This window comes from Lygodium microphyllum, chromosome 23 (genome assembly GCF_053477565.2).
Source record: "Lygodium microphyllum isolate KBCC chromosome 23, Lygodium_microphyllum_v1.1.10, whole genome shotgun sequence".
NCBI classification, from domain to species: Eukaryota; Viridiplantae; Streptophyta; class Polypodiopsida; order Schizaeales; family Lygodiaceae; genus Lygodium; species Lygodium microphyllum.
In genome coordinates, this window is record NC_141157.1 from 41,016,142 (window position 1) to 41,088,230 (window position 72,089).

The 72,089-nt window shown below is 40.8% G+C and overlaps 1 protein-coding gene across 1 annotated transcript; it reads left to right on the forward strand.

The window, feature by feature from the left end:
• The first annotated feature begins 16,523 nt into the window (after nucleotides 1-16,523).
• On the forward strand, nucleotides 16,524-20,535 carry LOC148016098 (L-ascorbate oxidase homolog). The gene is made up of 8 exons (XM_087664863.1): nucleotides 16,524-16,889; nucleotides 16,975-17,084; nucleotides 17,169-17,439; nucleotides 17,531-17,633; nucleotides 17,742-18,087; nucleotides 18,985-19,347; nucleotides 19,494-19,572; nucleotides 20,112-20,535. Exons 1-8 carry the CDS (start codon nucleotides 16,686-16,688, stop codon nucleotides 20,313-20,315), a joined length of 1,680 nt encoding a protein of 559 aa, XP_087520989.1. The 5' UTR covers nucleotides 16,524-16,685; the 3' UTR covers nucleotides 20,316-20,535.
• Nucleotides 20,536-72,089: the final 51,554 nt, after the last annotated feature.

Here is a 72,089-nt window from a genome sequence, read left to right on the forward strand (position 1 = left end):
GCTCGATTATGTCCGGTTGGTGCCTATACATACGGGAATGTATGCCTATGGATTTGAGCTTGGATTGAGCACTGATTTGCTCAGTTTACAGAGGTTATATGCTGCTAGAAACTTCAGGGCTGAAGCTATTTATGCTACAGTTGGGTTATGCCTATTAGTCATGGGGTGCTCTCGGCTACTCGGTATGATGTCATGATGTATTTGGACTATGCCACATGTCTTGTTTATGCTCCGGAATGCTTTTGAGCTGAGATTAGAGCTCGATTTGGGTTTGATTGTCACTTCTTTGCACCTGGCATTTCATCTATGACATGGTTTATGCCTAGGCTACCCAGTATGGGTTATGATGTCTTGGTGAATGCTTTATGCTTTGGTTGTGGATGGCAATTGTTTGAGCTCGTCTCGACATTCATTTGAGTATTCCCTTGAGCAGTTGGACATTGACTTGGATTTTTCCGTTACGACTTGGCTTTTTCCATTACGACCTTGGATGCTATAGGGGATTTGATGCTCCGATTATGGATCTTGGCTATTACTTGGATGCACTTACAGGTATTGAGCAGTTAACTGCTCCCTTGTTTTAGTAGTTGCCTATTGAGCTGTGATTGCTCGTTTGCATTTGATATGCGGGATACTTACTGATCAGTGGACTTGGATAGTGCTTGGGATTTACAGTTATGGCTTTCTTGCTCCTCTGTTGTCTAGCTTCTATGCTAGTTGGGCTCCTGTTGCCCGTCCATGTTAGAGAGCATATGCTATGTATGCTTACCCATCTATGCACATGGTCTACTGTTGTATACCTTACAGAGCCACTTATTTAGATGTTGTTGTATAGATGTTTGGGCTTCACTTGGAGCTTGACCCTTGTAGGATGCTTTGCTGCTTGTCGGTCTTTACTTGACTTGGATGTTCCTTGGTGGCATGATGTACTGCAGAGCTATGCATATGCATACAGTTATGGGCTGATTTCATGGCTGAATATCATATGCTCTTATGACAGATGTCTTATGCTTTACTGTACTGTGGTTGGTTATGTCATGCCTAAGACTCTTCTCCATGTGGGAGCTTTTGCATCCTTGATTGATGCCTTTATGTCCTCCCATCCATTGAGGTTTCATGAGCATTTGTAGCATGCTTCTACCACTGATGTACTAGTAGATGATTGTCTTTATGAGTAGGCTCCCTATGTTGGGATAGACCTCAATTGCTTGAGCTCAGTGGATGCTATGGATAGCCCTATTCATGATGACTTGGATTCCTTGTCATCTTCTACAGGTTCTTCTACTTTAGCTATTGTTTGCTTCCATTGTGGGGCATGTTCAAAGAAAATGCTTTAGACGGATTAGAGGGCAGCAGAGACAGAGACAGACTCGACATGAGCAGAGAGTCAATGATGTAGCAGGTATTACCACTCTTTCTAGTGATGAGGTACATGCAGTTACCCATGATAATGTAGTTGAGCATGTCCTCCTGTCATCTAGTTTCCCTATAGCTTACTTGCTCAATGATCAGGCCCATGCCTTTGATTGGCATTTCGACTCTATGGCATCTTGTCATGTTGCCCCTCATAGAGCATGGTTCTCTTCTTATAGGGAGGTTGATGGATGTATTGATCTGGGCCTTGAGCAGACTTATACTTTTGTTGGTACAGGGAACATACACCTAGCTTTGCCTAATGGAACTTCTCTTATGCTCAGGGATGTTCTACATGTTCCCATGCTCAGTAAGAGCCTGATTTCTGTCAATCAATTGCATGATGCAGGTTACTATGTTTCTCTTCGGGATAGGTCATGGAAGATCTGTCATGGTTGCTTGGTTTTGGCCAGAGATTCTCGATTTGGTTCTCATTACCCAGTGCATGTCTCTCATGTGGGAGATTCTATGGTTGCAGTTATCTGGATACCACATGCATTGTTATGGCATTATCGCCTAGGCCATATGCACCACATAGAGATGGAGATCTTGTCTCGTTCAGACTCATTGTTGCCTCCTATGTCACTTACAGATCTTGATGCTTGCCTTGATTGTACTCTTGGTCCTTGCAGAGCCCCCTTGGCTTATGGTGATCGTATGAGGCATGCTCCTCTAGATCTTGTCGATTATGCAGTATATGGACCTATGCCTTCCCAGTCACTTGGTGGAGCGTCATACTTTGTAACCTTTGTTGATCATGCTACCCATCGTGTTTAGGCTTTTCCCTTGGTGTAGATTGAGGATGCTACAATTATGCTTGATAGGTTTATGGATTCTATTGGTAGCAGGCCTAGGTGCTTGCAAATGGATTATTGAGAGTCATGCTCTCTCTCCCAGCTTTTGGACCTCTTATCAGTAGTATGGCATTGATTTCATGTGCCCACGATATTATGGGATTGCTCATGGCATGTGTCTGACCTTACAGGCAAAGGTTGCTTCCATGCTTACTACAACTGGGTTATCTTATGGCTTTTGGGCCGAGGCCCTTATGACAGCAGTCTATTTGGTTAACAAGACACCGTGCTTGACCTTGGATGGTATTACACCCCATGAGGCATGGAGTGGCATGCAACCCTCCTATGATTACTTGAGGATGTTTGGCTGCCAAGCATATGTACGTATGCCACATGAGCCTATGTCACGTAGATGTATCCTCCTTAGTTATGGAGATGGTGACTTTAAGGCCTACAGATTATGGGATTTGGATGCCCAACAGGTCATAGTAGCCGTCATGTTGTCTTCTATGAGACGGAGACACCTCTTAGCCCTCTTGATGAGCATTCAGTACGCTTTATGGTTGATTTTACAGCAGCTATAGTGCCATTACAGCAAGTTGTTTATGCTGAAAATGAGGCACTTATTGGCCCAGATGACGTAGCTATGCATAGTAGTCAGGGTCAGGATGTTGGTGGTCAGTTGCTAGATCCCTTGCAAGCTCATGAGAGCCATTTTCTTGTAGATTTGCATGCTAGACAGCCAGCCATATGTCAGTCTTCCGCTTCATTGAGGCCACATGTAGTCTCGAGACCCCGTTGGACGAGTGTCCGGGATGTTGGCCCTCCTTTAGTGATTGACTCTGGAGAGTTTGATCGCTCTCCGCTGTCTGATATGTGCCACGCTGATGCTATGCGTGACTCTGATGCCTTACAGCCGTGCACTAATGAGTTGTGCTTGCTTCATGAGAAGCATTCTTGGATTGCTCCGTTGTATGGAGCTGCGGGATCACTTATCTCCTGGATGTCATGGACTCGGGGATGCTTGACTCTTCTTCTGCAAAGGTTCCCGACACTTCTTGCACAGCTCGCTTTCCGATTGGGCGTTGGGTGAGACGTTATGATTCCTCACCTTGTCTTTTTTTTTCTTTTCTTTGTTTTCACTCCCTAGTCACATTGGCCTTTTAGTGGGAGGTTGTTGGGGTAAAAGGCCTCTGGGCCTACCCATGTATACTATGACCGCCCATTCTTTATTCATATATAATATGATAGTGCAATAAGGCTGTCAGTTTAGTTGGACAGCACCTACATTGTGTGTGCTCTTCTCTCCCGCATCTTCCTCTTCTCCTTCTCCACTACCATTGCATCCCCTTCGGACTTAGTTGGTTAGGTCACTTCTTGGTCTACCTTGTAGGCAAAGTGCCCAATTCGACCCATAATGATTGACTTGGGATTCCTAGTGTCTCAAATAAGGTCACCTATAAGTAGTTTAACATCAAGCTAAGAGAGTTTCTCATGTAATTAGTCAAAGCTAGAAGTAGTAGCATCGAACTTAGTTCAATGAGAGTGAGAGATAAGGGACGGTAGCACATTAGCCCCTCTACCCATAAGCCATAATCTCACCTTGATCCCCTAAAATGCTACTCATTGTTTCAACTCTAATAAATTTATCCTATTCGAGAACCACATAATTTATGAAGACATCCTTCTGTAAAACATTCCCAGTGGGAAAGTAATCCACATGCTTCCCACATACATAGTCAAATCAACTTTAAGTTCTAATTAGGATATTAGGACATTAGTGTGAAAAAAGAAAAGTAACTTTCTTAATTAATCCTTTGTTATAGGTTTGTATATATAACTTAAGTCACGAACATGAAAACAATATCAACCAATCCTTTAGAAAATAGTTGCAAACACATGTAAATCCATATTTTCTCCAAGGTACTATGCAATCCATATCTAGAATTGGGTCTTCCAATGTCTACAAATGTTAGGCCACCAAGGTTTCTATCTCTATACTAGGACCAACAAGAGAGTGGACATAGCCTCCATGACTCTCAATGCTGCTATAAGAGGGAACCTTGCCTTTGTGGTGGCCTTTTCACCACTTGACCTGTATCAATCAATTCCCTTTTGGGTACCTTACTTTTATTAGAAATTCCACAATGAAACCATAGAGGTGGCCCATCCATGCCATAATCCTTGCCTAATTGACAAGCATAACCTCCCTTTAGGGAACTTTCAAGAGTCAATAAAAAATAAGGCAACCAAGCTTACCTTAAGAAATCATCCCTTTCAAGAAAATGCAATATCTCATCAAGATAATATATGATAATCATGACAAACAATCAATTCAAGCACCCACGAGGAATATTCTACACTGTATAATTCATTTCTAAAGAGTACATTGACTCAAGGAATCAATACTTACTTCCTTATCAGTTCCAAACCATCGCATAACAGTTTATCAGTCATTGTAGTTCCTTGCTTGTGTGTATGCTTGAATCTAGATTTGTATCCCTTATATCCATTCAAGGGATTCATGGGTCTCGTTTTTTGTCCCTTATAATCCACTTCTAATGTTTCAAAGTTTAGTTGATATTTCACATTGGCAATCGTAGTTTATGCCTTAGTTTGACTCAATCGCACTTTAGGAACTTTTAATATGACATCACATTATCTCAAGGAAAGCTTGTTCATTCGACTTTAGTCCTTAACTCTAAAGCCTTTATGAAAAGTCTAAGAGCCTTTCTCTTCCCTAAAAATTCTCAATATCTCAATATGGGATCTGAGATAAGACACATTCTTCCAAAAAAAGTAGCATTATCAAGGACTTTTCCTAGGACTAGCAATATGTCTATTTTGCAAGATTATGATCTAGTCATTCTCATGAGGTAGTATTCGCAATGGAGCACAAATGCCTAAATCTTCTTTATGTTATTAAGGAGTCTCATATCCTTCTTTTACTAGGCCATCAAGAGTATGACAAGCCATCTTGGTCTTGTTTTAAGAGGTCCCGAGAGTTCTTTTTATTCCAATTGTGTCGTAAACAAAGTATCCCCTTATAATCAAAACAATATTGAATCTATTGGAGATCTACTTCCTTTATTGTGATTTATCAACATGCATGTGATATGACAATTTCCCAAGAGATACTGATGTCCTCACCAATGATTTTCTTTAATAAGAAATTTCTCTTTTTACACTAAAAATATGGGTCCTCAAACAAATCAAGCAAAACTTAGGGTCATTTTTAAATCATAATGATTGCCTAAAATTGAAAATTGTGGCACAAATTTTGAGTTTTGATCATGTAGAATGGCTATTTCTATAGAGAAAAAGTATGATATCCGCAAACATCCATACAAAAGTATATAGCAATATGTGATAAGGTACATCTCAATTTAAGGGCTTTGTCACCAAATAATGTTCAATTTTCAAAGAGAGGTCTTCAAAATAAAAATAAAAATCACCAAGACTCCTTAATCACTTGAATGAGTCTCATAAGTAAATCCTTGACCATGCCATCAATTGCATGATGCAACCCTTTAATAATTCATGCTCTATAACTCACATTTAACGATGCCATAATTTTAGCATATTCCCTTCATCAGAAAATGTTCCTATCTTCAAAGCATATGCATGTCTATACACAATTCCAATTATAAGAGGGCTCATTTCACTAGAAGAAACCTAGAAGGCTCTCAATGTGGATGGGGATGTCATTATAGTCATGATCGTAGATTCCAAACTTGAAGCACTCCCCTTGGTAGCCACCATGCATTGCTTGCTTCTCAACCTTCGTTCCCTTGACAAATCCGTGCATTAGGACTTGTATAAGACTTGAAGGCTCCAAGGATTCACATGGATAGGATGTTAAGTCAAAAGAAGGAGGGTTATCATACCCAAGCTTCTCTTCCCCTTATGAGGAGGTTGAGGAGAGCCAACCTTGTTGAAAGAAAATTGCCTTTGACAGACTATAATGGCTTGTAGCAAACTATAGGACATTTCTTTTATTCTAAAGGAAAATGCTACAAGTTAATAAGCTTCATCGAAGGTGAGCTACGTAAGCTACATTACGAGGACACAATTAGAAATAAGATTGCTTAGTCCAAATAAGGGTAAGGATAACGGTGAAGGAAAAATGATGAAAGCTAGCTATAGGGTGATCCCATTGGATAGAGTCTTCAAGAGTAGGGTTGGCATGTAATGATGGATAAAGATATGACAATACAATGTGAGAAAAGATAATAAGGAGAGAGGTGAAATGTAGTAATGTATGGGGGGGAGGGGGGGCATGATTATTAGCCTCTCAATTGAGGTAAGGATCCCCTTTTTATAGCCTTCTTCTCCTAATGGCCATCTCCCCCTCTTTTAGCTTGTAGCACCAAGATGATGAACTCATAGTAGAAGTGTCAAGTGGAGATGATTTCTCTCTAGGTGATCAAGGAGTTCATGGCCATTTATAATGAGATTATGTGTCACATGGGAAAGGATAATGCAATTGCAGATTCCTTAAGCTAAAAAATATTCCTTAATAGTATTGCCAAACTCCTAGCCCTAAGAACCTTATTAACACTAAATAACCATATCCTAGATCTTATATACCAATCCATTCCTCATGGCAAGGAGTATTTGTTGTTCATGGGCCGAGGTACTCCAAGGTGAAAGTTTTGATAAAGAACAAGTCAAGATAAAGGGTTATCATGCAAGCAACGGATGTCTTTACTACCAAGATTACCTTTTTGTTCCAAAAGGATAAGAATTTAAGGCTAAAATCTTATGGGAGTCACACAATAGAGTTGTGGACATCTAGGATATGCCAAGACTCTTAATATAGTTTGCAAAAGCTATCACTAGCTAGGAGTGAAAAGAGATATACTATGGTATGTAAATCAATGCCTAACTTGCCAACAAGTCAAGGTAGAAAGAATCAAAATGCTTGGAGAACTTCAACCCTTGGACATTCCATAGATATGGGAATTAATAAGTAGTTAGATTACCTACCGCTACTAGTGAATTTAATTCTATCATGGTAGTAGTGAGGATAGATTGACCAAAGTTGCTCACTTGAGTCTAGTTATTAGATGTGGAAACTTATCAAGAGTCATGCGAATTTCAAGGAAGTAGGGGGGAGATACTTGAAATTGAAGCTTAGGGAGTATGTTCATGACTATTAGAATGGTGTTACCCATTCTAGAAGGCAATAAGATAGCTTGGGAAGCCTTTATTTACTCTTGAAAGGAAGAGCGGATAGATCCACTCTTATGCCCCTACCCAAGAAGTCATGGCCAAGTGTATTGGGAAAATGAGCATGGCAGGTACAATTTTCCAAAGATCCCTAATTATTAGAGCAACTCATGCCGACAAAACCTACATGTTCTAGTCTATTGACATGGTCCCTTCCTTTGCCCATTTTGCAAGAGGCTTCGCTAATTGCCCAAACCCCTTCTTTATCATCACCACATGCAACTATCTCTGCCTCCTCATCAAGCTCCTTGAAGAACCAATAACCCCTTAGGAGGATAGACTACCCCCACTTTTTTTTTACATCAATGATGGAATTGATCTCGTAGTAATGTTTTACCTTCATATCTGCACCCTATTATTACCAACCTTTCATACCCAATTATTACTAGAGAACATGGTGGACAATAGCTTCACCATGTGTACTCACTCCTTTTACCCAAAGACACTACTATAGCTACAAGAGCACATCAAGGCATGTCTTCTCAGCAAAGGGTTGTCTATCTAGTGTATGCTCATGCCACTACCTGAGTGATCTATTCCTCTCTTATACCTTGTCATTTTTTGTGTATTTATTTATACAAAAAAGGAGATAAAACTGAAAAAAATGGAAAATAAGAAAACAAAAGAAAATTACATGGACATTCACTATACCTAGGGCAACACCCTAGCCCCTCCCCCATGTCACAAGCTCAGGGCACATCAAGGGTGAGACATTCTAGTCTTGCTTGGATGACCTATCACCTTGAGGATAGCACCACATTGCACTCTTCCACCAACTGGATCCTTAAGTGTGAGATAACATTATAAGTTTTATTGGAATTCGACCTAGCTCTTAATCGCATATACATGAGCACACAATCATTGCACAAGTAGGTAGACACACCCCTTAAGAAGAGCATAAGTGACCAACAACTACAATGGAGCTTCTCAAGTCCCATCAACATTGGTGGTCTACACCTATCACAATCCCTTTAGCATCAGCCATCGCCTCTTTCTCCTCTTCAAGCTTACTCAAAGTCTCTCAATTCTTTTTACCTTGCCACCCACATCTCTTCTGTCACACCACACCATCTACCTTTGCCATTTCCCTCATCAAATTTCCTAGAGCTTTTCACTAGTAGCAACACCACCCATTTAGCAAATGTGCCATGGGACTAACATTCATCTAGGAAGGGGGGGGGGGGTGGGGGGGGCATAAATGTTAACATCAATATAACAATAAGAAAGATAAAGAAAACAAGCCTACAAATTTAGGAGAAAATAGTTATTTTTGTGACACATACTACTGTTATTTTATGAGAGCCGAGATCCCTCCCATGAAAATTATACTTAATAGCTAGCATTCCACATCTACTTTGTTCTTTAATCAAGAATAAAGCTAAATTGCATGAGAACAAGGTCATGATTGGTTGAAAAGGACCACAAAAGGGGCAAGATGCCAAGAGGGATGGAAAAACCCTAACCCTATTTTTCTTATATTTAAACAATGAGAAATAATAGAATAACTTATTTACATGTGTGCAAAGTTTAAGTTCTTACTTTCTTGCTTTCAATTGAGAGAGAGAGAGAGAGAGAGAGAGAGAGAGAGAGAGAGAGAGAGAGAGAGAGAGAGAGAGAGAGAGAGAGAGAGAGAGAGAGAGAGAGAGAGAGAGTGTGTGTGTGTGTGTGTGTGTGTGTGTGTGTGTGTGAGTGAGTGAGAGTGAGTGTGTGTGCGTGTATAGGTGACACCTTCTTCTTTCTCTTGAGCACTCTCTCATGCCTAGGCTTATGCTTCCTCCTCACATGTAAAGGCCATAGAGGGTTTAGAAGGAAAGGAGCACACTTGTGGGTCATGGAGCTTTCCAAGGGTGTTCTTCATGCTTGAAGGAAGGCCATACAAACTCACTACAAGTGAATCTCGACATTTGTGATGCATACAAGAGGTTAGGTGAGAAATAGCCATCATGCTTCATGGATCAAGCCTCTCGAATGAATACAAGGGTGTCCAAGGTCCCATTATTGAGCTCGTGTAACGCAAAAAGTTACGACTGAGTAGTAAGAGTAGATCAAAGGGAAATGCTTGAATCATGAGGCCACCAAGGAACCTTCAACAACATTTAGACTACAAGGCATGAAGGTGAAAAGATGAGTATACTACAAGCTCTTGATCATTGGCTTTTCTTGCTTGCTTGGGATAGCGAGGGGGGAACAAATGGCCTTAAGATTCAAATATGATCTAACTATGTGAGAGATAGTCATGTCATTAAGTGTTTGAAACGTCTAATGTCCCATCATTGAGCATTAGTACAAACACCAACCTAAATCTTCCACATAACCTGGGATTTGATTGAGTCCTAGTTGCAAATGGTGTATGGTCTAGTGGCACCTACATGTTTTCATGGGGCCATTGACATACGACTTCCTTCCTTTTGACATATTGAAGGGTGACATATAAAGGACACACGAACAAGTTGAGCAAACCTCCTTTAACTGTAGGTAATGTTGATGATGATGTAGATGGAAGGGAGCCTCCTCTTCTCTTGTGATCATAGCTATCACTCTTCTGTTCAAACATCATGCTCCTCTCCTTCAATTATCTCGTCATTCTCTTTTACTCTTACTCCTCTGCCTCTCACACTAATTTTTCTCCCCCTTCACAATAATTTTCTCTACTTTTATTTCGTTATCCCCTACTAATATACTTTATTATCTTCAATGCCACTCTTTCTATTTATATGCTTTTACTCATATGCTAGCATGCAATCAACATAATGTGTTTGACTCAAATTATAGGAGGGGTTTAGATACTATATCGGGGAAGGTGATTGTCATGCACACCAATGTCACGGTGGCGGTAGTTGATGTTGCTAATGAGGAAGGGGATAGATGGCATCCATGTAAGCCAAAGAGCTTCAAGAGAGGGGTGCTAATGCTTAGGGAGGGGATAAGTGGCATCCATGTATGCCAAAGAACTTCAAGAGAGGGGGAGTAATGTTGAGGGATGGGGGGGATGAGATGGCTTTATGATCATGTCAACAGAGAGGAAGGGGGAGTTTAATTATTAATATCTAATTTGCTATTAACATTGAGGTAGGGGGAATAAGATGGCTCAAAGACCCTTTCAATAGAGAGGAAGGATGTTTTAATTATTGACATTAAAATAAACTAAACTTTTTTATCTACTTACCTTACTAACTTCAAGCTAATCTTATGAACTAAAGCTATCACTAACCTATTAACTAATTGCCAATTTTATCTACTAGTAGTAACCTAAGCATTGACCCTTGGCTTGTTTACCAACCTATCCAATTAACTTGCTAACCTAGGTATCATTACCAATTCTTACTAACTTTTATACCAAGTGTCGTGGATCAACTATCATACTAACATGCTAACTCCATACTAACATATAATTCTAGAATATGCATCAGTGTATTTAGTGTTGTCATAAGGATCTAGATAAGGACATAAGTGCTCATCAATAATGACATAGTAGAACAATGAATTGATCTATAAGATATCCTCATCACATCTCCTTCGCATAAATACTTTGTAGCCAAGCTTCATCTTATCATCTCACTACCTTCCATTCATAGCTTCTCATCTTCCATAAGCCATGTCCCTTAGCAAAGTAATGTGGCATTTCTATATCCAATTACATCCTTGGGGTGTCACCATCCAAGGTCATTGCATCTTTGTGTTGGTAGAGCTCTAGATTGATTGTTGCACTCCTAGACTACTCCAAAGTTCTTTAGTCCACAAATCTTTGAGTCGACAATTCATTGCATTTGTATCCAAGCTTATAGTCATCATCCACTTTGTATCAAGAAGTTGATGCTACCAATGAGCTTCAACTCAGGCACCTCAAGGCTCAAGAAAAGGACAAATGAATCTCAACATTGAGTATGTGCAATGAGGACTATTGGAGTACATACAACATCAAAGGTTCATCAAGCTCATCATCGAGTGCATATTATGATATAAACTCATTTGATAAATTATAATTTGAATCTTTATTAGTATTTCTTTAATTGGCAAGATAAGTAATTATTATCGAATTTAATTATTTGGTTATGTCATGACATAAATAATATTACATTAATATGTTCATGATACACTTGGCTAATTTTCTTTGCATGGCCTATTTTGGGGGAAAGATAAAAAACAAGAGGATTGCACATATAACTAGTTGTTGAGAACACAAAATAAAGATTGATACTAGATAGTTTTTTCATCATTTAATATTGGAGTTCAATTCTTTAAGGTTAGTTTGGGATTTTAACATCTTCTAGATGCGATGGTGACATCAATATGTCATGCCTTTTATCATGGGGGAGGTTGGGCCCTATTATCGTATGTTTGTGTCTATTATTTCTACTTCAATGATTTGTAGAACTACTTTTTCAATGAGACCGGAAGTGGGATTCTATTCCACCTTCTGTAAATGAATGCATATACATAAGTGCACTTATGGTACCAGCTAAAGCTCCCATTAAAGCAGACCCTATTTAAGTTGTACTTTATGATTAAGCTTGAAGAACATGCTCATTAGTGCTTAAGTTTTACTATATGATTAAATATGAAGAACATGCTCATCAATGCAATGTGGTAATACCTAAAACTCCCATTATACCAAACCTTATTTAAGTTTTACTTTACCATTATCTTTAAAGAACATGCGCATTTAGTGCTTGAGTTTTACTTTACTATTAAGTTTGAAGAACATGCTCATTAGTGCTTGAGTGGAAATGTGACACATAATTCCAAGCATATACTCCAAATATCGAATGCCACTTTTGACCTTGAAATGGTGTGGACAAGCAAACGGGCCATATAGTATTACTACAAATTTTGTTTCAACTTAGAAACATGTCCAATTAATGCCTTCAAATTTACATCATATTAAAAAACTAATTCTTTCAAATTGCATATTTGTTTCACAAGCTATAAACATCTCCCTCTACTTTTTATATTGATGAATCTAGTATGCATCTTACAACTTATACACATGGGTGATGTTCCTTTACATGTATGAAACTAGACTACCTTTTTCAAGCTCCCTTTTTCCTTTAGACTAAGCTACTCACCTTTTTGCTTTTCTTCCCCCGAACCTAGTAGATTGGTCTATTAGATTAAGACCTTGTAGCTTAAGAACCTTTAATAATAGTTTTTTTGCCTTCAAGCGCATGATATGAAGCTCATCACTTCTTACTCATGACTAACGTCCTTGCATGCCTTCTAAATCTAAAAAATGTGAAAAGAGAGAAAAGGAAATAATGCATGGATAGTTGGGTGATGGAAATAAATTATATATTCCAAAACTAGTAATCTTTTAGGTCCTTAACTTTTTATTTCTTATTTCGAGTAGCCATATATGTTAATAGCTTTGGAGATTCAAGAGGAACCATCTAGCATACTAGCTCATATGATGGGATAATTTTTTATAAATATGTTTCATGTGAAGTCTAGATGTGGCAAACATTAAACTAGTTTACATTCTTGCAAATGTTACCCCTTGGTGTTATATAAAAATCAGAGATGTATAAATAATCTCTAAGTGAACTTTTCCTTTTGGGTGAAGTGAAGTGATATCAAGTGACTAAAGAATATCAAGGAAAGTGGCTTTTTGTGCATGTGTTGCTATGGGGAGAGGGACAAAATAGAGGCATTTTGAAGAAGAGCTCATAAAGTCGAAGGCTTGATGCAATATGTCATTGGAAAAGGGTAAATAGATTGGAAGCTTCTTGTAGTCATTCAAATGACTTTATGCATGGAGGGGGTTTAGGCTTGACGGTGCTTTCGTGCAAGATACTAAATGTTAGGCTTCAAGGGAACCATGCACATTGTATCTACATTGCCAATTCTTGCAATGAGTGGCCATCTTAGTTGATGGAGATGGTCTTCTATCATTGTAGAGTCTTTGTTAATCTTTTTGCATGTGCTCAAGTTCAAAGGAGAGAAATTTGTAACAAAGCAAGGCAAATATTACATGTCGTCCTTTCTTTTTTGAAATTGCAAGGTAGAAAATATACTCTTAATGCACGATAGGATATTCTAATATGAAGAAAACCTTATTAAAAGCCACTTAAGAGGGTCTACCTACCATCATAGAGGATAAGATCAAGCACTAACGCGGAGGGCAAATATATAGGGTCTAGCAAGCCTCCTCCTTGTCCAATAATGACATTGAGGATTCTTGGAGCTTTTGTATTGGGTTAAGCAATCACATTCTACATCTTTATTTGATCTATTATGTATATGGATTGTCCAAGCTATGGCCAATTGCTCCAACTTGGATCAATTCCTCATCAAAGCTTTATTTAAAGAATGACATTTGCATCAATGTGATTGTCTTGTTGATCAGGAATTGACACAACTATATAGGATAAAAGAGCTACTTGTGTGATAGGTAACTTGGCAACTCTTCTTATTGAAAGACATTTGATAATTTTGATGGTACTTGTAGCAATCAAAGCTTGGCATGCTTGTCATTTAATGTAATATTACTACTAGGGCGAGTGTTGGATGCTTCTTGCACTCGTCACACATCTAGGCGCTTTACATTGGCTATAAACTATTCATCTTCCTTCGAGTTAAGCATCAATGCATGGAAGTTGTTTTAAAAAATGTGATTATTGTCATCAAACGATCATTCTCTTCACCTTGTAGCACATTACAAACTGAAGGACAAATCCAAAATTTCACCATGGAGGGTAATGTGATACAAAGGCTAGGATGCTAAAGAGCCTATCTATTGAGAGATTAAGTTTTGTAAACAACTATCTACTATCGCAATCATATGATTAGTGTTCACTAACATTGATGTTTAGTGTCAGGTCCATTGTTACATTTCACAAAAATAACCTTGAAACTTCTAAGAATACATTATTTGATTTCAAAATATAAGGTCATTCAGTTATACTATGGTAAAAAGACTTGCAAAAACTTACAAATTGTTAAGGTTGAAGATTTTTATACTGGCTCCAAAAACATTTTCCATGAACATGGAATGCCTTGCAAAAGTGTAGGTTGTAGAAGAAGTGTTGCCAATCTTAGGGCATATATTGAGCACATGAACATGGAATGCCTTTAACAAGTTATAGAAATTCAAGCCACCATGGGATCATGGCAAAAGTGTAGGTTGTAGAAGAAGTGCTGTCAATCTCAGGGCATATCTTGAGCACATGAGGAGGTATGTGGCACTTGAAAGGGTGCATGATAATGGTTCTCAAAAATTTGTCACATGAAGCTTTTTGTTTCCCTTTGGCAAAAACATAAATCAATTCCAATGATAGCCATCCTTGCCACATTGTAGGCCAAAGCAATTGCCATGTTAGACTACACCCCTTTACATGTGTCACCGTAGCAACCACCATTATTCGTGTGCTAGACACAATAGGCTTTTTATGATGTTGCAAATTAAAGAACAAGGTCTCTGCATAAGGCTATTATCCTTCTCACAATGATGTGAATTTGAAGAGAGAATTAGAAACTTGAAAATAGGGATTCCTAAGGTCTTTGGCAATTGAAAATGTGAAATCTAAAGGAACATGAAAGGCTCGGTTTTTTTGCATAGCCAACAAGGTCTTAGAAACACCAGTAAAAAAGAGTTTGATAAGCTATCCCTTCATGTCACATAAACCTCTTGTTTTCGATGGTTTTGACAATGAGGCTCCCAATGGAAGATCAGCTATCTAAGTTTTTGGCAGGTTCTCCTTTGTGTATATTTTGTGGTAGAGAGGAGGAGAATATTGAATATCTCTTTTTGGCATGCCAGGAAGTCTAACAGTCGTGGTTTCATGCTAAGAGATGGCTAGAGAAAGTAGGTTTCAATGGGAGAATAAGCTTGAGGATTGTTTTGTTTGGTGATTTGGGTGTTCTTCACGAGGAGACATGCAATTAGGCTTGTAAATGTTAAATCCATTTCCTTAGGAATCAGAGTCCACTCCAAGAAGGTATTTAAGAGTCGTGAGTGATAAATCCATAAGAAAATTGTCAAGTTGTTCAATAGACTCAAGAAGATGTCCTTCAGAGCGGAGACTTGTGCGAGTTTGTGTGGGGGACTTGCTTGTGCAACCTTGGTAGCATGTAGAGTTTTGTCCCAATGCAAGTAGCAAACTAGAGAATTGCAAAGTTGGCTGCCTCGAAGGGGCACCAAGAAATAGAGAGCAAAGCTTAAAATTGAGCATAGTAAGCATCACCAAATTTAGAGATATCCCATGAACCATTCGAAGTTTCTACTTTTTGGAGGTGTGGGTTGAGCGCCATGGCCAGTGGCCACGCACACCTAACAGTGACTTTAGCGGATGCGCCTTAATCGGTTCAACTTGCACGGGACTCGGCTCTTATTTACAGGGTTGCTCAAGTTTAGTCGCTGAATCATGAATGCCGCAGCAGGCGCCAGACGCCGGGGGCTTGATGAGTTGAGCTGGTGTATAAAGATTTGCTTTTACATTTAATATATATATATATATATCTCGCATTATTTCAATGAAGAAAAATTAAAAATTGAAAAGACGAACGCGGACTCCCACCGACTGCACATAAATGACAGCAATGATATGTAATCCGATGGATGAAAATTTGAAACTGCATCTGGTTGCTTGCCAACAAGGATAGAGCCTGCCGCAGTAATGTTTTTTTTAATGAAGTGCATGGGCAAAAACCGCGTGGAAGTTGGGATAAAACCGCCCTCCATGCTCCATCCCCGCTCCGAGTTGGGAACGAATCTGGAGGGAAAAAGTATTTGGAAAAAAGAAATGAAGGATATTATTAACTGGGAAGCACTAGCTGCCTGTCAGAGACAGAGAGAGAGAGAGGGGGGGGCAACCCGGGGGAGGGGCCTAGAGCTGTAGCTCACAAACGAAAGTCTTCGCCCCAGGGCGGGAGACCCGAAAGACAACAGGAAAAAGGAGGTCGAACTCACTTGGACTCCAAGCCATACATTACTTGTCTCTTGACAATAATTTTAGTAATAGTAATAGTAACTTAAGTTTTCTAACTCACCATGGAAATTTAGAAACATTACTTTGAACTGTATTAGTAAAATGTAAACTTATACTTAAAAGGACCTTGCTTCCCCATCACTCCTCACTCTTCTACTCTACTCTGCTCTCTGCTACTCTACCTCATCTCAGTGCTCTCCCATCTTATCTCCTGTTCGGCATGTAAGGTTTCAGCTTCCAAGTTCTCTCTCTCTCTCTCTCTCTCTCTGTGCAAGCTTTCCTCTTTCGGTTACTGAGCTCGGCCACACCCACTCAGGAAGCCATGGCAACACCTCGTCGCCACTTCCTCATCTTTCCCTTCCTGGCATCCTTGCTGCTGATACTCTCTATCAGCTCACCCACCGCCAATGCGGCCTCCGACTCTTCTTCCAGTAGTATTTGGGACGTCAGTGCAGATGACGCTATCCAACCAATCACCTGGAATGTAACATACGGTACCCTTGCTCCTCTTGGCGTCCCCAAAAGGGTAGGCTTGCTTCCCCCTGCTGCATATTTGTCTAACTCCCTCTCACATCCAATGTGGCTTGTTAACCTTATGCTTTTATCCGCAGGTTTTACTGATCAATGGGCAATTTCCTGGGCCCGAGATCGACACAGTAACCAATGTCAATTTGCAGATTAATGTGTTTAACAGCCTTGACGAGCCACTGCTCTTCACATGGTGAGAGACGATGCCTTGTATGTATGCTTACTACTGCCGAAGTTGTAGTGGTCAAACGGTGGACTTATGAAATTTCCCGTGCAGGAACGGGATATGGCAGCGGCGCACCTCTTGGCAGGACGGAGTGCTGGGAACGAATTGCCCCATCCTTCCTGGACAGAACTTCACTTACTTCTTCCAAGTGAAGGACCAGATAGGGAGCTATTTTTACTTCCCAAGCACTGGATTCTTGAAGGCTGCCGGTGGATTTGGTGGCTTGAAAATCGATAACAGGATTATCATACCCTTGCCTTATCCAAGCCCGGACGGGGAGCTGTTCGTTCTGATTGGCGACTGGTACAATGCTAATCACACGGTAAGGCGGAACCCATGAGCTGTTCCCTACCTCGTTCCCTAGAAATGGGCAGGTTCCTAAAGTCGATGTTTACTTGGATGGGGTGGCGCAGGATCTACAAGCTCAGCTTGACGAGGGAGGTTCTCTTGGCCCGCCTGATGGGATTTTAATTAATGGGAGGGGTCCGTATGGTGCTTTCGTAACCTTAGATGCTGGTATGTCAATTGCATTATGCCTTTCTAGGTTCCGAAATAGTTTGTTTGTTGCGGTCTGTAATATGTGGTTCTGCTACTGAATACTCTTATGTTGCTGCATTGTCTCAGGCAAGACATATCGCCTGCGGATATCCAACGTCGGCATCGCGACGTCACTGAATTTCAGGATAGCCGGTCACAACCTGACGGTGGTGGAGGCGGAGGGCTCGCACACCAAGCAGAACAGCTACGAGAATTTGGACATCCACGTGGGGCAGTCATATTCGGTGCTGGTGACGCTGAACCAGGCGCCCGGCGACTACTACATGGTTGCCAGCTCCCGCTTCACCGACCCCGTCCTTACTGGTATCGGCATCGTCCACTACTCCAACTCCGGCTCCAAGGTTTCCGGGCCCCTTCCCCCCGGCCCCACCATCGAAATCGACTCCTCTCTCAACCAGGCCAGAACCATCACGTAAGTTCGCCTGAATCTCTCTCTCTCTCTCTCATGCCCCCTCCGATCGTCTTGTCGGTGGGTGTTAGCAGTCATACTGTATATGATTCCCTTTCGTTGTGCCTTTGCCTCCTTATTCCTTTTGATCCTCCATTTGCTACTTGTTTCCTTGTAGAAGTGCCATCTTGCTGCTTACATCTGCCATCGAGCCACCTTTTTCTCAGCCAGCAGTAGCTCTTTGCCTGCTGACCTCTAAAACTCTACGTATGCAACAGTAATTCGTTGTCTGTGCTTTTGTTTAATGTCTGAGTGAACACTGTTGGTACTTTGGTCGTACCCACGATGTGAACATTTCACTCTGAGCGTGTTGAAGTCCTGGATGGTGACCGTAGTGTCCAATTCGCCTGCAGTCACCGCATCCGACTAGGTATGATATAGATTCCAATTCCTTAGGAGAATTCGAAGGTGTTCTAGGGGCAATGTAGATGCGTCTGCAGAAAATGCATTGTTCCATGCACATGTCTGTAGGACAACGTAATATGAGAGACTATAACGAGGCAAGAGTGCAGCTTATCAGGTTTAGTGAGTTGATCTGAAGTTGTCTTCATGCGATAGAAGTCAGTGACATCGGATTTAGTGGCAAATCACACGTATAAGAGGCGTGCATATGATAGGGCGTTAATACCATCTAGGGCGATGTCGCGGCGTTGTATTCTAAATATTTTTACTTACATTCTTACGAGTGTAAGATACTCACACACGCATTTAGATGACATAATGGACACCCTTAACTGTTTACAATGTGCCAGGATGAGTAAAAAGGTTTGGTATATAATGTCTTGCTGTGGTAGATATGATAACACTTGAATGCGCAATCCAGGTCTTTACTAACACGGTTGGTAAATCGTGTCTCTCCAGCTGGAACCTGACGGCGAATGCAGCCCGGCCAAACCCCCAGGGCTCGTTCCATTACGGGATGATAAATGTGAGCCAGACGGTGGTGGTTGCAAGCTCCTCGGGGGCCATCAATGGCAAGCAGAGGTACGGGTGCAACGGCATCTCTTATCAGAACCCCGACACGCCCTTGAAGCTTGCGGACTACTTCAATCTGGGGGGTGTCTTCTCTCTCAACTTCCCAAACTTCCCAAGCGGAGGCGGCCTTTTCCTTGGTGCCTTCGCCCTCAACACCCCCTACAGAGGCTTCCTCGAGCTTGTCTTCCAGAACACTGAGAACGCCGTGCAGAGTTGGCATATCGATGGCTACACCGCTTTCGTTGTTGGGTGAGCCAACCTTCCCGTGTTCTTCGCACACATGATAGGGTGTTTTGCCCTTGCATTAACAAATACAGAGTAGTAATAGGAATCCGATTAGGAGTAATGTGGGTTTGTGACTACTTACACGGAGTAATGCGACATGTCTTTTGCAGCATGGATGGCGGCCAGTGGACTTCTGCCAGCAGAGGAGAGTATAATCTCCTTGATGCAGTTGCTCGCTCGACCATGCAGGTAATACTGTCTATCGAGGACTGAAGAATCACTGGTCTAAGTAAAATCTACTTGTAATAATTTACGCCATTCGATAACAACAATATCGTAAACCTCAACGGGCATCCTGAATTTGTATGAATGTGTCTGAAACTTCGGGAAATGCCTTGCCCAGTGTCATGCGAATTAGAGTTCTGTATTGGGTCGCATCTAGCACCCACATATGTTTCTCAGATTAACATTTAGTACTAAATCTCTTCAACGAGGGTGGAAGGCCAGCAGTTCCCGCATTCTCATGTATGTTGGAGTTTGTGACGTCCAGCATTAATCAGCTTTGCGAAACTTACAAGAGCCATGTGCGGATACCATAATCCTTTCCTGCTGTAATGCTGTCATGAAATCGGAAGGATTAACCGACTTTTCCATTGAAGATGCTCCGCACAATCACATGTCTAGGATTCTCTTTGCGATTTACAGTGGAATGTACTGGTTTTACAGGGCGGAAACATACCATGTGCTTGAAATGTTGCTAGTACTGATGGGGGGGAGGGGTGATGCAGGTGTACCCGCAGTCGTGGACCGCCGTCATGCTGGAGCTGGACAACGTCGGCATGTGGAACATCCGGTCTCAGGACTGGGAAAGGCAATATCTTGGACAGCAGCTCTACTTCAAAGTGCCCAACCCGGACGGATCTTTCCGAAACGAGGCGACCATCCCCACCAATGTTCTCCTTTGCGGCAAGGCTGTCGGCCAGCACCCTTAGAACGCTACCTACATATTTATACACATTCTATCATTGTTATGATTACTAATAGTGATTATTCTTCACCGTTCCAAAAACCCATCATATTTCCCCTTCCATTATCAAAATCCTAGCCTACGCCGCAGAAGAACCGTCTGTGATGTATGAGGCCCTCCTAAACAGGCCTCATGGCACAATTTTTGTTCCATTCTTTGAAATCAATCATATTTTTCTTGTGTCACTGACGATGTGAGCTTCTCCCACATACTTAAATGTAAAGAAGACGTTTCATGTTTCTTTAAAGGGCACCTAGCTGTGTCACGCCTTCCATGCATGTGTAACGAGACTGGAGTGTAACGCCATTAGATCAATTATTAATCTTCCCGCCAAAAGGTCAATTGTTAGTAAGCGCACTCTCGTTGCTCGTGCATAGCTGTCCATCCATACCCAAGGTTGGGATTATATTGTGCTAAATAATCAAGGAACTTTCATATTCTAAAGCACAATACCATGACCATGTGGCAAATAGTTTTTCTTAGAAACATCTTGTAATCAATGATGCGTAAGGATTGTTAGGTGTGAAGAAATCAAAGGTGATTGTCGTGATGAAATTTCCATGATTTTCATGGGATAACTTTACCTACACCTCTTTCGACATACGATGACAATGTTTGTTTCCATTTCACAATAATTGGTATCTTCTCTTCATAATGATTTGCAACTCCATTATAACATGCACACTTAAAATTTAGTCACATCAAATGTTAAAAGTCATTTTTATAACAATGTTTGTAAGATACTTTATAGATTTAGCACATAACATTACAAGGATTTAAGCTTATAGCGACGACGAGTAGCGACGGCGGATAGCGGCGTAACGCAAATAGCGACGTAAATAGTGACGCTCTATAGGAAAAAAAAATGGGTCGAATTTGATGCCAGGAGGTATATTTCACGGTGGATTCCGTACCATGGTGGATTCTGTGAGGTTTTACAGTGGATCTTATAAACTTTGATGATCGAGGCTCATACACAAAGTAGATTCTTTGTGCGAGAAGTTGATGGGGACGTCTATCAACTTTGTGTACCATATAGACGTCCCCATCAACTTCTCGCACAAAGAATTTACTTTTCCATGAGTACTATCATCATCATGTAAAATAATCTTTTCTTTTTCACGCACTAAACATTTCATTGTCAATAAAGAATGTGGAGTTTGCATACTTGGTAAAGTATTCGAAGGAGTGGTAATGTTGTCTTCATTTTTCGTGAAATCAAGCATTTTTTTATGTTCGTCATCTTCCATTGCTCCAAGGTAGTTGATATGGACATGTGGCTTCTTCGAATGGCACAAATGGTTGTTAGATGTCCAGGTTGGTGGCATTTATAACACACTATAGGTTTGGCTTTGGTTATATTGTTTGCAATGGCAGGAAGTCTAGGAATATTAGGATTTGGCTGTGGAATTGGTTTGGGATTTTGGTTGGTATTGGATGGTAAAGCAGGTGGTTTTGCCCAAGTTTTACGGGAAAATGATGAAGGAAAACGACCTTGATTAAATCTTCTAAAATTTGAGTTGAATTACTTAGATCCATAGTTACCATTGGTTTGGAATTGCTGTGGATTGTCTCTTCCTCGAAGCTTGTCTTCAGTGTCATGAGCTAATGAAATTGCGTTTTCAAGAGTTGCAGACTTGAACATATTGACTTCAGCATAGTAATACCCAAGTAATCCAGACATATACTTGCGCTTATAAGTCGCTTCAGGTACGTCTTCAAGCATGCGTAATTGGAGTAATGTATTCCAAAAGTGTTCGGTGTACTGAGGAATAAGCTCACGATCTCGTTGCTGAAGAAGGTCCCATTGCTTTATGGCTTTTTTATGGAATTGTGGGAGAAGGAAATTCTGCATAAACTTCTTCTTGAAATTCTCCCAGGTAGTGAGACAATCTATACCCTTACGAACCATAGTCCACCAAAGAGATGCTTTATCCACTAAATGATCAGTGACACACTTGATTTTATCTTTTTTTGCGTATGTTTTCTTATGAAAGTAATCATCAAACTGACTGATGAATGTAAGAACAATTTTTTCATCTCGAGTGCCATTGAAAGTACGGAATTTGAAATTTCTTTTACTTATCTTTGTTTCCTTGCGTACGGCTTGAGCTTCGAGAGTCGCGTCGATGGTACGTCGGATAAGGTCTTCAGATTGAGGTTCCTCTTTGTCGATAGTCGATCTTTGTAAATTAGCCAATTGAACTTGTAATGCTTGCCTAGCTCGTCGTTCTTCATCCAACTGCATCATAATTAAGTTCAGCTTTTGCTCCATCGTAGGCTCAGGAAGATCGCCTTCAGCCATTAAATCATCCATATGTGGTTCCGTCATCCTGTAAAACTTCAAAAGACCTCACATTCTCAAAATCCAATTAGCGGGATGAGCGTAGCTCAAGATCGGGTGTACAAGGCTTATATTTTTGTGTGTGGCTTTCACAATCTTCGTCTTTGACTATTGCGGAATTTGTAATCTTTGAAAAATCTGTGTTTTGACCTTCTATGTGTGCTGAAACGGGTTCAACAAACCTGCGTATGCGAACAGTACCTTCCAATGAACAACTTTGCAGTTCGGAGTTTCTGCGGAGGAATAGCCCTTCTATGAGTTTTGAACAGAAGTCAGTTTTGACTTCAAGTGACTTGTTTGACTTGCAGAGTTGTAGACTTATGTGACTTGCAGAGTACCAGAACTTGCAGAATTTGAGTGATTTAGCAGACTTGCATAATTTTAACTTGGAGAACTTTGAAGACTTGAATAGTTGAAAAGCCTTGGTTGACTTAGAGGATTAAGAAGCTTTATGCTTCTTGATCAGTCGTCGATTTTGAGGACATGAATATTTCCTCTGCGCAAATTTCGGCGCCCTGAACGTCCTCACGTCCCCACAAATCAATGTTTTGAAGCTTTGATAAAGCTTCTAATTAAACTAAGCTTTTAAACTTTAGGATTTAAGCTTTTAAGCTTGCAATAGATATGGCTTATCTCTGTAACTCCACGACTTGTATGAGAGGATGTAGGAGTGGTCCTCCACTGTTGCAGGCCGGTCCTTCGCGATTTGAGGATGGAAACAGAGGTTCTTGATCGCCAGGAATCCACCCGTATCGACCGTTCGAGAGGAGATTGACCGTAGAGCTTGATCGTTCCAGGAGCTCCGCCTTTGCACACGATGGGTAGCGATTGGAAGCTCTCGATCTCAGCTTCGCTCTGATACCACTGGTGCACAGATCGAATGCTGTACGCTCGCGTAGTGAATGTTGGAAGGTCCCCAAGAACAAAAGAACTCTACTTTTTGCACAAAACTCAAGGTAAAAAGCATGCACGACATGAACAAGAGACCAATTGGGTACAATCTCCCCCCATGCCTTGTGTGAGCGCTCCACAAAGCATGTATTTTATGTATTAATCATCTTCAAGCTCAAATAATGGCCCAAATTACAAAATAGCAAGCTTTTAGCTTTTGAGTTTACTTTAGCACAAAATAGAAATAAAGCTAATGGGCGGTGCGCAAAGAGTCAGGCGTACCCAATATAATGTCCAAGTACAAATAACATAATCGTGCGCCCATGCGCATACAAAATAATAAACAAATATCCAATGCCTCAATAAATAGGCGCGACAAAATATATGTGCCATGCCTAAGGTATGCGCCCATCAAAATATAAATGATAATTCGAATACTCGCTATCCTTCAATGCTTTCCTCCGCCACTGCTGCTATCTCTACACATCAACTGAAGCATTCACAATCGCTAGTAAAATAATACAATTAAACCGACAAAAGTGAATACCTAGCAGACTTCAGCTACATAAATAAATCAACTGGTTAGAAATCAATCCTAACCTTAATTTATTACGAGTGCGCACCCTAAACTCATAAACGTTTATTAATTTAATATGCATTTTGCGGAATCACCCGCTATGGAATCACCCATGTACACACTAAATTAATGAAACGCCCGAAAAGGATAGGCATCCCCATCAACTTCTCGCATAAAGAATCCACTGTGTATGAGCCCTGGTCATCAAAGTTTACGGAATCCACCGTAAAACCTCACGGAATCCACCGTGGCACGGAATTCACCGTAAAATATGCCTCCTGGCATCAGAAATCGAGTGCAGTTTTATTTCGCGTTTTCGCATTTTGTGTTTTGAGAGCGAGAGCGAGGGAGAGAGCGACCGTCGTGAGAGAAGGAGAGGAAGAAGACTTGCCGCCGCCGCCGTTGTTCGCGAAGGAGAGGAGGAGCCTTCATCGCGAAGAGGAGCCGCCCCACAGTCGCCATATCTCATCGGTGAGTCTCTCTCTCTCATTCTTTTGCTTGTTTAAGGTTTAAATCACTTTCTCTTTTGCTTGTTTAGGAGAGGAAATGAGAGATAAAGAGAAAGAGAAAGAGAGGGAGAGGGAGAGGGAGAGGGAGAGAAAGAGAGGGAGAGGGAGGGGGAGGAAATGAGAGAGGGAGAGAAAGAGAAAGAGAAAGAGAGGGAGAGGGAGAGGGAGGGAGAGTGCATTCTCTCTCTCCCTCTCCCTTTTACTTTTGGAGAGTGTTAGGATATATTGTGAGAGGGAGAGGAAATGAGAGAGAAAGAGAGGGAGAGAGAGGGAGAGAAAGAGAAAGAGATGTATACTCAAATGGATAGCTTATGGAGATGTATGTCTACTCAAATGGATAGCTTGTCTACTCAAGATGTAGTCCACCTGTGTGTGTGTATATTGGAACGATAACATATCCATGATTATGGTAATGGTATGCACTTTGCTTTTTTTATGGGTACCATTACATCGACTCCTTAAGAGGGCTAAAAATTGATCATACACTTTATAAAGTTTAATTAGGAGATTTAAGATGCATGATAATAGACTTGTCGATAATAGTATGCAATGTGCTTTACCATGGGCCACGTACATTAGTGACTCTTTAAGATGTCTTAAAATTGGTTATATACTTCATAATGTCCAAGTAGGGGATCTAATTGTGATATGCATAATTCCTTGTTTTTGTATTAACTTTATAGGCATAACAAATTAGTAATCATGTCAACTAGTCAACGGAAGGACTAAAAGAAAATGATACCCTAGCTAATGGTCATTATGGTACTTCATCAAAATGAACCCAAAAGTATTGCCATAGAAGAAGAATCCCTTAAATTGAGCATAGGATATTTTCTTCAAATGTTATGACTATGAGTATAATTGATTGGAACAGATTTTATAACTATAGTTGATAAATTTCATAGATGGCATTAATTTTTATACATGGACCTAGGACAAAAAAACCACATTACTAATATGCTTTTTGTTGAGACTGATTTATTATTAGACTAAGAGATCCTCAATGATGCTCATAAATTTTGTTGACTAGGATTACTTATACTTAAAGCCCTCTGGTGCAGTTGTATAAGTAATCCTAGTAGAGCCCCTCTAAGATACTCAAAGTACATAACCTAAAGACTGTAGCTAGGTATATAAGGTATAATGGCCATACAAGAAGACACCTTAATAATTGACTGATCACCACTAAATCCCAAAGAAGAATCGTGTTACATCCCCTTCAACTCTATATTCACCTCGTGAAGAACTTCATTAATCATAGCATCCTTGTCACCAATCTTTTTGTTGCAATGATGAAGTAACATATTCATCACTTTTCCTTTTAGTATCTAAGGCATTATCCAATCTTTTAGTCAAGTCCAAACATTTAGTCTTCAACTCATGAACCTTATGAACCAATGCTTTTTTTTTTTACAACAATGAATCATTATCTACCGGGACAAACAAATCCTTGAGCCTGGTATATGGCCGAGATATAACATCAATAAATCTCTCAACTACTATGTTCCATGCATTCTTTACATCAATCAGTAAAGCATTTCTTATATCTTAAAGTTTAGATTTCAACACCATGGATGCATTAATATAAACCTCAATATTTTTCAAAATTTGCTTCTCAACCTCTTACAAAGGCTAAAACCTCTCAAGCAAGAGCTTATGGTCAACTTGCAACTTTACATACATCTCCATAAAGCTATCCATTTGAGCCTCATTTTCCCAAATTGTATTACAAGTCATTAAATTGTTTGTTGTAACGTAGATAGGATGGAAAACGAAGAAGGTCTTGTTGTTCAAGATCGTGAGGGGTATCTTAATCAGCGTGTCCCATGTCCTTACTCTCAATGCAAGTTGGTAATTAGACGAAAACGCCGATTGTCTATAGAACACGTACGACGATTTGGCGAGTTTCAATCTGAGATAATTGATAAGGCGATTGCGAATTTTCAGCAAACGATAATTTGAAGTTAATATTAATCATGTATTGTACTCGCAAGCTAATTGAAAACAATATACAATAAGATTAGGTCTTGTTGGCAAATTTTCTATCCAGGGAGGTGATGTCTCGTCCCAAGGGGGAGTGCACCCTTTACAGCCAATTAGAAGAGTTCGTGGGCGTGCGATGGATGGAGTGCAGGAGCCAATCCACCACTCGCAAGGCCAATCTATACCGTCAATGCCAGAGGAGACAGACAACCTTCCGAACCTACCTACAATCTTGGAGCCTGAGATGGAGGCAATGATCGATGCATTGATTCCCATGGATGTCGAGATTTCTGATCCGCTTAGAGAGGAAGCATCCATACCATTATATGATGGGTGCCGAGTATCTCGGTTGAAGACACTGCTTGCACTCTTAAGTATGCAAGCAAAATACGGGTGAAGCGATACGAGTGTGACCGAGTTATTCAGGCACCTTGCACATAGGCTTCATTGATTTTTTTTTTGACACTATTATTACAAACATTTATATTTTTTCAAGGTGTTTTATGATTTTTTTCAGGTTATTAAAATATCATATATTACCACATGCAAATACCATGTCTGAGTCTCGTGATGATGCACGACATGTTTTACGGAAGCTTGGCATGGACTACAATAACATCCATGCATGTATCAACGATTGCATACTGTTTCGAGGAGAATACGAGACTATGGAGATATGTCCAAAGTGTGGTGCTCACAGGTATCGACAGGACTTGCAAGGGCAAACCATCTCTTGAAAAGTTCTCAGACACTTTTCGCTCATCCCCCGCATAAACCACATGTTTCGTACGTCCTGCATGGCGAGCTTGACAACGTGGCATGTGCAGAATAGGTCCACGGATGGAGTTCAACAAATATCAATGGATTCGCGTGCATGGAGCCACATTGACTCTACCTTCCCAAGCTTTGCGCGAGAGCCAAGGAATCTTCGGCTCTGTCTCACAATGGATGGCGTGAACCCATTCGGTCTGCGCTCAACTTCTTACAGTGTGTGGCCTATAGTCCTTGTCAACTACAACATCCCTCCATGGCTTTCTACGACGAAAGGACATATCATCCTTAGCTTGCTCGTCCCAGGCTGCTACAAAGTAAAAAATATGAACGTGTATCTTCGTCCATTAGTCGATGAGCTTAAGATTTTGTGGGAGGAGGGGATCACTGTGCAAGATATGAGCAGGCGCGATGGTCGGTGGTCATCCAATATTTGAGCCATTCTCATGTGGACGATGCATGAATTTTCGGGATTGGGAGAGTGCTCAGGTGAGCAGGCCTCCATTCTCGCTGGTAATATCATATTTTATCTCATTCAATCAAGTATTCACTAGGTCATGGTGTTGGAACAGGTCTGGTTACCTTAGGTTATCATGCATGTCCATTGTGCAGGCCACATTTAGACTCCGGAAGGTCACGAACCATAAAGAAGATGGTATATCAAGGACACGCCGCTTTCTTGCCGGAGGATCATGAACTCAGGGAAGGTTTCCTTGGACGACCTCCAACATGTATGAACGCCGCAATCTGGTACGAGCTGAAAATGGTCCACGCAGAATCACATCCAAATGGAATGCGACGGTTCTCAGTTTTCTACGAGTTGCCATATTGGACCCACTTACAGGTCAACCACTTGTTGGATCCCATACATATTTTCAAGAATGTGGGCAGCTTGCTATGGGACCACATCACAGGAAAGAGAGACACTATAGGGGCACAAATGGATTTGAAGGAGGTAGGTAAGATGGAGGCGCTTTGGTCGCAGTCGAGTGCTGATGGTCACGTGTAGCTTCCTCGCGCTCCTTGGGTTTTGTCCACTAAAGAAGAGCGCATTGTGAAGCAAGTAATCAAGTCTATTCGCACTCCGATGGGTATGATGCGTTCTCTTAGGTTAGCATTTTCTAAAGACGACTAATTGTCGGGGCTAAAATCCCATGATTGGCATAAGATATGTTAGTTTTGTGCTACGAATGGATTGTAATTAGCGTGGGCATTTTGCAATTTGAAAAGTGGCTATTATTCATAATGCTTTCTCATTTGTGGCAGTTTGTACTACCGATTGCGATCGCAGGATGCCTTACTCTAGAAATTCGCGGGACCATTTACAAGTTGTCGACTTTGGTGCAATGGATCTCACAGAAAGAGATTAAGACGTCCTCTATTGAATCCGCGAGGCGGGGAGTAGTGGAGACGGTCTGTCTCTTTGAGAAATACATGCCCACTAGCATGCTCACGATACAAATCCACCTCCTTGTGCATCTTGTGGACAAAGTGGAGATTGCTGGACCTGTCCATACGCGATGGATGTTCTTCTTGGAGTGCTTCATGAAAACCTTGAAAGGCTTTGTGCGACAACGAGCTCAGCCAGAAGGTAGCATGCCGAAGGTTGGTTGGTGTTAGAGACGTTAGTGTATATTTCACAATGGCTACAAACGGTGGAACCAGGCAATGAAATGCTATGGTCGCTGAAGGGCGATGATAGACTGACTGGAGATGTGGTGGTTGAAAATGGGGTAGAAAAAAGAATGGATGCCTCAATGGAAGAGAAGGTGAATCGCTTTTGTATGTTGCACCATGCCTCCATGGAGACATCGCTCGCCAAGTACCAGATTGCAAGGCAAGATCGAGAGGAAGCTCGAGCTGAATTCCGATGTAGTACGCATCATCGACCGATTCGATATCCCGAAGGCATGGAGGAGATGCCGCAGTTTATGTCAACGCGATGGTTGCATGGAGCCTTGACCGCAGCATCTTACGAAGGGACAAAGGTCTCAATGGAGGAGTGGGAATTCTTGAGGGGATGTAGTCCAAAGGTGATGAGAGGATTAGAATCTGTCATATCTAAATTTTATATGCGACATCTAATTTGAGTGTTTCAATGTATAATACAAAATATTTAGTGCAGTATGGTCGCGCGGACGACATTTTCGCGTGGAGCGTATTGACAAAATGCGCTCCACAATGGACTGTGGTGTCATGGCAAGGTTCGAGTAAGAGAGCCGGCGACGAGCAACGGATCCAAATACGGTTGTGGATGAGATGGAGTATTTTGGGAACTTGCAAAGTATTATTACGGTGGATTACTATAGCTTCTCCATGATACTATTCGATGTGCAGTGGTTCAAATTGATACTTGGAGGAGCTGGAGCAACAGTTCGATGAGGTCCATTTGGATTTCTCGAAATAGATTCCGAAAAAAAAAAGACGGATTTGCGCGACACCTTTGTGTTGCTGGGCCAGTGTGAACATGTGCATGGAGTCATTTGCTTGCTAATTGTATTACGACATGGTTTATGTCACAATGGTTTGAACTCTCTTGTACGTGTTTGTGAACATGTAATCTTCTATCCAAACCCCTGACAACCTCGATGGTGGTATGTTATACCTTAAACTCCCCGAAGTCCGAGAGTATATGATCAAAGCGATGTTCCGAGCATAGATGAAGATAATATGCAAATAGAGGGGTCGATATTGCAAGGAATGGAGGCCATCGAAAGCTTGGATCCAGCATCGGCTAACAATGATGGAAATATAGGAGTCCAAGAACTTTTTGAGAACAAGATGGACTCATTCTTTTGTGGTGACATGTCTATCGACCTTCCAGTGTATGTGGAGTTGTGTCAGGAGATTAACATGGGACCATAGGATACTTCATACTTGGAGCATCCACTTACTCAATATGTTGACCAATCTCTTATAAAGGTACATAAGATATGTATTTTAAGAGAGATTTTTAAAAAATATTTTATATTATTGTGCTTTACATGATTTAAATTGATTATTATAACATCATTTTTTATCTGTACAGGTGACATTTTTAGGATGAGTTGAGGGATGAGTGATGAGGAGTTGTAGGACATCTTCGCACGCATGTCTCCAGACCAACTCACGAGATTCAGAGAGATGGCAGACCAGGAGCTGTCTCGTTCTTCGTCAGGGTGCTTTGCTAGATCTGCTTCAGTGCGAACGGATGCTTCGGCTTTGAGCAGACGATCTTGATGCTCACGACTTGGGCCAGAGGGAGGGAGTGCATCGGGATCAGGGGGATGCTGCTGTGGAGACACGGATGTGGTGTCTCCGTCTCGTCGTTCAGCTGGAGTTGCGTCACCTCCAGGATTTGTCACACCTGTGGGGACGTCTACTGTAGTTACTCCGGCTTTTGCACAGCCGTCAGCAGCAGCAGGGTGCCCACTCCGAGAGAGATTACTCCCGTCGGTACACTGGATGTAGAGGGGTCTCCTGGATATGCCTAGGAGCATGGACGCAGATGGGAGAGGACCCATCTTAGGCAGACTCCTAGGGGTTATGGATATCTGGTCAATAGTAGGTCAGGAGCCATCATCATGAATGATGTGGGGAGGAGGGTGATGGCTCGCATGAGAGAGTTGTACCAACAAGTTTTTTGGCACAATGTCTTGGATCATTGGAAGAACATACTGGAGGGAAACAATGACTAGATAGTAGCATCCTTGCACGAGGAGTTTCTGGTGCCAGCCGTAGTAGATAGATTCTCTACGGGCTGGATGATGGATTGCATGCATGCATACATGTCACATAGACGGTCCGACGCACGCAAGGCAATCAAGAGTGGGGCTGCAAAGCCTGAGTGATTAGATGCAGATGACTGGCGCCGACTGAGAGGAGGCTACAGATTCTCTAGGACGTTGGAGTCAGCAGCGCGAGGCGGCGAGGGCACGACTCGAGGCCGGAGTGGTCCATCATCTTGGGAGTGGCAGCCACAGGACATATTTGGAGGACTTTGTAAGTTTTTCTTTTGTTTTGCTTGTTTGTTTTTTTGAAATATTCTTTGTACTGACAATCATGTTTCTAACAGTTAGCATTTTGTTTTATTTGCAGCACTCCATTACAAATCGTGATCCGATCGGCCTTGAGACTCGATATGCAGAGGCACGGTCTCAATGCATTGATCGACCGATTGTATAGACGCGGTGGCCCTGTAAGTCACTCATCTTTCTTGTCCGTAGTTACCATGAGATATTTGAATGCATTATTGCATGGTGGATTGATGTGTTGTTTCTTTTTTTGCAGAGTCCGTTCGATGCTTCTTTGCGGCGGGACGAGCTTTCGGGGGACGAGGATTTGTAGCTCGCCCTTGGATCCTTGGAGCTCACACACCTTTATTTTTGAGTCGCCTGATCTATGTAGACATTTTCTATGTATTAGTGATATCCTGTCATGATTGTACCAATCGCTTTTTATGCGATCATGTATTTATTTCATGTATCAGTTTTATGATTTCAGTATCTGCCCTACCACAAATTTTTTTTAATCCCTGTTACCGTCGCTATTAGCGTCGCAAATTTTACTGCTCACGTTGCTATGAGCATCGCAAAACGTCGCTATTAGCATTGGTATTGGCATATGCCAATGCTAATAGCGATGCCAATACCGATGTTTTTATGGCGTCGTTAATAACGATGCTTTTTGCGACGACGGGGGCAAATTTTGTTGTTTGTATTTTCATCGGTTTAAACGTCGGTATAAGGCCTATATCTTGTAGTGTAAGAGTCATAACCAATGGTTAGAGGGAAACCTCAAGTCCATGGTTAAGGCATGTCGCATCTTTGATGATGTTGTACTTTACTTCTAAATTTAATACAAAGAAATTGCAATTAAAAAAAAAGAAGTAAAATAACCTCAAAACAAAATAGAACGTTTGGAGCTTTGTTTAGGTCCACAACATAAAAACATGAACACAAGAACAAGAGAATACCTAATGACAAGAAACCTTAAAATCTATATGCATGTGGTTCTTGTGAAAAAAATTGATTCTTAACGCATGATTGCTAACTTCAAGAGCTAGTATCCCTAAGTTTAACAAGGACAATTGCTAACTCATGTGTAAGTTTATGCATGCTTGTAAGGGTTGGGCACATTTTTATTATTTTAGGCATTATTCTTGTGATTTATTAGTAGCATTATAGGCATTTTATGCCAATCAACTAGTGTTTAATGTTGGGATTTACTAGTCACTATTTATGGTCTATTTTATGCCTATCTATCATGAGGTTGCTCCTCTTTAGTTATCATCATTCATCAGGTAAACTTTCCCTTGGAGAGAGGTCGAAGCCATCGCCTAGTTGTCAGTGACTAAATTATACATGACTGTCTCGTGTTTGGTATATGGATTTCATTTCTCAAGCACATCTTTAAGTTCCTTTTCTTTTACAACGTTCTTTTGTTTTCTTTCTCTTCTATGTTGCATTCAATAGTTTATTTCAACACTTGTCTATGCTTCCATTGTGGCATCACTTTTGACATGGTATTAGATTTCAGATTTTTTGTGTTATTGTTGATGTGTTTCTTTGTTGATTACAGGTTTTCTACTCCCCCACTAATTTACCGACTACTCCCTACTGTTAGTTGACTTGTTGTTGCTTGCATTTTTACACTTAATGCATATATGGTAGCTTGCATCAACATTTTTTACTTGTTCAATGAGCGCTTTGATCTCTATAGTCATCGTTTTTCAGTTTTTGAATATCTATTGTTGCGTTTTCAGCACTTCTTGCTCTTTGAGATTGGGTGACATCATCCGTTGACAACTACCTATGTCCATTGGTTGTTTTTATTTTTTTTGCAGTCGAATTTTTGTGATTAGCTTGTGGATATTTGCACGTGAACTCTATTTTTGTGGAGTTTGTGTTGTTTGATTGTGACTGTCTTCTCTCTCTGTCTACATCTTATCTTCTCTTCTTACCCTCTCCATATGGCTCCTTTGTGCACTTCTATAGATGATAAGTTACATGGACTTGACTATCTTACATGGAGTGTTGTGATGAAAGCTTGGTTTGTGTAGAAGTGGATTTGGTACATTATTTGTGGAGGTATTCCCGGTCTTTAGTGTCCTTTTCCACTTCTCGAAGATTTTGATGAGGACAACCATGAGGAAGTTGTGCTTACATGGGATTTGGATGATGCATGTGCCTATTCTACTCTTCTTTGATGTATTTCTAAAGAGCTTCTACTGGCGATTACCTCTTGCATGACATCTCCCAAAGTATGATTGAAGCTTCCAATGTTGTATGAGAGGCACCTTCCACCGTGCCTACATTGACCCTTTATGGATAGCTTCAACGGATGAGGTTTGAGTCTAAGGATACTATTCCATCAATTTTGCTTTGTTTTCCATAGGTATAGGACTAGCTTTGACACATGTAGTCAACTCTTCTAGAGGCACATCTTGTAGGAATAGTACTCTACAAGCTCCCCTCAGAGTTTGAAGGAGTGGCAAATGCCTTAAGGGCACAAACAACATCTACACATGTGATTTTCACACATTTGGCCTTGATGCTACTTAAACATGAGGCATCATTGCGTTTACAGGGGAGGCTTCAATCTCATTATGGAGGTTCTAGTGAGGCCTTTTATTGCTTCAGAGAGGGGCAACATAAAGAAGTCAAAGACCGAGTGTTATCACTATGGTAAGAAGGGACATTTGTGGAAGGACTGCAAGGCATTAGTTGCTTCTTAGAAGGAGAAGAAGAAGAATAATGTAATGAAAGAAGCTGAGAGGAGAGAGAAGAAGAGTTGAGGAGAGAGAAAGAGAGCAAGAAGAAGAAGAAGGAAGAAGACTAGAAGAAGAGAGAGGAAGAGAGAAAAGAAAAGGAAGGGGGAAGCCATGAAAGCTGGAGATGAAGGTGAAGAGTATGATCTTGATAATAACTCGTTGCCCTAATCTGGGGCTCTTACACCTTATATACCCCTGTCAGTGTGACTGGGTGTCTAAACCCTAGTCGGTGTGTATTCCGCTTGTTACAATCCATCTCCACTCGGAAGGTTTTTGCCCTAAAAAACAAGGAGAAATAGAGGGGAATGAGGGGTGAGCTAAGGGAGGGTTGCAGAGCACTACTATGAGCCCTTTGACAATGAAAATTGGGTGGGTAGAGACTAGGGACAGCATGTAGTCCAGGACCGCCGATCTGCTAAAGTAAACATGTCATAACTTTTGATAGGCTACTCCAAATAGGGCATACCACATGTCGAAACGGAGCTTATGACGAGTACTTTCAGCCTATGTAGAATGCACATGCCTAAGATTTGAGTAACTACAAAACTGTTCTAAAACAGTGTGTAGTCGACATGCAGAGGGTGGTCAATTGGGGCATGACCGACTAGTCTTCCAGCCATTGGGATTCATGGAGGAGGGATAACTCATTGATGAGGGTTGCTGGGCGCCAAGAGGCTTCTTCTAAGGGTAGGCCTTTCCATTTGATGAGGTATTCTTTGATGGATTGAGACCGTAAGTGCTTATCTCGCTGCCCAATGATTGCTTCAGGGATATATTGAGTGATGCCTTCTTCATCTATGGGGGAAAGTTCTTACACATAGTCCATTGAGGAGCCTACAAAGGGTTTCAGCTGGCTGACATGAAACACATTGTGGATTTTGGTGGTAGGGGGAGTTCTAAATAGTAGACCAAGTCACCAATTCTCTTCAGGATCCGATATGGGCCATAAAAGTGGTGGGCTAGCTTGTTACTGCTGCCCTCTTTGAGAGTTGAGTAGTGGGACTTAGGCACTTTCAAAAGGACCAATTCCCCCTCTTGCAATTCCAAATGCCTGTGTTTCTCATCGACATAGAGTTTCATGTGTGTTTGGGAATTTTGAAGGTTTATTTTGCATTGTTGAAGTAAAGCTTGTATGCGATCCAACTCAGCCTGACTCTAACGATCGATCTTATCATTAAATAAGACTGTAGGGAGGGGAAACTCCAATGCTAGAGTGCTTGGAGTTATTATATGCAAACTTAGCCAAGTGAAGCCATGTATCCCAACTGTGATGTATATAATGGCAAAAGTGTCTCAAATATGTCTCAAGCAATTTGTTCACTCTTTCAGTTTGGCCATCAGTCTAAGGGTGGTATGCAGTGGACGGGAAGCTTGGTCCCCATGGAGGTGAAAGCTGTCTGCCAGAAGTTACTCATAAACTTTGCATTCCGATCATGTACTATGACCTGTGGCAAGCCATGCAACTTGAAGACATTTTCCATAAAAGAGTGGCCACTTGAGAGGTAGTATATTGGATCTTAGTGGGGATAAAGTGGGCAGCTTTGGTGAGGCGATCAACGACCACATAGATATTGTTCCTCCCTTTCTTAGTCGCAGGAAGGCCAATGATAAAGTCCATTGTGATGTGAGTCCATTTCCCGTCAGGGATAAGGAGAGGCTACAAGAGGCCAGGGGCCTGAGTATACTATCCTTGTTCTGTTGGCATGGAACACATTTGGTCACAAAGTCCTTGACATCCGTCCATAAGCCTTTCCAATGAAAGCTCTTGGCAATCCTGTCATATGTTTTGAAAACACCCAAGTAACCAGTAGTGGGGCAAGAATGTATCTCTTCCATGATCTTCTGCGTGAAGGGGGAAGTGTAGGGCATGACAATCTTGCCATGGGACCAAATAAGGCCATGCTTGAGCTGATATTGGGAGCTTTTAGCCATGACCCCATGCTATAATTTTTGAAATGTGTGGTTGAAGTAATCATCTAACAAGTAAGCCTCTTGAAGCTCTTCAACCCAATCACTGTGTAATTCTGAGATAGAGGACACTCTGCATGCCCACATTTGAGAGAGTGAATCAGCCACAATATTATCCTTGCCTTGTGTGTGTGAAATATCAAAGTCATAGTTCTATAAGGTTGCCACCCATCACCTTTGCTTATGAGTCAAAGTAGACTGAGTCAAGAAGTACTGGAGGATTCGATGGTCGCTTTTTACTTGGAAGTGGCTGCCATACCAATAGTGGTGCCATTTCTTGATGGCATGGAGAATGGCCAACATCTCATGGTCATATACATTCATTTGCATCTCCTTCTCATCAAGCTTGCGGCTCTCAAATGCAATCATACCATGCTCTTGCAACAATACTGCACCAATACCCCGGCCATTGGCATCACAATGAATGGTAAATAGCTTAGAGAAGTCAAGGCAAACAAGGATGGGGGCTGAAGTAAGCGCATCCTTTAACTGTTTGAAGATATGATCCGCAGTGGCATCCCAAAAGAATGACTCCTTTTTCAAGCAATCAGTCAAAGGTGCTGCAATGGTGGCATAGTGCTTAATGAAGTGTCTGTATAATGAAGAGAGACTAAGGAAGCCACGAAAGAAGTGGTGGTGGAGGGAGTGGGCCAATCTCTAGCACACTACACCTTCTTCGGGTCAGCCTATATACCATTTTTGCTCACAATGTGTCCCAAGTACTCTACAGATGTCTGCATGAATATACATTTTCTCTCCTTAGCAAAGAGTCGATACTCTCTCAATATGTCAAACACCCTTCGAATGTGTGTCAAGTGCTCCGTGGATGACGTGTTGTAAATGAGGATGCCATCAAAGAAAACAAGTACAAACTTGAATAGAAAGGCTGTAGGATTTTGTTCATGAGACTTTGAAAGGTGGCGGGGGCGTTAGTCAACCCAAAAGGCATCACTAGAAAATGATAGAGTCCATGATCAGTCCTGAAGGCCGTTTTGACCTCGTCTCTTGCCCACATACGAATCTGATGGTAGCTAGAGTGCAAATCAATCTTAGTGAAAAAGCATGCCCTTTCAACTCATCTAGCAAATCATCAATCTGTGGGATGGGGTAGCAGTTCTTCACTGTAATTTTATTCAAGTCTTTGTAGTCAATGCACATACAAAAGGAGCCATCTTTCTTTTTGACTAAGAGGATGGGGGATGCATAGGGGGAAGAACTCGGTTCAATGAAACCCATCTCTTACAACTCCTTGATTTTCTTTGCAACCTCTTCACGCTCACACTTGGAGAGTCTATAGGGGGGTTTATTCACTGGCTTGGAATAGGGCTCTAGGTCAAGTGGGTGGTCCACTTGTCTCTTGGGAGGAAGGGATGTAGGCATCTGAAATAGGTCATTGTATTCCTCAAGTAAGGTTTGCAAGGCTGAATCATTAGATACTGCCGAGGGCTGATCAGAATTGTCCTTATTTAATTGCAAAACAAAGATTTGTGAGCATTTTTTGAACTCCCATTTGAGTTGTTTTGCTGTAATGAGCTGAAAATCAACATGATCTTGAACTCCCTCTAGGTGGATAGGCTGTCCATGCATCATAAACTCCATGTAAAGCTTAGAGAAGTCCATAGCAATCTTCCCCAATTGTTTTAGCTAATCATAGCCCAAGACAACGTCAATGGGGCCCATATCTAGGGCAATCAGATCAACTAATGCCACATAATTTTTAGCCAAGCATAAGGGAATTGCAAGACATACATGTGTGCTGATTTCTTCTTCTCCATTTGCTATTTGGAGCTTCAAGGGGTGGTGTAATGCCATAGAGATACATTTCAACCGATCAATGGCTGATTTATTGACTAAACTGTGAGTGCTTTCACTATCCACGAGGATAAAAACATGCTTTCCATTGATACTGCCTTGAATGCGAAGGGTGCTGGGGTTGCGAGAACCCGTCCAAGTGTCCAAGGAGATCAAGCAAAGGGAAGTGGGAGGTGGGTGGGATGTTAAATCAAGTATTTGTGATGGAGCATGGCCCGAGTCAAAGGGAAACCCATCATTGGGGTCATAGAACTGCTCGTGATCAACATCCTCTGTAGGCTCAGCTTGGTCAATGGGCAGGTCATCCTCCTCAGTGTGCCAATCTTCCATGACATACATGCTATGAACTTTGACCTTTGCTGTCTTGTACAGGCATTTGGAGGTATGATCAACCGTGTACGTATCTCCACACTTAAATCATAGGCCCTTTTCCTTCCATTCCTTCACAACGTATGGGGAGATGAATCGTTGGTTACTGGATCCATGGTATAGTGATGTAGTGGACTGTTTATTTTCAGCATACTTATTCTCAGCATTAGAGCTCGATGGTGTCCCAAAAGTGCCCATTTTTCTTTCAGCATGGAAGGCGGGGTAAGTGGGTACTTTGGGGCTGTTATTAAGCATGGAAGTGCCTCAAAAACCACCTCCGTATGGGGCTGATCATGAAGGAGTGCGGAGCTATCCAACACCTTGCTGAAAATGTTCATTCTTATGGTACTTTCTTGCATATCGCCGGCTAGTTCAATTGCATCAAACAGTGTGGTAGGTTTTTGGGCCATGACATTTGTTGATAGGCTCGGTTCCAATCTATAGATATACTTGTGCAATTTAGCATCATCACTAATTCTCTCCACATACATGGTCAAGTTCATGAACTAATTTGTGTATTCACATATAGTAAGGTTACGTTGGTCAAGAGAGTACCATCGTCTTGCCAACCACTCTTTTTCCACAGGGGACACAAAAACGTGGACCATGTGCATTTTAAAATCTTCCCAGTCAATAAACTGCTGATTCTCTCGATTGATATAGCACCACCATGTGTGGGAAAATCATTCCAAGTGGAGAGAAGCAAAAAGTATTTTCTGATCGTCAGTGTGGGGATAGATATTGCAATAGGACTCCAACTTGGACATCCATGCCTCCAAGTCAGATGGTGAGGGAGATTGCCCATTGTACTTTGTTAGGATGACCTTGTCACACAGATCATTGGGGTCATGCTACCCATAAAATCCTTGCTATCCATACATCTCGTGGTGGCTATACATGCCTTGCTGTCCATACATCCCTTGTGGTGCATTAAGCCCATGTTGTCCATTATAACCATGCTGTCCATGTTGTCCATTATAACCATGCTGGCCATTTGTACCATATTTTCCTTGATGGGGCTGATTCATATGGGGTGCATGGGGGCTCCTAGGGAGAGCAGGGGAAATCCGACCCAGGGTAGGGGAAGGCCTCAAATGGATGTTGGCTGCAGGAAAACTTTGAAGTAAAGGGCAAAAAGTCCAAGTCTAAAAAGAAAAATCTACATGGCTTCTTAATGAATTCATTCAAAAAGCATAGAGTTTTTCTTTTCCAGTAATCAACGAATTAATATGTGGAAAGTACTAATGAAAGTTGCGTTTATGGCAGGAGCATAACATATTGCAGCAAGACCATGCCCATCGACTCCTGTTCACAGACGATGAAAGGGAGCAATACCGCATCCATCTAGAGAATCGCGCTTTCAGCTAGCTCAAATTTTGAACCATCCACAACATAGAAGTTGTGGTGGCCAAGGAGGAAGCAGCCACGAGGGTGGTTGAACAATGCAACCTCACGAGGTATCTTGAAAAGTTCTCGTAGGAGCCGGACCACCTGAAGTGCGTGGAGTTCCTCAAAACGTACAACCTAGATCAAGAATGTGGTACTGTGATGGTGGGCAGAGGAGAAGATGCAAAGTAGGTACAGGTTCGCTTAGGCCCAATCTTGGTAGAGAAGGCTTTGGGGTTGGTACCAAAGATGGAGAGGAAACAAAAAAGGGATGTTTATGCCATGCTTAAAATGAAGAAGGAAGATGTGCTCACAAATGACGGCATAAGCATCCAGGATATCCCTGACGCAGAAGCCAGGATGCAAGCCAAGCTGATACATGTGCTCTTCTCCAGCCAGTGCTACAATTCATCGATGCATCGAATTAGTGTACCTGTGCTGGAGAATGTAGCAGCCCATACCCTAGACGAAGTAGATTGGAATGGGTACGTGCGTAAAATGATCGATCGGGCAGCCAAAGCATTGGCCCTTGGAAGTGTACTAGCAGGAGGAGAATCTCCAGCCTCTAAAGTTACAGAAAGAAAGAAAGCCTCCTCCAAAGCCTCCTTCATCGGGTATGGAGGTGTCTTGACCACGCTCATCCAGGAGGCGGTGAAGGGAGCACAGGATGCAGAAGAAGGATAAGGAGAAATGCCAGAAAGGTCGCCCCCTCACTAGGACAAGGATAGGTCCACCAATAGAACTAAGGCAGAGGAAGAAGGGGAGGGACAGACAAGCAAAAAGACAACCAAGAACCCCAAGAAGAAGACAACACAGAGAAAGAAGAAGGATGATGAAGGCAGAAAGAAGGAAAGAGAAGACTTGGAAAGGGCAGAGAAAGAGTTCCTAAAAGAGGCCAAGGAGAGAGAGTGGACGAAGAGACATGAGGAAGAGAAGGAAAAAGAAGAATTACAGAAAGAAAAGAAGGCATCAAAACAGGAAGCAGAGGAGAAGAAAAGAAAGGAAAAAGAAGAAAAAGAGAAAAAGAAGGAAGAGTAGAGAAAGGCAGATGAGGAAGAGGAAGAACTAAGAAGGAAGGAGGAAGAGGACCTGGCTAAAGCCACACGCCGGTCCATCGAGCAACAAAGCCGAGCGGATGAATTGGGGAACTGGAGCCGACAGAGAGAAGAAAGGCTAGGGTCTAGCATACAAGTGACGGAGATCGTGCCACCTGCAGTCACAGAGGGCAAGGGCAAGGCCCCAATTCATCCAATTCCTACCCTCCTGGTGCCTCCTGCTGAACCCACCACCATCACCCCTAGCATCTCGACTAGTGCCGACGTGTCAAATTTCGTGGCGTGGATGCAATATTTCATCAACAAAGAGATGACCCAGGGGCAGAGCACAGGAACCACAGCCACAAGAAAAAAGAGGCCAGCTACTGATGCAGAATCCAGGCAAAAGCCTAAAAGGCAGAAGGTAGAAGCCTCAACCTCACCCATCCACACAACGATGACGCCATCGGCTAATTACGACGAGTACGTCGCCCAGCTGCTCTCCCAATTGGAGAAAGCTAAGGAGGAACACAAGATAGTCGTGGCTAAGTTGGAAGCTGAGAAGGAATCAGTAGCCGCCTTCCAGCTGGATAAAACGAGAATGATAGCCATACAGCAAAGGGAGATCACAGATCTCAAACAAGAAATGAAGGTTAAGGATGATAGGGAGGGGCACTGGAGACAGCAGCTTGAAAACGAGACACAGGAGCTAGTGAAAATGTAAAGAGAGCACAAGATCCTGATAGTGCAATACCAAGAGCTCGCTACGAAATCTGCTCAAGTTGATGAACTTGTGGCTGAGCTGAATGCCAAGGACGAGGAGAGAAAACAAGACATAAAGGAGCAGCAAGAGGAGATCGAGTGCCTGATAGATCAACTAAACTCTGAAAAAGAAGAGCAAGAGAGGCTGGTTAGGGAGTTGGAAGACCAGAGTAGAAACTCATGATACTAACCCTAAAGCAAGGAGAGAGCTTGGAAGAAATGAACAAAAGAGCAGAGGAGTGGGCTGTGCACAATGAAAAGAGGGTGAAAACACTGGCACGATGCCTTGCTCTGGTAGAGAAGGAGAAAATCATTGCAGAGAGCAAGGCAGAAGCCGCCCAAGTGGCCTTCGACACTCAATAGAAGGCCTTCCTCGACACCATCTTGGGCACCACCCGCTCAGCGCAAGGAGAGTCGTTGGAGGTGATGCAAAGAAAGCTCGGCATCGCACGTAGAGCCTTACACGCTGGATTGCAGATGCCACCCCTACCTGCGGAGGTTAGGCTGAGCTTAGACGAGCAACAAAAATACCTATTGCTGGCCAGCCTAACCCCCAGGAAACCGATGCCCTTGGATTCAAAGAGGAAGCACCACAGGGAGAATGGCAGGGGGAGGAAGCAGAACTTGAAATCGACATGAACCGATTCAGGGAGGATGTAGTCCCACAACCCCCCTCGCCGTAGTCTCAAGACCCACCACAAGAGGACCCAACTGCGGAAAGAAAATCCGCATCTAGGGAAAGACGCAGAAAGCTAGTAGAGGAAGCCAGGAAACAGCTGAGAGCCGAACCAGCCATGCTGCCATCCGCACCCCTCCCACCATGCCCTGATGATCTCCCCGCGGGATTCCATGCAGAACTGGTGCTGTGGGAGATACAAGAACAAGGAAAGGATCCATTCACCTTTAGTTTTCTCCTACCCAATAGTCTGCGGAGGGTCTTGCCGCTCAAGGTGATGGATGAGGTGATTGCGATCGGTGGTCGGTTGGGGCAAAGATGGCTAGAAGAGCGAGAAAAAACCCCGACCTCTTGGGGCACAGAAGCGGTTGATTATTGGGGTAGAACAAAGTTTTTGAAGTCCCACACACTGTACAAGGCTACAAAAGCCAACCCCTGTGGAGGAGGTGAGTATGCAACATCAGTATGCTCGCCTGGATGGCATTTTGTAACACCCTGCCATTCAAGCGGAACAACCCTACCTACATGGCATACCCTCGAAGGGTAGGGGTGGATTTTGATGCCACCCTCCACGGGCGATACGACTTTCCTATTATTTATAACTCTAATGTAGTATCCTTCGAGCATGCCCTTCTCTTTACCTCCGAAAGCCTAGATGATTCTATGATACTCTTTCTTGCGGATTTCTCCTCATGCCCTGACCCCACCTTTGTAACAACCTATAATTATCTTAGGTTACTTAAGCTACTCCTTAAGCAGGACCCGACTCCACAAGAGCGCGGCCTACCTCCCCTCTTCTTTGACCCTAACACTATTGACAGCTGTGCCATGGCTCATCTTATGATGAGGGCTAGTCTCCTCCCCTCTTTTTGCCTAGCCCTCCTAGAAGATATGAATGACAGCTATTTCATTAGGTGCAATCACCCTTTCCTCTCCACCACTTCTCTTCATGTCCGCATGAATATGAAAGATTACATGCAAAGTCGCCAGTTTTTGAGCAAATCCATCAGACCCCCTTCGCCTCCTCATTCAGATGAAGACAATTAGGCATGGCTGTCATTCCACAATTGAAAAAAAAAAAGAAAAGAAAAGAAAAGAAAAGAAAACAAAAGAAAAGAATAACATGAAAGGAAAGGTACACAAGCACCCACTTGCAGAAGCACTTAAACACTACATAGAGCACTATCACTGCACCTAGGGGTTCTCAAGTTAGGCATGCTCGGTGGCTTCGGTCGGCCGGCGGCTCCGCTCCTAACCCCCTAGCCCTTTTTGCATCCCCACTTCATGCTTAGGGCACATCAAGGGCAGGACATACCTAGGGAGCTAACACTCGCGTATGGTTAGACCTGTCACCCTAAGCCACTTGCACCGCACCTTCTCCTTTTAGGCATCACACAAGCGGCAAACCACCAAATTTGGAGGCCCCCGTCAACCACTCGCTATCCATCTGGCTTCCCCGACAAACATCAGTTTCCACACGCACCTGAATCTACATGTGGCCCTTCCCTTTACACCATCATTGCCCAAGTGCCTACCACCCTACAACAACATAGAAGTGCCATGGGACTGGCACCCATCTTGGAGGGGGGTAATGTTAACCCCAAGTCGAGATGGCGAAAAATGAAGAGAAAAGCAGAAAAGCATGGAAGAAGAGCAAAGACACGCAGATGATCTCTAAAGGCTAAGTCGAGACCAAAGGCGCGATTTTAAATGAAAGGCGCCTAAAAAAACTTGGAAAACTCTTGTAAAAGAGCTCCAGGTTCCCTCCTGTGCCAATTGTAAAATAGTAGATGGGCATAGGCTATAGGTATAAGGATAGAAGAGGAAAATGGAAAAAGGACCTTGCCACAATGGTCGGTCATGTAAAAAAGGGGATGGGTGCCCATGGGATTTTAGGATTTGTATATAAAGTTCAAAAAGTGAATGGAAATTCATTCTTTGGTGTGTGGCTAACAAGAGTTCTCTTCTTCTTCTCTTCTTCTCTTCTTCTTGCTTGTGTGTGCTTTTGAGAGAGGGAGTGTGAGAGGGTGAGGGAGTGAGGGATCAAGAGGGTGAAGCTCTTCACCATCTCCTCTTCTCTTCTTCTTCTCTCTTCTCTTCTCTTCTCTTTCCTCACGCGTGCGGCTATGGAGGATGGAGCTTGGAGATGGAGGAGGCTTGAGGATGTTTGAGCTAGCATCAAGAATCGTGGAGCTACCGAGGTGTGCGAGGGAGGAGGCTACTCACATCGGCATCAAGGTAAGCTCACTACATTCGTAGGATCGACGGTGCGTTAGCTAGGTGAGAGATAGCCATTAGAGCTCGCTTGGAACTCTTGAAACAATAAGCGGTCCGTGGGTCTTGGCGGTTGAGCGTGAGCTCCCACACATTCCTCCCACACTTTTATGGTGAGCTCTCGTGAACCATCGAACCATGATGAACTTCTTATTGTAAGCTTCACAAAACTCTTCCACTCTTGTTTATCTTCCATCCTTTCACACTTTAGTGGATCATTTATCCACTTCCTCAACCACTATCTCTTGTCTTTAACTTCCTTACTTCACTTCACACAATTTACTTCATTAAATGAATGATAAGGAAGAAATACCATGTCACTTTCTCCTTGAAATACACCATCATCATGGGGTAGAAATAGGGAAATTCCACCACTTCAAACACAAAAAAGGTGAAACCCTGAAAATGATATTTCAATAGGCACTCCTACTCATTAGGTTTAGCTTTAAGGTGCTCCCAGCCATGTGGTTCAATGTTTTGGGTTTCTTTTACATGTATTGCGTATGAACTAGCATGACAGAGGGGTTAGTTAACCTTAGGGTTAGAAAAAAAACATAAAACATTATCTTCTTTCTTTGATAGGTCGTGCATCCTTCCATGGACGAGGGCTTGATGAGGAAGAACATCACACTAAGGAGATGCTTAAAGAAGGCATGTGAAGATATGGCCATGTCAGGGGAAGTACATGGCGACGACAATGGCATTGCTACTTGAATCATGTTGCCACTTCTTCTTGATTATTCTTCATAAATAACCCTCCTCCTCATCTTCTTCTATAATCTAACATCACATTGGTACCTTTCAATTGGTGCTAGGCAAAATGATGTAGAGCAAGGACAAGGTGAACTTGTAGGAGCAGCAAGCTGGAGTTGTTTCTACTTCTTCATTAGCCTTCATTCATTATGCAAAGAAAGTTGATAAAATTGGTGGGAATGATGAGGTAGGGCAATAGCTTCTTACTTTTCATCTTGTTTTTCACACAAAACCATCGAGTTGACCATTGCTTGGGCATTAGAAATTGCACAATACAATCAGCTTTCTCCTATTCTTCCAACTCATAGTTATACTCTAGCCCTTTCTTGTTTAAGTTTGGATCCTACATCTAGCATTATCGTATGATCTTTCTATATTCCTTTGTAATTGAAGAATTAACACAAGGTGAACATTGAAAGAACCACAAACCCAGCAAACAAAGATTTATTATTATTAAGGTTGAAGGAACGCATAGCCTCCCCCATTGTGCATAGGTAGCTTCAAATTCTTTTTTAATATGTATCATTTCTTCATCAATATGTCTTCTTCTTAGAATGTAGAACCTCTTCCTTATTTTGTAGAATCCATCACTAGCCCAGTCCCAGCAATGAAACAAAAAATAACACCTCTCACCCAACACACCATGAAGTACAAGACTAGGGTACTAAGAGGAGTAAAGTATATGCTTAGAGTTGAGCCCCTTCACCATGAAACATGTAAACACACGTATCTTTCATAGAAATGCACACACCAAGAGACTTAAGACACACTCACATTGATCAAGAGATGATATTAGGTGGCTTCTCTTTCAAACTCACACACCAAGAATCCATAATTTATGGACAAGTATGAGAGGAAAAAGAGGATGGACAAAGAGAGTTTGAGAAAGAAGGAAGGAGTAGATAAAGAGACACAACAAATCTACCGTGCTCCAATCTCCTCAACCGCCTTTTCCCAAGAACTCTCAAATTGCACGGATCTATATCAAATTGCACCCTTTTGGATCTATATTAAATTCAAATATTTGACCATACATAAAGACTAGGGTGTCAGTCTTTTAAGTGTTTCATGTATTTGAGGCAAGTTTCCTAATGTTCTAAAGATAAAAGACATATGCAATGGCTTTTATGATTTTGAGCCAAGCATTTGCAATGCTCCAAACATAAATCAATGAAGTACAATTAATGTGCACATAGCACATAATTTTTGATAAAGAAATGATTTATTGATGTAGATCCTATATCTTTTAGCATTTTAGGTGATGAAATTGGAGGCTAGCAAAGAGCTTGCCAACCATTGCTCTACAATTTAGGGCAAACTACTATACATGCTTTGGATAGCAAAGAATAAGCTTCATAATGCAAGTTTAATGCTTCAATGATGCTATTTTGATTCTTGGATGCTATACTTATGCTTTGGGATGCTGCTTGGATTATTTAGAGCTTCATTGGATTAGTTTTGCAAAATTTTATTAATGTAATAATAGTTTGGGTAATAGGCTATTAATAGTAAGCTTTGTGCATTTGAAGTTTACATGCTCTAGAGTATGCCACTTGAATGTATTGATGCTTAGCATTGATACCTAGTATATTTACTTTGTTATCTTGCACTGGAGCTTTGGATCTTCTATGTAGTTGAGCTTGGTCTACTGAGACAGTGGGACTCTTGCCTTATGTACATGCTCACTTGGATACTCTTGGATGCAATTACACCTCCTAGTGGGCTGATTTGATTTACATGCTTTGGACACAGGCACTTATCTCTGTTAGTAGGATTCAATGATGTATACATGCTTCTTGGCTATGTATTGAGCTTCATTTCTCTCTCCTTAGTCAATTGTGTATTTGACGGATCTCTACACTTGATCTTGAGACCTCTTACATACATGATATCTATGCCTATGGAATGATTGGTTACAAATTCACTTGAGTTTATGACAGATTTTAGTATTGATTGTATACCTATTCACTGTGTTAGTTGCTTTTACATATCCCAGTTGTTACCCAAATATTCATGGCAGTGGGAGCCTAGTATTTTGTGATTATTTGCTCACAATGGACTTGGTCATACTACTACATTTATTATAGAAGTGATGCAATTATAGTTTTTATCATTGTCTTGGAGGGGAGACTTTCTACTTTGGTAGTTTATTGCTTGCAGTTGGCGGACAACTCTATACTTTGGTATTCCCTCCTGTTTTGCCCTTAGTTTTTGGCTGAGTTTTGGGGTTGATTTGTAGTCATTTATAGCAATCCATTCTCTTGGATTTTGCATTGATATATTATTATTATGGCTAGTTCTTCAAATGATAGTTCTATTTTTAATATTGAAAAGCTTGGTAGCGCTAAGTTCATGTATTGAAAGATGCATGTAGTTAGTCTACACCTAAAAATCAGTACTTTTCTAAAATTTTCTATAAATATATAGATAAAAATTAAAGAAAATGAGAAACTTTACTTTTTTACATTAAAAAAAGAAAAATAAAATTAATGTATGTGGATGTATGATGGAGCTAAAGCATGAGGTTTAGCCTCAATTCAACCCCATTTCTTTGTTAGAGTGAGTTTTTAATTAGCCCCCCTACCCCCTACCATTTAAAATTTTGCATGCATTGATAGGTGTAGGGTGTGGCTTTTTATGTATCCATCATACATCCCCCCTTCCAATTAATTAGCCCACTTCGAGTGGAGTAATAGTTCCGATAATCCAAACTCATGTATTGAATCTACTTGTCACCATGGTGCAACCCATTTCAATCCCAGCAGGAACGCCAGACTTGCTAGCCTTAGGGTTTCATCTACCCATTTTTAATGGGTTAGCAGAGAAAGACGCTATCGTTTCACTATGTGGGCACAGTGTGAAAAAACGTAGAATGCATCATCATTCAACTTTCTTATGAATCTAGAGAATCAATGTCATCTTAGTCATTAGTGCTAGTGTCCATAGTGTGGTTAGTTCCAAACTATGAGATTTTTGGACAAGTTTAGCCTATTTTTGATATTTTGGATGTTAAGTTGTAAAAAAAATTCTAGAATAGGGTGATATGTAAAAAGCAAGTGGCTTTTCAGCCATTTTTGGGAGATCTCATGCAAAAATAAGGGCTTGTAAAATCGCATGGTGCATGATCGCAATTTACAGAGGCAGCAAACAACCCTCCGAAAACTAGGAGAAGGAGTAATTTGGAAGAATTATGATTAAGTGTCCTGGAGTTTTACCCCCCTTTCGGAGGCAAAAAAACCATTAGATTTGCAGTCTGAACAGTAGAGAAGAAGTTAATGTTTAGTGCACATTTTTGGTCTACCAGGGAGCTCTAGGAGATCTAATGCTTGGAGATTGCTTTTGAGTAGTCCTAGAGAAGGATTTTGTTCATCTTCTTAGGTTATATCAATACATAGTGCTTTGATTCATTGAGCTTTGTCTTTACCTTGTGTTGTTTCTTGTCTATTCTTTTTCTTCTCTTATATCTCCTATTCTCTACTTCCTTTTGTCTTGATCCCTCGTGGATATGACCTTTCGACTAAAACACCTTGGATAACGTGGAACTTTATGTCCATGAATTCCGAAAGTTAAGGTTTATTTGTTGAATTCAAGATGAAGGACACTTAATGATGTTCTTCAACATGACTTTGAAAGGAAAAGATACAGTATGGTATCTCAGCCTAGAAACTGGAACCATAACTACGATTGATCTATTCTTTGCGGCCTCTCAAAGAGAGTTTGCCCCTAAAAGGGGAGATCAGTATTGGCTACGTGTTCCCGTGAAAGGGAAGATCAATATTGGCTATGTGTTCTCAATGTAACACGTCAGTAGCCAATACTGAAAGGGGAGATCAGTATTGGCTACGTGTTCTCAATATAACACGTCAAGAACCTCACGAGAATGTTCGTGGTTATGCCAAGAAATTGAAGGAAGTATTCCATAAGTTGCAAACCTATATTCCTATTCCATGTGTGCTACTCAGTTGTAATATTTTTTGAATGGGATGGACTTTAACATTCAAGTGCAGTTGAGTAGTGTTGCTCTTGCCAACATTGATATGGCTATTACAAGAGCAGAGGAGTTAGAGTCGTGATTACAAGCTGCCTATACCTCTAAGGTAAACTAGAATCCGAGTTTAGGGTTTGGAAATACTTTAGCACTAACAAATGGAGGTCAAGGGATACCCATGAGTCCCTCTAATGGGAGAGAAAGCATGATTCAAAATGTGCCAATGTTGCCAACTCCTCCCAGTGTGACCATGCCTATAGCTAGTCAGATGGCTCCACCAAATGTTGGAAGCCAAATGATAAATCCCACCATTGTTCCAAGAAATCAATAGCCGATTCCCAACCAAGTGGCTAGGCCAATGGAACGATAGGTTGATGATTGCGGCTATGAGTCAAGTACCTCAAATGTCCTTGGCAAAGTTAAGGATATGATGAAACCCTATATTGACATGATCACTTAACAATATAGGCAAATAGCCATTGATGTCAAATTCCTTAAAATGTTCTGATAGTTGGTAGACTTTCGACCACAAACGCTCTGATAGTTGGTGAACCAGATATGAAAGATAGTAATAGGTGTGTAAAGATGGGGGATCCTACAGGTTTAAGTGGTGGTGATGCTTTACAAAACAGATGACTTCTTTGTTGTCGTAGCAACAACAATAGCAGTTGTTGTTACAACAACAGATGTAAACTCGGCACATGAAAGTAGAGATAATTGATTCCTTAGCTGTGAATGCATTGCAGGCAGTGGGATAGGAATTGAGGTAGTTGAAGGGTCAAAATGCTTCATCCGGTTATATGAAGAGAATATGTTGTTTCATGGGGTACCACAGTATGCATGGAGCCGTTGTTTCTCCCGTCATTTGGCCATGCATGCATTGCATGATCGGATTAATGAGTTACATAAAAGAGATGTTGATTGGGTAGCTTTTAAGAAAGCTTTGAGGGAAGAGTTTTTCTTGAAAGATGCGGGCTTGGTAACTAAAAAGGTATTTACAAAATGGATTGAAAAGCCCAATAAAGGGTTGGATGCCACAGCTTTGCTCCTTGAATTTGAAAGTTGGTATGTGTAGTTGGATACTGATGAGCAGCAATCATTGGAGAGCCAATAAATAGATTTGTTCTTGAAGGCTACAGATCCTGACTTGTAGGAGAAGCTAACTGATCATTTAGAAGATGCCTCTTCTGAAACAGGGTTGAAATTATATTGGGCTAATGTAACCAAGGTAGTGCATAGGTTTGTAAAGAGAGAGTAGATGAAATTAAGATGGGCTACATGCACCACACATGCCAGTGCTTAGAAGGGGACTGAAATTGCAGCCAAGGTGCCTGTAGCAATGGCAAAATAGCTAGTTATACCTACTGTTCTGGCTCTTAAAGGTAATGTTGTGGATGAATGAATGAAGGGTATGCGTGATTTGAGGCTAAATTTGATAGAAATTAATGCAAAGGTAAAAAAATTGGATGTCAAGGTAGAAGAGAAGGGTTGGGCAACAGCCCAAAGACCGTATAGAGAAGGATACAAGAGCATATGCATTTGGTGTGCAACAGTTTACAGTATGAAAAGTGAGATTGTACAACCTGAAAGCAAAGAGATTAGTCTTTTGGAAAGATGGTAAAATACATGCAACAGAAATTGGTCTTTCAATAGACCCGAATTTTGGAAATGGTGGTATGCAGAAGAGGTTGGAAGAGATGGATGCAAGGACAAATTTTTTTGCCATAGATGTAGCCACATATGGTTTGAGAATTGAAAGGACTGATAAAGCTCGTAAAGGATGCATGATTGAAGCAAAATATCACATTTGGATGCAAGCATTGGATTGCATGGAAAAGGGCAAAACAACAAAGGTTGAATTGACTAATGCAAGTCAAAGTATACGAGGGAGAAGAGGACGGAGTGCACTAGTGGATTCGTTTTTAGCCTATGGCTGAAGTTCATAATCAAGAAGCTCTTGTGGAAGAAAAGAGAAGAAGAGAAGAGGACAATGCTTGTCCTTCCACTCCAAGTCCTTCTAAATGCATAACACGAAGTAAAATAGAGCAGCAGTAGAAAGAGGCTGAAAAAGACATATCTAAACATGTTATGGAGGATGCATCTTAGGAGAACAAACAAGAAGGGAAGAAAATGTGCAAGCATCCTAGTTACATGCTACAATTGGATCTCAAGACTGCTACAAACCTTAAAAAAGTCTTGGAAGAATGCATACTTTGCAATAGAGTGGAGTTCACACTTGGCAAAGTTCTTGGAATTGCGAAGCATGAATTTCATGATGCAATCATTGATATGCTGAAATGAAAAAGACAATTTGACGGTGAAGTTTTGCAAGCATTGATGCAGGTTGACAAAGACATAGAGAAACAACTTCAAAAGGAGTATGAAGATGCATGCAATGCTGTTTTGGAACATGTTGATGTTGAAAATGGGCTGAATGAGAGTGTAGACAGCAAGCTTGTGTGGCTGAAAATGGTATTGTGGATAGTAGTAAGCATAGAGAGAAGGGTATGTATAATGGGGATGTCCATCAACTTGTGCATGAAGAAGAAGATGCCCATTTTATTCCAAGCAGTCATTATTCACGCATGCATTGGGCTCATGCTACAACATAGACAATTGTTAAAGTGGGAGAAAAAGAGATGCCTTGCATAGCTATCTTGGATCATGGTTTCAAAATTAATGTTATGGCACATAGCATGTATGAGAATGGAGGTTGGATGATTGATATGATCCAAGATGGCACATGCGGGTAGCAAACAATTCATCAGGGGATTTTTATGCAGCTTGTTCGAATGCACCTGTGACTATTGGAGATGTTAAGGATGAATATCATTTTTTTGTGCAGGATTCATGTAGTTATCTGGTGAATTTGGGGCTGCCCTATATTTCAGAATCAAGGCTGGAAACAAAAGCCTTGGATGATGGTTCTTCATATGCTCGGGTTCAGAGTAAAGACAATACAAATTTGTGTGAATCATCCCCGCAATATCAGGATAGGCTGCGGGATAATCCCATGCCACCTAATGCACGATATTTTAAGGGTTTTTAGATAGCATTGTTGTAAGTGGAGGCTATGGCAGTGCATCTAGGAAGATAATTATACCTCCAAAGAAGGAGAAAACTATGTTTGTGTCTGGATTGTAGGAATGGTCAACATGTGGTCTTAGCAATTTTAAGAATATTTCAGCCATGTGCAAGGTTGAAAAGAAATATGGAGGTTGGACTGAAAGAGAGTTGAAGACATAATATGGTTTGATGGATACAAATGAAGGAATTTTAGGGCTGGTTGATGTTGATATAGTGGTTGAAATTTCTGCAACCATTAATGTTGAAAATAGGGCTAAAAAAGAGGTTATTTATGTTGAAACTCTAGAGATGTATGAAGTCATTCAAGAGTTTGTTGAGCATGAATGTTATGGGCTGCAATATGGGTTGCAAAACAGGTTTGAAGCAAGAGTGGATACAAAGTACAAAATAGTTGCAAAGAAGGTTAAGCCTGTCGCTTTGCCCTTACCACTTGAAAGTGATGGGTTGGCTGAAAAAGTGTCTCATTAGTCTAGTTTGCGGGATCTACATGGGATAGGACATAAATTTACAACTGAAACTTTACAAAAGTTGAAAATTGGTGATACAAGCTTTCTTTTGCCCCTGTAGAAGAAAGAACTTGTTTCTTGTAGATGTTGACAATGCATGGGAAAGCCTTTGCGTTTCAGCCAGATGAAATTGGATGTGTTAATTCGACCTTTACAATACCTCACGTGCCATGGAATTTAAAGCCTATTCCAGTGCCTTGGGCATATTTGCCTAAGTTGCTAGAGATTTTGAATGAGAATATCAAGATGCGAATTTTGGAGCCCTCTTCATCTCCATATTTGAATCGGTGGTTTACTGTTCCAAACAAGAATGGTGCTTTGAGGTTTATACAGGATTTACAACCAGTTAATAAGATCACCATAAGGAATGTTGGCGTGATAGTGGATGAATTTGCAGAAGCATTTGCAAGCAATGCAGTTTACTCTATGGGAGATTTATATTCAGGATATGATCACTTCCAGCTTGCACTGGAAAGCTAGGATATCACTACCATGAAGACATCACTTGGATTAGTTAGGATGTGTATGCTTCCACAGGGAGCAACCAATTCAGTGGCACATATGATGAATGCTATGCATAAAGTTTTGAGGGAGTATATTCCTCATTAGTTGACCTTACCCTTTATTGATGATGCGCCGATTAAAGGGTGTAATGTCCATGAGAAGAATGAAGAGTTGAATGAGCAAGGATGTAGAAGATTTGTGGCTAATCATGTTACTAATTGTGACATGATTTTGAGCCGTCTTGAAGAAGTGCATTTGACTTTGTCTCAGGAGAAAAGTCAATTTTTGGAGTGGAGGAAGTGTTGGTTGTTGGGCACATGTGTGGACCATATGGAAGAAGGCCCTTACCAATGAAGATTGATGCCATAAGTAGGATGTGGGAGACATGTTCGAAGGTATTTGAGGTGAGAAGATTTTTGGGTGCATGTGTCTTTTACTTGATGTGGATTCCGCATTTTTCTCATATGACTAAGAGTTTATATCAGCTCTTGAGAAAATGGAAAAAGTTTTGGTGGGGTAAACAACATACGAAGGTAGTTCAGAAGTTAAAAAGCTTATTGATTTAAGCTCCAACACTAAAAAGAGCAAATCATGAGAATGGGCAGCCTTATTCTCACCGTGGATACAAGTCCAATTGGCATTGGTTGGGCAGTAGGTCAAGATGATGCTGATGGGAATAGGTATGCCATTCGGTTTGGAGCAAAGGTCCTCCACCCATGAATGGCAACAACGGTATTCTCAAGTCAAAAGAGAGCTTTGGGGTGTAGTGACAACCCTTACGTGTGATAGGGAGTATTTTATGGGAGCTCATGTAGTGGTAGAGGTTGAAAATACATAGTTATGGACATGGTTGAAGTTCTTCTTTAGCTTTCACATGGAATTTGCATAAGTATTTGATATATGTCTTAATTGTAAAGGCTTCTACCACTACTAGATTGAAGTTTACATGTAATTTTGAGGCAAATACCTATAGCAGTCAATGGATGGCAACAACATGGATCATAGATTATGATCATTGGTTATGTTAAATATTTGTGAATGAGCTGAGCTAATGCCTCATGGTGTCTTGGACCTTGAGTCTCCATTATTTGGACGTATTTGGTTATGAGCTATGATTATGAGTTGATGTCTTCCATGTATGACAAGATGTTGAAATAAGTTGACTGGATTCACCTCTATCAATTTTCTTTTACATCTCCTATTTCTTTAAACCCCTTCTCTTTCATATACTCCTCTTCGTGAATCTCCCTTCACCCTACTGTCTCTTACACACGTGGTAGACTTTCGACCCCAAACGCTCCGAGCATCGGTTTTAGGAGAAATATGCGATTTTTGGGTTTTTGGTGTGCATTCATCGTTCCTATGGAATAAAATATGCTCAGAAAATCAATTGCTATAAGAGTAATCAGTCTACACCTAAAAATCAGTAATTATCTATAATTTTTTATAAATAAATATATACAAATTAAATATTTTTAAAAAGGTTTTTCATGTAAAAAAATAAGATTAATGTTTGTGGATGTATGATGGAATTGTAGCATGAGGTTTAGCCTCAGTTCAGCCCCAGTTCTTTGTTAGAGTGAGTTTTTATCACTTTCAATAAAGAAAAATACATAAAAAAGCACACCCTACACCTATCAATGCATGCAAAATTTTAAATGGTAGGGGGTTGTTGACTGGTTGAAGTTTGTTAAAGTCTGATGCATTGATGCTACATATCATATAGGGTTTGCGGTTGTTTAAAATTAAAGGGACTAGTAGCACGAGAAAGCTTGGTACTAGCCCTAAGTCACGAAGCACTCACGTAGAAAAGAAAATCATGAAAAGAATTGTCTTTGCACTTTCACATTATTGATTTTCAATGAATATTTGTTTGAGCAGGATGGTCATATTCACCCTTGCATTGATGCACCTCATGGTATCGTATCCTAGATGCATAGCACTTGTTTGTATGAGTGAGATGACCCGACACTAAGAGTGTAAGGTATCCCAAGCCATAGGGCTAGATATTTGGTTCCTTGGGGGTTATTTGGTGAGGTTTATCTATCATCTCTCTTGGATAGTTTATCAAAAGAGTGGACTTTGTTTCGAATGTGTTTTATGTTCACGGTGCATCTTGGGGCCAATCCTCGAGGTGTAGGAGAGCCGTAGTGGAGTCGTGCTCATCCATTGAGAGGTGCTCCCTTTGTGTGTGCTATGTAGTGTATAACACCAGGATGTTTAGGGACTCCCTCTGAGGAGTGGGGAAAAAATTATTTATGGACTATAAAAACCTTACAAACACAAAGTTTTAGACATTCTTGGCCGCGAGGCTGTGTGGGGCAGTTTTAGGTGAGTAGTACTGAGGCCCAGCTAGTGCCTTAAAGCTAGTGTCAAGCCCGTTTTAAGTCCCAACATAAGGCCAAAAAGTTTTTGAGCTTTATGGTGATCGCAAACTCCATGACAAGTTCTTCTCACACTCATTACAACCAATGAAAAGTACTACACAATGTAATCAAAGGCCATGAGGATGATGAAAGAGCAAGGAGTAGGAAGGATTTCTTAGGCTTCAAAAATTCCCTCGATAAGTACAAAACCTCCACGAAGGATGCATCGGGAGCTAAAAATCTCACATACTATATAATAAGGGCCATCATATTTGATTTCTATGCATTGAACTTATCACTTAGCTCTTATAATTGACCACGTCTTTCATTTCTTATGAAAAACATATTATTTATAGTCACATCCCTAGATTGTGCAGTAGTATAGGAGTTTGTCAATTTGATCCACCCAAGGAATGGAGATGTCCCATTACCAAGCAAGGACTAGGTTCTTCAAACATACAAGATACAATAGTGGTGCACAAAAAAGCAAACAACCTACTGGAAGTTTTCCAGTGGTTTTAGAAAGTACTTTGGCACATAATGAGAGCAAAATAAGCACAAAGGAGGTGCTAAAACTTAGACATAGCCCTTGCATTACAAATTGAAAAACAAAAGAGACAACAACTTTACCATAATTCATGTGCGAATGAGAAGTTTTTACAATGGCTAGCCTCTAGAGGAGAGGTGAGGCAAAAAATGGGGCTCAAGGAGCACATAATACAAGCTTATATTCCTCTCTACACGGGCTCAAAGAGGATGGCTTTATATTCTTTGCTGGCATTTCATCATCTCCATCACCCTCATCCTCTAAGGTTGGAAGACTCCATAGGAACATTGCCTTTTATATATCTCAAAAATTCATTTTTTAAGTAAGGATGCAAATTGCACACATCCTCAACCCCCAATGCAATGGCATGAAAAACATATGATATGTACTAAGGAGCCTTTAAAGATTGGCATCCATACCCAATGACAAACACCCATAATGCAAATCTTTTTTTGACCAAAATTAATTTATCTACACTTATTGGAAGGGGATTGCCTCCACAAAACTTGGTTAGCACCTTCAGCATAAAAAGGGGGAGCCTTGCATTATTGGGGGAATATTCATTCGTGAAAACTTATAATCTACAATTATGAACATAATATTCATCATTTATTAAAATTAATACAATCTTTCTCTACAATAAATTACAAAATGTGGCATTTCACATGTATGCATGTTATCTACATTTGCATGATCCAATTTGCCAATGTAATGTGAAAGAGCCGCATCTTTTCTATGCCCTATTCACTTAGAGTTACTGGCATCCAATAATCTTGAGTCCTCATACGAGTAAGGAACAAGGAGAGCATCAACTAAATATTGATTAATTTTCATCACTTTCAAGCAAATGTGGCACCCACAATAGAATTGTGCCACTCCAATCCTCGTATGTAGTTGATGCCTCATACTTTTCCATGCAACTCTTTCTTCTTTGTCAGGCAATTGCCATTGCTCATAAGCCTTGGCCTTTGCCTCAATGCTTTTGTGTAATGTGTCTGCTTGTCCGATTGTGGGACACGTCTTAGCAGCCCATCGGGAGGAGGGTCTAGAAGGCTCCGCTTGTTGGCACTCGCAAGGAATGATACAGGGTTTGCGATCTAGGTCTTCCCGAGTCTGCCCCGAGTGGAAGTGTCCGGCCGTTCCCACTTGGGATCGACCTGAGGTCAGGGTTCCTTTCCTATCAGCACAATATCTAGGAAGAAGCTAATGTTGAGCTCCAGATGTACCACTTTGCGTAGGAACAATAGAGTCGAAGCGGATTCATGCTGCACTTGGTTCATGGAGAATGGGAAACGAGAGGGATGCGAAGCTCAACCTCTCTGCCATACGGCATAGTCCCATTCCTTTCCCCCTAAAACAGAATAAACTGGGATTCTACATCTACTGACACTAGGTCTTCATAGTCTTATTATCTCATTATTTGAGAAAAGTTCCCAGCTAAGCGGGACCACCCTTTCGTCGGACCTAAGTCACGTCCACCACACTTTCCTTAGTTTGCTTTAGTTATCTAATTACCTAACACATTACATTTTGACATGAAAAATCAGCTTCCTTAATTAATCAAATTAATCACGGGTTCCTTCACGTAACTTAGGCACTGGCACAAAAGCAATGTCAAGCAAGTTCCTTTTTCTCCAATATCTGTTCTTTATTTATCATAATCCTGGAGTACATCCAATATCATGCCTGAAGGCTATCCTAGCAATCTATAGAATTGCTGCTCCAAGTTTCGCCTGTTGACTAGTACACAGGCCTCAAGATCCCATCTCGAGTCACGTCGGCCTCTTGTGCGGGACCTGGAGGCAAGGGATTTACAGCCAGAGCCTCCCCTGGCACCCAAGCATCCTCCCGCTCCAAGCAGCACCCACGAAGAGACCTCTCACGGCGGGTTAGGTCCATATACCCGGCGTGGCTAACAACCCCCTTGGATAGGGCCAAGTAGACAGTCGGAGGTAATTATTCGTGCCTCTCCCTCCAGGCTTTCAACCTGAAGCATTAAGTGTTTTTCCTTGAATTAGTTCCTTGAACAAAGAGATCAAATAATGTACCTAAGCGTACAATCACAAACACTTCGGAGGTCGTTTGTATGACCAACTGCTAAGGTGTGACTCCTTTTTTTTCGGATGCTCCCAGCATCCAATCCTGGGTCTTTTTCCTGGATGCTCCCAGCACCCAATCCTGGATCGTTCGCGACTTAGCGAGATCCCAATAATCTCAAACAAGATTAGGCAATCAAATGTTCTTGGCAAGCTAACTTATTTTGTCTTGCCCTTTTCCCTTGGGTTTTATCTTATGGTATCTTAACCCTAACTTAGGCCTTAGTTGGTTAGTCAAGGCAACGGACATGCCTTATTCGCAACCCAACCAAGGGTCTTTTAATATTCTAGTTCCAACCAAGCTCAGTTAACACACTAGGCAACACATGATTCTTCATTTAGACTTCAAGATGCAGTTTAGATGCATGCGGTCCTTCCATTTCTCTTAGTGCGGTTCTATGTAGGATTTTCCAATCAACCTTATCTATCACGCACATGGTGCATTTAGTATAGTTGTACATCCTAAACGACCTTTATCTCTCTTTATTCTTGGCAATGAGTACTTATTCCTAATGCACCGGATCACATGTGACTTGCGTATATGAAAGTCTAGGTTTTTGTCCAACAGTGCAAGTGTATCTCATGAACGGAACTAACATTTCATGTGTTTCTTTTAATCATGATTGTGAAACATGAATTCTAAATGACTATTCATGCACTGAACTGGTTAAAAAGCTATGATTTTATGTGAAATAAGGCGATAACCTTATCATTTTATGTGTGTAAAAGCTATCATTTCATGCATATAAACTTATGCGAATTCTAGACTCTACCGTTTCACGCATGCAACTTAGCGCTTAGAGTAAACAAAAACCCTAAGACTCGTTCTTGTTCCATGCACATAGCTAACCCTTTCATCTCTTCCACGAGAAATAATAAATAATTAGTTATAACGCTTATAGAACCTGGGTTTGATTCGTGTTCATAGGGGCGTTTATTGCGTTGGTCGCTCTGCTCGTCTCTCCCACATTACTGGTACCAACGGTAGCTTTGGCACCTACGCTTCTCGTGATATTCTTCTTGGGCACCATTTCTACTCGGGGTTTGGGAAGTCCGGCCCTTAGCAGTCTTCAGGATGATCGGTTCGGGAGGGAAAGGTCGCGGAAAGGGAATCCTTTGTCGATGAGGGGCTAACTTGTCTCCAACTCTCTTCCTTTCTCTTTCTCCTTCTCTCTCTCTCCCTCTCTTCTTCCTCTTCTCTTCTCCTTCTTTCTCACTCTCCTTCCTCTTCTTCTTCTTTTTCTACTTCTCTCTTCCCTCCTTCTACCTCTTCTACTTCTCCTTCACTTCTTCTTCTCCTTCTTTCTCTCTCCTCTTTCTCTTCCTTTTCTTCTTTTCTCTTATTCTTCTACTCTCTCTCTCCCTCCTCTTCTTCTCCTCTTCTTCTTCTTCTTCTTCTTCTACTTCTCTCTCTCCTTCTCCTTCTCTCCCTCTTCTTCTCTTCTCTCTCCCCCTCCTTCTTCTCTCCTTCTCCTCCTCTCCCTCTTCTTCTCTTCTCTCTCCCCCTCCTTCTTCTTCTCTCCTTCTCCTTCTCTCCCTCTTCTTCTCTTCTCTCTCCCTCTCTCTCTCCTTCTTCTTCTCTCCCTCTTCTTCCCTTCTTTTTCCCACTCCTTCTTCTTCTCTCCTTCTCCTTCTCTCCCTCTTCTTCTCTTCTCTCTCCCACTCCTTCTTCTCTCCTTCTCCTTCTCTCCCTCTTCTCTCTCCTCACTCCTTCTTCTCTCCTCCTCCTCTCCCTCTTCTTCTCTTCTCTCTCTCCCACTCCTTCTTCTCTCCTTCTCCTTCTCTCCCTCTTCTCTCTCCTCACTCCTTCTCCTTCTCTCCTCATGGGCTTGCAGCTAGCTGGCAAACAAGGGGGTGGCTTGAGTCATAGGACGAGGAGGGGGACCCGCAGCACTGGCGACCAAAGAGGGGGTAGCTACGGTCGAAAGCCCAAGGTGGGGACCCACAGTGACCGGCGACCAAGGAGGGGGGTGACTACGATCGAAAGCCCCCTGGGGGAGAGTTTTCGTCAGAGCCCTCAGGGACTGCTGCTGCTAGTTGTGTGTTGACTGCGTGGAGGGTGACGAAGTACGGGGAAAAGGACCTGCATTTTGACGACCAGGGGGCATACTGTTCAGCGTAGGGAGGGGGTGACGAGCTCAAGAAAAAAGGGGGGAGAACTTCTGGCGAACGTCTAGGGGGCAACGACTCTGTGTCGAGGGAGGGAAAGGATGATGTAGTAGGGAGGGGGGTGCTCTCTCTCTCTCTCCCATGAAGGAGGGGGAGGCTACCTCTTATAGGAGGGGGAGGACGTGGGTGGCATGGTCAACCCTCCCACCTGGGGGGCTGCATGCCCCCCAACACCACCACATCACTCCCTCTCTCTCTCTCCCCGACGTGCTGTTGACGGGGAGAGAGAGAGGGAATTTCTTTTTGAACTAACCATGTTTATACTTTTTAAAAAAAATTAAGGGGAGTTTCTATGGGGGAAGAAGCCCGTCATGTTACATCCTCTCCCCCTTAGAGGAATCGAGATGCCCTCATCTTGAGAGGACCTCGGGGTATTGTTGGTTGAGAGTATCTTCGTCCATCCAGGTGGCATCCTCTTCGGGATAATCTTTCCACTGGATGAGGTATTCTCTCAAGGTCCTTGACCTCAAATGCCTCTCCCTGACATCTAGGACTCTATCAAGCCGTAGCTCAAGGACTCCTTGGCTAGGCATTACAATTTGCTGATCATCAAGTTCATGATTCGGATTAGGTAGATACTTTTTGAATAGGGTAACGTGGAATACATTATGAATCTTTAGGGTTGCGGGCAGCTGTAGTCTGTAAGCATTAGGCCCTAGGCACTTAATGATCTTATAAGGTCCGCAATACCTCGGACTTAGCTTCTTGTACTCTCCCAGGGATAATGAACTCTTTTTAGGGTGCACGCGGATGAAGACCATATCACCTTCAATGAAGGATCTGGCTTGTCATTTCAAGTCAGCGTAAGCCTTCTGTCTATCCTTGGCAGCTTGGATATCTTATCTTATTGACTTGATTTGATCATCCATGTCTTCCAGCATCTGCCTTGAAGCTTCTACTCTCAAAGTTGGATCCGAGAAGCTCAAAGGGGTACGACAATCGTGCCCATACAATGCTTGGCAAGGGGTCATCTGAATACTCTGCCGGTAGGAAGCATTGCAGGCAAACTCAACCAGTGGCAAATATTGAATCCACTTTTTGGATTCGCGATAATAGTATGCCCTAAGCATATCTTCAATGACTTGGTTGACTCGTTCTGTTTGACCATCAGTTTGGGGATGGTAAGCTGTACTGAAACAGAGTTGAGTCCCAATAGCCTCAAAGATAGCCCTCCAGAAGTGTGATGTGAAGAGAGAGCCACGATCACTAATGATTCTTCTGGGTAACCCATGCAGTTTGAATATTTCCTTAATGAATAATCTTGCGATGTCTGAAGCTTTATAGTTTGTCTTGCCAGGGATGAGATGTGTGACCTTGGTGAGCATATCTACTACAACCATAATAGAGTTGTATCCTCCCTAAACTTGGGGTAGGCCAACAATGAAGTCCATACTAATGAATTCCCATTTCATTTGGGGAATGTCAAGTGGTTGCAATTTCCAAGGCATTTTGACATGTTCTGCCTTAATACGTCAACAAGACAAACATTTCGTGACATATTTGAGAATGTCACCCTTGAGCCTATCCCAATAATAGCTCTTTCTAACCACATTAAGGGTCTTGGCATAGCCAGGATGTCCTACAAAAGGGGAGTCATGGGCTTCCCAAAGTATCTTCTGCTTGAGAGTTTGGCTTGCAGGGATACATAATCTTGTCCTAAAGTAGACAAATCCACTATTGACAGAGAATTCTTGATATTTCGTCTTTAGCTTCGGGTCTTGATCCTTGATAGGGATCTCCCTTAGCAATTTTTGATAGACTAGGTCATAATAGGCCTCTTCCTTAGCTAGCTCAAGAATTGGGCTGTTTGGCATTGATGCCTTTGTGGCTAGAGATCTTGCTGTTGATGGATCTTGCAAAATAAGCAAATTTAGAAATGCCTTGCGACTGAGTGCATCAGCAACTACATTCTCTTTTCCAGGCTTGTATTTGATTTCAAAATCATATTCTTCCAGCACTTCAATCCATCGATGTTGCCTCATATTGAGCTCATTTTGGGTGAAGATCCATTTAAGACTCTTGTGATCCGTCACTAAGGAAAATTTGTTACCTAGCAAGTAATGTCTCCAAATTTTGAGAGCATGGATGACAACCAACAGCTCCAGATCGTGGGTAGCATAATTCCTTTCATGGCTTTTCAATTTCCTTGAAGAGTATGCTATGCGATGACCTTCTTGCATAAGCACACATCCTAAAGCACGTGCACTAGCATCAGTTACCACTTCAAACTCCTTACTAAGATCAGGAAGTTTCAGGATGGGTGCTGACACTAAGCTTTGCTTTAGTTTGTCAAAGCTAGTCTGTTCGGCAGGTGACCATACAATTGCTACTTGCTTCTTTAGTAGATTAGTCAGAGGTGCTGCAATCTGTGATATGAACTGTGCTTTCAAAATGGTAGTTCCTCAAATGGTGACAACAACACAAAGTGGTTTTCTTCTCAACACGTTCTTTGTCGGCCTTCTTTCGAAACACACTCAAAGACAGCCTAGCCCTCCATGCTGGCTGCAATGCCTACCACCCTCCGATGACACTCTCCAAGTGTCACAATCCCCCCCATATCTTAGTGACACTAACCTCAAAAACAAGACCAAGACTCCCTAAACATACCCTACAATACCATTTTTTATATTACATGCTGAAAGTCATCAAACATGTAGAGAAAGTACCTAAGAAATCAGTCAGACAGGTCTCTTATGCCAATTCAATGAGTGAGTTTCAAAATTAGAGGGCCTTTACTCTTGATCCAAGAGAAAGTAACTATTTGTGGTGAACCTTCAGATTAATAGAACCTTCCCAAGAAGCTAAAGAATTGATAGTCATCGCGCGATTATAACCTGGCACCAATGCCGCAATGTCATCTTGAGCCCTTCGTGAGACCTCATAATAATCAGCTACATTCTCAGAAGTAATTCCCATTGGTAAGTGACAATCTTGTACCTTCTGCACTGCCACAACCTAGCCATTCTCAAACCTCCACCTTACCCAAGTGCTAATTTTTAAGCTATTATAACCTTGATTTGATGACTCCTTCAGATAAAATCATTTAAGAAACCACTATCAATAAGTGATGTTGAGGGATCCTCTTAAGACAAAACTAACTACATCTCCTTTGTTTTGCCTGAGCTCGTCTATATAAATTTTGATATTCCATGGAAGCTGATCTTTATAGCCACATTTCCGCTATATCAATGCCACTTGGCCAATTCCTTCAGAGAGCTCTCAATATTCATCATTTGTAACATCTTATGGAAGATTAGAAATATAGATCTTGGCATTTTCATAAAAATCTCCACATGTGGTATAACACTGCTTGACTCAGATGCCTTCTAACATTCATAGCATATGTATATACTAGGAATATTCATCCAATATCACATGAGAAAATATAGTATATACAAAGCTAACAAGAATAGTAACTTCCAAGCCTCCTTTTTTTGCAAAGATCTACTTAAGTGCCAGATGTACTTGCTTTGATTTTATTCAATGTGTCCTAATAAAAATTATGCTTTGAAAATGTACTTCATGCTCAATCACAAATGAGTCTTTAAATGCAAAGTCAAAACTCATGACATGCAATCACACAATCAATGCAAGATGAGACAAGATGAATGCACTAAAAAATTAGTGCCTACCCTAGCTACAAGTGCCCATACATCATGCAAGATGCAAACACAATTCCTTGATTATTTTTTATCATTAACCTCACCTCTCAACACTTAGTGGAAGAAAGAAATGTTGCACTCTGCTCCGCCCACCCAAATCTCACAAACACTCCAAAAATTAATGCTCCTCATGATGTTGACCAAGTTAAACAACTCGTCTCACAATTGAAGGCATCCTTCACGACCCTCAAACTCACCCAACACCTTTTCCACTCTATCAAAGATTCCTAATTTGGCAATGAAAATCCCAACTCTCATGCATGCAATGAACTATGTGTGCTCAATGAAAGTTGTTCTCTCAAGTGCACATGCATCCAAGGTTTACTACATATAGCTGCAATGGGCATCGTGCCGCCGTGCTAGTACACAATGATGGTGCAATAAGTGCATTAATCCAACCCATGGCATGAAGGTAATTGAAAAAATTCAAGAGATGACCCTCAAGTGCAATGTATTCAACAAGTGCAACGTGAAGTGCTTGTGAACCCAAAATCCCTATGATATGCAAAGATATTGACAAGTATACCAGATTTAGGATGTTCAACAGCTACAATCAAATTCCTACTCCAATCTATCCAAATAATGCCAATCTCAACCAAGACTATCAAGTTTTCAAGCACAACAAATTTAAGAAAATGAGAGAGAAAAAGTTCCTAGACAAATCAAACACAAAGAATATAACTAAAAAACAACTAAACAATAGTCACACAAATGACTAAACACAAAAAACCTTTGCTACTTGATGTTTAACCTAGGGGTTTATAGAGCATGTGAAAATGCTTGACATATTTGGCCCTCCTTGTAATTTGCAAGTATTCATGTGATGTAATAGCCTTCATAAAGAGATGATATATCTATCATCCATTCAGTTTCCTCATTCTTTTGTTCTTTTTTTTAATGTCTTGACCACTCTTTCGATTTAATTTTCATCAATCTTGAAACATGTTTCTTTAATCTGTATCTATTAATTCTTTATTTATGTGATTTTCTATCTAAATCTTATAATGCATAAGTTTCATTTTTGTATGTTTCACTTACTCTAAATGGTCCCTCCCATTTAGTTTGGAATTTCTTTTGAAAAGTGTAATCCAACTTATTGTTATATCTTAAAACTAAATCCCCTTTTTTCATGTTTTTACTTTTGAATTTTTGATTAAAAGTTTATAGATTTTTTTCTTGGCTTATTTCATAATAATCACATGCCTCCTTCCTATTTAATTATGCTTCTTGCAATTGCAACAATCTCTCTTTGAAATAATCTTTATCCTCACCGTCACCCAATTTTTCAAGCATCCTCGGAGTGAGTATTTCCACTTCTATAGGAAATAAAGCTTGTCTTCCATAAACCATCTTGAATAGATAAAGCTTAGCACTCTCTTTTCTAGATAAATGGTAAGCCCATAATGCACTCGGAAGCTCAATATCCCACGTTTGAGGATGGTCTTTAGTCATCTTTGACAACATCCTAACTAGTTCATTGTTTATTTAGAATATTACATTGAGGATAATAAGATAAAGCAAATCTCTTCGTTACCTTCATTTTGTCACAAAGATCATCAATCAATTCTCCTTTGAACCCAAGACCCCTATCAGACAAAATTTGTAAAGGTGTCCCAAACTTGCATCATATGTCCTCTTATATAAAAATTTCCACATCAATGACTTTGATGTTTTTAATTTCTTCAATGGGAAACATAATCAAATCCATTCAAAATATAAATCTTTCCTCTTGAAGTATGAGGTAAAGGACCAATTGCATCAATTCTCCACTTTTCAAAAATGTTGTAAAGCAAGAATTGTATATCTTGTTTTTGATTTTAGAATTTTCTTACTCATTCATGACATGATTTGAACTAGTGATTTACATTTTTATACAAACTTGGCCACATATATCCCTCAATTAGAAAATTTGAAGTGTGATTTTGTAAAAATAATGTCCTCCACAAGCTCACTCATGATTACTTTCAAGAATATGATAAATTTTCTCTTTCCAAGGCACTCTTCTAAGAAAAAGTTCGAGTCCTTTGTCAAATAGAATGTCATTCACTAATTAATACCTTCCAACCCTTCTAAAAAACCCATACTTTTTTTCTTTAGGAACACTAGACGGTGCCTTCCCAGTCAAAAGAAACTCTTCTTCCAACTCAAGTGTTTCTCTTCCTCTATACAAATGAAATATGCTCTAATAGCAAATACTTGACAAATTTGTAGCTTGGGCAACATAATGAGCTTGTTGATTTTCTTCTTTGGCTATGTGTTTCAAACTCGAGGCTTCAAAGTGACTTAAATCTCTCCTAATTTTATTACACATTCTCTTAAGTTTGGAATTCTTGATTTGCTAGACTCCAAGAATTTACTTTACAAAAAATAGAGCATCACCTTTAATCCTCAATCTTTGAATTCCCATTTTTTGACAAAGTGAGATAGTTGCTTATAAAGTTTCATATTTAGCTTTATTGTTACTGGTTGCCCTAATTTTAACCGTTTCCTTTCTAATCAAAATTTTTCGTGGATCATAAACCACAATTCCTCTCTTGATGATGCTTGATGTGCTTTTCCATACGATCCATCAAAATACATCAAAAATTAAATTTCAATTTTTGATTTAACTTCTTCTTTATTTCCAATTTCTCCTTTTAATAAGAATGAGATTCCCTTATTAGTCAAAATAAATGCTATTGTAGCTCGAGTTGAATCCTCAACTTAGAATTTATATTGAAATTCCTCAAGGTCAACAATCCACTCTATAACTCTCCTTGAAAAAATTGAGTTATTTACTAATTGTGGCAATAATGTATAGCTTGTCAAAATCGTAAAAGGTTAGGCAACAAATACCCCTTGAACTTCCTACAACCAAACATCACACTGAACATTACTAGTTCAATTTTAGTGTAAGTTTTGTCAACTTGCAACTTCACTTGACTTGCAAAATAGATGGGTCTCATGTATCGAGAATTCCTTCCTTGTTGCATAAGAACTACTTGAAGAGCATCTTTTCCTACTGGTGGATTCATAAAGAATTTCCTTTCCCAATTTGGTGCTTGGACAAATGATGTATGACCTACAGTTTCCTTGACTTGCTGGAATACTTCCTCAACTTCTAGTGTCCATTCTAAAGGATTATCCTTAGCTACCATTTGCAAAGGGTAGAGCAACTAAGAAGCCAAAGGTATGAATCTTGATAGATATATTACCTTATGAATGAAAGTCATAAGCTCCTTAGTATTTGCACGTGACACTAAAGTGAACAAAGCTTTAACCTTTTCAAGATCTAGCTTTATTCCATTTTCAGAGACCACATGACCAAGAAGTTTCACTTTTGGTTTGGCAATTTTACATTTTTTTGTTTTTAATTGGCAACCACAACTATCCATTCTTTCAAATACTTTATCCAACTTTTCACAATGATCAAGTCTTGAACTATGCACGTAGACATCATCAATGAAATCTCTCACAAATTTTCCTAGGAAAGGAGCTAGCACTTCATTTACCCTTCCTTGATACCATGCCACAGTCCATTACTAAGTCCAAAAAGTAAAACTCTATTAAAAAAGCATCCCCAAGGTATTATAAGAATTATTTTTCTCTTATTTTTAGGAGTGATGGGTAATTGAAAATAACCTAAATAGCCGTCACAAACACTATACCTTTCATAACCATCACAACTAAATCCAAAATCTCATCAATGAAAGGAAGTGGATAATGATCTCTCTTTGTGGTTGCATTCAAAGGTTTGTAATTTACACAATTTTGCCAACCTCCTATTTTCTTTGGAGCTATGACTATTGTGCTTACCCATTCAGAACATTCAATAGGATAAATAAACCCTGCTTACAACAACTTTCAATGTGTAAGCACAATATGACTATTGTGCTTACCCATTCAGAACATTCAATAGGATAAATAAACCCTACTTACAACAACTTTTCAACCTCTTCTCTCAAAACAGTCATTTGTTCTAAAGTCAAGGGCTTTGATACTAGTTTTGTATCTTCTTTAAGTTAAAATTTTAACCCTTTCCTGTACATACATCCTATTTTTGTGTAAGAGATTACGATGAAATTTGGATACTTATTGATAATTGTTTGGTAATATTTTTTCTCCTTCAGCCAAGTCAAGACTAAACATTTTTTCCAACAACTCTCTTTTTTCTAGTGAAACTTGAGATCATTCCATCAATTTCTCCAACTTCTCTAGTTTCCCCTCTTCATATTCTCCAATCATTATGCTATCCTAAACTTCTTTCATTTCTGCATCTAATACTTGAACACTAGAAGACCCTTCTTCTTCTTCCTCATGTTCATTTGTAAACTCTTCTTCTTCTTATGTTTTCTCATCATTAAGCAAAAACAAAAGTAAATTTTCTTATGCTGAAAGAATTGTCTTTCCTTTACCAAACATTTTAGAAAATCTTGAAATTATTGTTTTTGTTTGATGTATGAGTGTCCTTGACTCCTCTTGTGTTTAAGAATTTTTTTTCTTTTTTCTTCCTCTCTAATGTTTTCTCTATTATTATTGATGAAACTTCTGGGTTTGAATCACTTTCTGAACTCTCATCCTCACTTTCATCTTCCTTTGTACTATCACTCTCTTCCTCCTCTTCTTCTTCAATATCATCCTCATTCACCAATTTCTTACTTGAAGCCATATCAAACTTCTTTGCTATTCCTCTATAATCATAAATCATTATGGTTTCTCTACCCCAATCTTGTATTGCACCTACCTTTCTAAGCTACGGTCTACCAAGGATAAGTGGAAAGCCCCACCCCTACTCGCATAACATGACAAGTTATTTTCATGGCTACAGCATAAACCTTGACCTCCAAATTTTGAATTGTTCCTATTCATTACAAGTAGCATGATTTGCAGGCCTGATCCAAAATTCAAATCCTCTAATTATTCGGAAGCCAAACTATTCTACACATGCTTGAGTAAACATGCTAACTTGTGCTCCTCCATCTATATATGCCTCTCCTATCTTTTGATTCTTATACCACGCATCAACTATAGGACATATATCTAGTAGTTCTCTACACTCAAAACTCTTACTATTGATTTCCTTCTTTCCTTCTCTTTCAAATTTACTGATTTTTTTCACTATCCTACCATCTTGGGGCACAGTTCCATTAATTATGCAAAAAGTTATATCTGCTTTTCTACCCATCATATCCCTTCTCAAGTCATAATTAGTTTCCCCTTTCCCTAAAGGAATATTAGAAGCATGATAATGTTTCCTAGGATTTCTATTTTTTACTCATTTTTTTTCTCTCTCTCTCTCCTTTTTTTTATCTTTCTCCCTCTTTCCTCACCAGCCTTACTAGTTTCGGGTTCCTCTCTCTCTACATCTCTCCTCTTTTTGGTTACAGACATTATGTACTGTTTTATTTTCCTCACTCCCTTTTTCATCAAGAATGTAATTTATTGCAATCTTTCATTTCTCTCCTTCTGTTGGCTTTGCTGCTTGAGATATAGTAAGGTCTTTAATTTATACACCATAATCATTATGTTTGTTTGGAAGATTTTGAGGTAAACGATACATATCTCCTCCTACTCTAGGTGGATATGGAAAATTTGTGCTTATGTGACATATCTCCCCACAGGAATAACAAACCACTGGTCTTTTGAAATATCCCCTTCCATTTCCTCCTCTTTTTCCTCTTATATTTTCTTGATTGGTTTGTCTTATCGATCCTGCATTACCTCTTCCTAAAGGACTTCCTCTCAAAGCTCCTAACCTCGTGTTTTGCAATTACCCAAGCAATTGATCCTCAACCTCTAGAGCTAATTGAGCATTCTATCTCACTAATATTTGATAATTTTTCCCATCCCCTTGCCAACTTTGGTCTATACTTTCGATGTTTGGTGTTCTAAATTGTTCTCTCTTTTTTATTTTCTCAAATTTTCTTTCTTTTTCAATTGCAATCATTACTGCTTCCTCAAAGGTGCTTGGTTTCTTAATTTCTAATTTAGTTTTCCCCTCTCCTTGTAATTTTTGCACAAAATGTATTATTATTAACATTTCGAGTACTCTCTCTCTTGTACCTAGAGATGTGTTCCAATGATCCCAAAGTCATGTGTATTCTAGGATGAAAAATTCTACACTCTAGTCTTTTTTTTTTTTTTTGGCAAAGGTGAAAGGTTTTGTGAAGTCTCGAACAAACAAGGGTTATAATAGTCAAAACAATTATAACAGCAAAATGCAAACATTTTCCACTGTTTATGCCTCTAAACAGGATGGAAATTATGCACAAAAATAGGGGCAAACTTTCAAAAATGTGATTGAGACAAGAGTCACTTTTTCAAGAGCTAAAAATGCTCCTAAACCATCCCAAAACAGTTCTAATAGCAACTTCCTTCCTCACAATAAGCTTAGAGAAATGCATGCAAAAGGATTATGCTTCAAATGTGGGGAGAAGTGGTCACAAGATCATAAGCTGAAGTGTAAATCTAAGAAATTAAAAATCAACATGGTGATCACTCAAGATGTGGAAGTTGAAGAAGAAGAAGATTAAGAGGGAAATTTACTACATGATGCATACCCAATCGTTGAAGAGATTCATGAAGAAGAGCATGCCACCAACAAAGAATTCTATGATCCCATGGATGGATTTCCATTTGATCCAGGTGGCACCCATGATTCTCATGCTTCCTTGTGTGCCATCTCACATGATGCATGGACCGATTGCAAAGGGGAAAACACACATAGACTCAAAGGTTTCATTAATGGCAAGGCTACACATATTTTAGTGGATACGGGCAGCACTCATAGCTTCGTCAACACTAAATCTTTGAACGGGCTGAAGTTGCTACCCATTGGTATGGATTCTTCCTTGCAGATACAAGTTGCCAATGGTGCATATGAGTCTAGTAAAGAAGTGTGTGCATGTACTTCAATTGAGCTATCGCCCTCTTGCACAATACAAGTAGACTTGATCAGTTTGGATATGGAGCATATTGACATTGTTATTAGATGTAATTGGCTGAAGACACTTGGCAAATTCACTTTAGACTTGGAGCAAATGCAAATGGGATTTAATTGGCAAGGACAGCACATAGAATTGAAAGGTATAGACCACAAACAAATAGAACTCATCTACATGAAGAAATTGCGAAAAGAAATCAATGCTAAGTCATGCATCTTCACTCTTTTGCTTGTGAAAGTAGATGAAGGGCAATCATCAAATTAGCCATCTTATTCTTCAAAGAAAAGGGATCCAAGATTGGAAAAGCTATTGGAAGAATACAAGGATTTATTTTAGCTACCATCATCTTTACCTCCAAAGCGAGAGGTTGACCATCCTATTGATTTGTTGCCTAGCACAATGCCCATCAACAAACCTCCCTATCTCTTGTCCAAGTTTGAAAGGGAAGAAGTGGAGCAACAAGTTAAAGAATTGCTACAAATGGGTTTAATTTAGCAAAGCCAATCACTGTTTGCCTCTCTCGCACTCTTAGTCAAGAAGAAGGATGAATCATTTTGCACGTGTATTGATTATCAGGATTTAAATAAGTCAACAGTCAAGAATAGGTATCCTATTCCCCGAATAGGCCTTCACCAAAATAGATATTTGATTGGGTTATCATCAAATTCGAATGAAGGAAGAAAATGAGTTCAAAACAACTTTAGGACTGAAAGAGGGTTATACCACTTCTTGGTTATTCCATCTAGACTTTCCAATGCACCTACTACTTTTCAAGCCCTCATGAATAAAATATTACAGCCCTTCTTGTTCAAAGTAGTCCTTGTTTCCTAATCTATAGCAAATCCAAGGATGAGCATCTGAAGCATACAAGAGAGGTCTTTGACACATTACGAAGGCACACACTCTTTGCCAAGATGACTAAGTGTTCTTTAATGGAAGATGAATAGGTCATGTTGTGGGAGAGCAAGGCATTAGAGTGGGCCCCAATAAGGTAAAATGAGTTAAAGAATGGCTTACTCCTATGAATGCAA

Excerpts from the sequence above, each read along its gene's own strand:
- LOC148016098 (XM_087664863.1), top strand. The coding sequence starts at position 16,686 with ATGGCAACACCTCGTCGCCACTTCCTCATCTTTCCCTTCCTGGCATCC. Across the intron at positions 16,890-16,974 it reads CTCTTGGCGTCCCCAAAAGG|GTTTTACTGATCAATGGGCA; the intron begins GTAGGCTTGCTT and ends TTTTATCCGCAG. Across the intron at positions 19,348-19,493 it reads TACACCGCTTTCGTTGTTGG|CATGGATGGCGGCCAGTGGA; the intron begins GTGAGCCAACCT and ends TGTCTTTTGCAG.